The sequence below is a fragment of the Bidens hawaiensis genome, unplaced genomic scaffold (assembly GCF_021521415.1).
Source record: "Bidens hawaiensis isolate Kalapana, Puna unplaced genomic scaffold, B.hawaiensis_p1.1 tig00031794_1, whole genome shotgun sequence".
Lineage (NCBI taxonomy): Eukaryota > Viridiplantae > Streptophyta > Magnoliopsida > Asterales > Asteraceae > Bidens > Bidens hawaiensis.
Window position 1 is genome coordinate 30776 of NW_027495377.1, and position 72089 is coordinate 102864.

The following is a 72089-nucleotide window of genomic DNA, read 5'->3' on the forward strand; positions in this document are numbered from 1 at the left end:
CAAACGGACCACATTGTTCCACTGTATCACATTGATTTCAATCTCTAGGAATATATACTCTTATTGAGTTGTATTTCAAAACGAGGGGACCATAAAACATTCTACAATAAAAAGGATGCATGCCTTTAACTAAAACAATTGACTGAAGTACTATTGCATCTTTGAGGCATCAAATTAAGAATTTTCTTTTCTTTTTCTTTTTTAAAAAAAAATAGTACTTGAAATTTGAAAACTCATGGGTGTGTGTTAGTTGGAACTTTCACATTGAAATCAAATTTCTCTCCCCACCCTTATTTATGAATTCCATGGTCATCACCAAATTGTACTGTTAATGCAAATTACCCAAAATACTAACATCAAAAGATCTTAAATTCATCTCCAAGTTGGGAGATCGCAATCATTTCTTTCCCTCTTGTTATATTCATTGAAAGATATTAAATTCTCACACCAACCGGTTTAAATGCACATTGGGGTTTTCTAGTACTGAGTTTGGGATCGTGGCACGATGTGACATTGTGATTAATGAGCGTGCAAATCTTCAAATATGAGTGTTCATAACAAAGGTCTCAAATTCAAATATAACTTTTCATTATTTTTGTCTTTGGTGGGGCCGGTGAATTTTCTGTTTAGAAGCACTTCGAGGACTAGAGAGGGTTTTCATGGTAGAAAAAATATTATGTTAATTAGTTACTAAATGAATTTGAGTTGCACCTTTAATTTCGTAACATTTATGAATTTGGTCTCCTATTTTGTTACCTCACGTTTTTTGGGTTAAGTTATTGTAGGAAGTATAGTTTTTTTAGAAAAGATAAGAAGTAATCTTGTCCATTGATTTTGAAATATAGAGGGTTGAGATTATTTTAGGGGGAAATCAAGTGTGAAAGAAGGGGAGGGCATAAAAGAAATAACACATTTGTTGACTTTCTCTCTCCACATGCAAGACACATGCCAAATTCCTCCATCATTTTAAAATGTCATAACTTTTTTTTACTACGTTTTTATTGAAAAACAAATTCAACATAATAACGAGTGTCTTTTTATCTTTAATATGAGTACTATATTGTAATATAAAAATTAAAAAAAATAGTGGGTTTTTTACAAATTGTGTTATACAATAGTATTTTTCATTGTGTTTTTTCCATTGTGTTTTTTACGTTGTGTCATACAATTGTGTTTTTATCATTGTGTTTTGTTTTTCATAGTGTTTTTTTTCCATTGTGTTTTCCATAGTGTTTTCCATTGTGTTTTTTCGGACTTTTCCGGCGAGGTGGTGGCGGTGGGTGACGGGTGTGGTGGCGGTGGGCGGTGGAGTGGTGGTGAATGTAGGAGATGAGTGAAGATGTAATTGGGTTTTATGTAAGTGGGTTTTTGAAATTAATGTAAGTGGGTTTTGAGATTAAAGTAAGTGGTTTTTGATATAAAGTGTTAAGACAAAAATACCCTCCTTCCTAGCCTTTTTAGAAAAATCAAACTTCTTATTTGAACCTAACCCCACGTTTTATTATTGACTAATATGATAAAGAGCATGGGATAAGTTGCTTTCGCCCTTTGTCCCTATATCTTTGTTTATTCAAAAGGTGAAAGCACATGGCTCGGGGCATGAATTAAAATTAAAGTACTCTATTGGGAGCTTATATTGACCATCTTTTTCTGCTGTAATATAGCAACGTATCAGCTGCAAAAATGTGGGTCTTTTGAGGGGAAATTGGTTTAAAAGTCTTAAGGAAATTAAGTGCCAAGCAATACCCGTCAAAGGTGATACTTGCAAACAAAAGAGAAACAACAGAAGATTTAGAAAAGTGTTCTTAGTCGCATTCTTGGTTCGAACTGTTTTATTTTGACATCTCGAGTTGGCTGGTTTGTCAAATAAAGATAACGCTTGGTCACTGGTCCATATACCATTTGTGATGTTGGGGAATTTTTGCAGAAAACGGGCATCCTAGGAAATCTGAGTGTCGTGAAACACTTTCAGATCAAAACTAATTGTGGTTACCAAATATTTTGAACGGATAAAACTTAGATTGAGAGGAATAAACGAGTATGGATAGAGAGTTTTGTGAATCATGAAGTTTCATCGCATGATGAAGCGATGGCTATTAGGGCTAGGGTTAATGATAACTGCTACCCTGCCAGGTGTTGCGCCCTTGGACCCTGCTACTAGGGGCGCTGCCCCCGGACCCCCCGCCAAAGGGGCAATGCCTCCCTTGGAACCCCATTACTTAGGGGCTTCGCCCCTAAGTACCAATAGTGTATTAAATCATAATAAGATCAAATAAGTGTGCACCCGACTTATTTCGATTCATATTACAATTAACTTGATCAACAAGTTAATCCTTAATTGCACTAAAATTACTAACATGTGGTGCTTCCGTATGGGGAGGGAGTAGTCATCGTATTAGGATACCAAGAAGTCTTAAACCCTCAATACATGTTGTGACACGAAGATGATGTGGCTTTAAGTTCATTAGGGGAAAGCAAACTCAACCCTCTTTAAGCGAGCACCAAACTGGATGTATACGGCATACCCTCCCTTGCAGCCGTGACATGGCACTGTATACGCTCACATATTTTGACAAGTTAATAACTTTACATATATAGTCCAATACAATCATGGACAATGATTTGTCTTATGATTCAAAGACCTCTAATATATTTGAATAATCGTCACCTATATAAAAAACCACCAACACATAACAATCTCTCCATTTATATGTTTAAACTAACAATAAATTAAATGGTACTAGTTGTGTAACCTTCATGCCTTGACTAGCAAACTTAAGAATCGTGTTCAATCGATATAAGAATAAAAACCATATATATTACGCAAGCCCTTTTTATGCAATTTTGAATTTTGTTAGCTGAATGTATATTTGCGCATGATACGTGAGTGAAAAATTGATACCCGACATGATATTTAACCATAATAACTAATTGAATTAAAGTCAAATACATAAGCCAAAATGCATACACAACTAAAGGTTCACGTATGTTATGGTGCCAGTTACTTATTTGCAGACTTAATCGTATAAATATAACTCACAAAAGAAAAATCACAACTTTTGTGATTTTCTCTAATTATTAATATCATTAATGTTCACCACCAACAACATTGTCCGGAGACCAGAAATCTTTGTACAGACACTAACACAGAAAAGAAAAAGGTATAAGCAAATAATTTAAATAAGAATTGACTATTGGGGTGTGAATGGGGTTACAGCCCCACATCTTTAATGTAAATGTAGCTGGTTCTATGTGTCAGTGTGACACCAAGGAATCTTCATTATATTATATATTATAAATATCATATTGTATTATAATAATATATATAATATTGTTAGAGAGAGAGAGAGAGAGGTGTGTATGTGTGCTGTTCTGTATTTATCTGTAATCTCTGCATTAAGAAGACTGGAATTAAAAACTCACCAAATCTTGTCTTTGAAGAAATGCACCAAAATTTGGAACACACCAGTTGTTTCTTGCTCTTGTTGTCTTGTTGATCACAATATCTCAGTTGCAAACAGACAACTGCAAACCAGAAAACATCATGTTAACTCATAGTAAAACCAAACACAAATATTGTTTCTCAAATACCAATAACAACATGTCTCCTTCTTCTTCCTCTTCTTTTTCTTCCAAGTCTCTTATGATTCTCACATTTGTTTGTACCATGTTCTTGTTTGTATCTGTTATTGAATCTGCATCCATTAATGAAACAAGAATATTCAAGCCAATGGAAGAGTTGAGGAAGCTCAGAAGAGTTAGAGCTCATTTAAAGAAGATCAACAAACCTTCAGTCAAGACCATTCAGGTTTGACTCTTGACTTCTTTCTTCCATTTTGACTTTTTTTATTATTGAGTTTGACAAATTGGATTTCTTTTGTTTGATGTGAAAGCAGAGTCCAGATGGTGATTTGATAGATTGTGTTGTTTCTCATTGATCATCCTAGGCTTAGAGGACAAGCACCATTGGTATATACATACATATGCATCATATACATACATAGTCATACACACATAACTAAGGGATTTAATTTTTATTATTTGTTAAATTACAGGAACCACCATCTGAAAGGCCAAAGGGGCATAACTCAAGTGATGAAACATTTGAAATAATTCAAAAGTGGGCAGAATCGAATGAATTCTGCCCCGATGGAACTATTCCGATTAGAAGAACTACCGAAAAAGATATTTTACGTGCAAGTTCACTTAAAAGATTTGGAAGAAAGATTAGAGGTGTGAGGCATGATACCATGAATGGTGGTCATGAGGTTAGTTTGTCTTTTTACAAGAACATACCCACTTGGGCTTGTATTTTGAGACCGGTTATCAAAGGGTTGTGTTAAACGTACAAACCGTTGTTATTTTTAGTGAATGCACCCTCTCCTTTGCATTTGTTTTTTTTACTACTTTACTCGCTAGGGGGGTACGTTTTAGTATACCACCGCGCGTGGGGGTGGGGGGGTGGGGTGTTAATTTAGCATATCGGGGTACGTTTAGCCAACTAATTATCAAGTTATTCAGCCTTGAATCATAATAATCAGTTTGAATTTTAGCATGCAGTTGGTTTTGTAAACGGTGATCGGTACTATGGAGCAAAGGCCAGCATAAATGTATGGACACCTAGAGTTACAGAACCGTATGAGTTTAGTTTGTCACAGTTATGGGTTATATCGGGTTCATTTGGCAATGATCTTAATACCATAGAAGCTGGTTGGCAGGTAACTTATGATCATCTATAATAGTATTACATTTGAAAATAGTAACAATTTTGATTTTAACGATTTGTTCACTTGGTTTACATTCATAATTTCAGGTTAGCCCAGATTTATACGGAGATGGTTATCCTAGATTCTTCACTTACTGGACTGTAAGTAATAGCAATATGTTCTTTTTGTTCTCAAATTTTGGACTAAAATGTGGGAAGATGGGCGGTTTGGAACTTTGGATAGCGGGTCAAAATGGATTCGGGTTGAAGCTTGTCACTTTTAAGTACAGGTCCAAACATATCAAGTTGGGTTGGGTTGGACCGTAGATCTTTCCCGGTTGCAGTTTTTAAAATGTATTAATAAAATGAGGCTTTTCAAATTGAAAATAGACTTTGGATGAGTTTCAATCCATTTGAAATAAAAACAACCCAAATCAAACTTGAATAAGTGCATATACTTATATAGACTGAATATTACAAGATACTAAGTTATTACGAGAATATAAAGTACAAATTTAGATCAATTTTTTTATCAATGGTTTATTTGTGCTCTTATATGTTTACAGAGTGATGCATACCAAGAAACAGGGTGCTATAACTTGCTATGTTCGGGATTTGTTCAAACAAACAACAGGATTGCAATAGGTGCAGCAATCTCTCCTAGATCATCTTACAATGGTAAACAATTCGATATTGGCGTGATGATATGGAAGGTAAATCTTAACTGAATTTCAAATTTATTTTCATTTTAATTAATTAAGAAAAAAGTCTTTGAATGTATTTGATGAGATGCTAATTTGTTATTTTGGACAACTTAACACACAAATAAAATATACAACAGCTGGAATCTTTGTCTAATCTTTGAAAAATAATGGGTAGTTATTTTAATTGTTAGATTCTAATAGTTGACTGTTCTTGAGGATAACAAAAACTATAAAATGGTCGATGGAATATTATATTATATAAGATTCTCTTCATTTCAAGTCTCCCATGTGTTGACCTTCCTTTTAACTGTTACTAAAGTAATTAAATTATTATATATGATATAACTAATTTGATAGATTTGGACTAGTTATGTAAAAGTCGTTATTGTTTTTATCTTCATGTCCTTTTTATTTTCTTCTAATTTTTGTTGGTTTTCTACTCAGATGTTTCTAAATCCACCATTACAATACTGTTTATTGAAAGAAAAACAAAATAGAAAATTATGTGGGCTAGCTATAGTGCGATTGTTTTACAAATAGAGGATCCTACCCATTTTAGTCACAAATTTCGTGTCGTGTTAAAAATTCATACCATCAACTTCAACCCATACTATTAACAAAATAAACGCATTTCAGCCTGAACTCATTACCGACCTACCTAACTTGGCATTTCTAAAACCATAGCATTTTTGTTTTTTTTGTGTAGGATCCTAAACATGGACACTGGTGGCTTCAATTTGGATCAGGGGTACTAATAGGCTATTGGCCGTCGTTCTTATTTAACCGTTTGCAAAAACACGCAAGTATGATACAATTTGGCGGGGAAATAGTCAACTCAAGGTCGAGGGGTCATCACACAAGTACACAAATGGGTAGTGGTCATTTTGCACATGAAGGTTACCGGAGAGCGGCGTATTTTAGAAACTTGCAGGTTGTTGATTGGGACAATAGTTTACTACCATTATCAAATCTACATTTATTGGCTGATCATCCAAATTGTTATGGTATAATAGCCGGAAAAAATAATGTTTGGGGGAATTATATTTATTATGGAGGTCCAGGAAGAAATGCAGGCTGTCAATAGAGAATAATTGAATAGAATAATCTTTTTTAGTTATATGATTAATTCTTTCTTTAGCCTAAAAAAATGATTTGGAAGAGTTTTGTTTTTTAAGATTTTTTTTTAATATGTGTTAGGTTGAGGGATCTTGTATATTGGAACACTAGTTTGAAACCCGTGTATTACACGGGTAATTGATGAAAATTTAAACTTTAATCATTGAGTGAAATACAGTCAATAAGATGATCATATATTGTTAATACAATTATAATTTACATTAAAATTACAGAAATTGCATAATTAAGATTACACAACTATGTTAAAAATAAGTAAAACCTTCCTTGTGCACTACATTTGTGATTGTTATACATTGTTTATCAAAAATCAAAATCTTTAGTTCATGCTTGCTTGTAACTCTTGATAAGGTAACATATATGTCTGCTTATAACTCTTCTGTGTGACAAATAAGGCTTTTCAAGTACGTACCAGATAAATGATAATGTATCCATAAAACTAACAAAAAAAATATTCATGCACATAAAATATCATATCTTTTAATCAATTAATATGATGTCATTTGAGATCATCTGCATGTTTATAAAAAAACATGATTAACCCAAAAATTAGATTACCTGAACGTTATTGATATAATCATTCTTAGAATCTTTAAAATTTATATTATTTGTTGGCATTAATATTCTGTGTGTATGACAAATTTTTAATTGATTTTATATTTACAATAAACAATTGTATAGCCATGTTTAAATAACAGTGATTTGTTTCATTTCATATGAAATGCAATTGACAGAAAAATGACAAAAACATACTAACCTTAAAGCCATATTCAAATAACAGTGAGTCAGCAGATCATAAAAATCCATGATTTATCATTTGCTAGTCAGCCTTACTCTGCTATCTTAGATATATTGATGTATGGTTTTAAGGAGTTGGCGTTTATGGGGAGTATTGGAGTGTAAATAGACCATCCTAGTTGTATTATTGGTAAAAAGACTAATCTTGATAATAACCTGTCGTATATAACACTAAACAAATGACATTTTTCACATACATTTTAGCTACTCACACTCTTGTGACTACCCAATAATAGTTGAAATCAAATGCGGTTCCGATTAGTGTTATGATTCCATCCCAAACCCGACCCACCTTGATTCCCAACTACCTGTAATGGCTCGGTTATACCCTTCATGCTGCTTCCAAGTGCCTCACCCTGCACAGTGTGAAAATAAAAAAATGTTTTTAACAAACAATAAATATATTATAATATTGAAAAACGTATAAAACGTTTATGCTTACTTCTTTCCAACCCATATTTTCTAGAATTCTTCTCGCATAACTACCGTCCCCGAACGACATTTTCAAAGCTTCAGATGCAGCTTCTTCTGGAGTAGCAGAAATAGGAGATGAGCACCCCAAGTCAACATCCTCAGTTGACTTCTTTTGTCCAGGTCCGACACCAAAACCGCCATGCAAAGTTCTTCTCTCCGCGGCTCTGTCTCTATATGTATGCTATAAACACAACGGGTGATCAGACATAAAGAAACATGAAGGTCAGTAAAAACAAATAAATTATTAACTTATAGCTGAATGTTACTTTCAGAGCCAAATAACTTTATATATTTATGTGTTAAATATGTTTAGAAAGCTTCTTAACACATTAATATAGTTTTTCAACCCACAAAAGCTCTTTTTCTATTTATGAATTCTAGAAATAATTATTCAATTAATAAATTATAGAAATAATTAATGTAGGCCTGTAACGAACCAAACATCAGTGAACCGTCCAGCGGAAAGTTTGTTTATTTAATAGACAAACAAACATGAACTAAACTTTTTTGTTTGCTTAGTTAAACAAAGGAAGACGAACACATGTCAAGTTCGTTCATCTATGTTCATGAACGTTAGTTTATGTTCGTTCATTTAAATTTGTTTATGCCCATTCATTAGTTTAGGTTGTTCACGTTTGTTTGTTTACCTTAGTTTATACAATCGTTTAGATCTCTTAGGCTTATTGCAATTTGGCATAGTTTTATGAAATTAAATTATCACCCATTACCATTTAGTCCAGTTTTATAAATATTTTAAATCCAACAATTGTTCGCGTTTGCTTCTATTTGATGTTTGCTCAATTATGTATGTTTACGTTCGTTCTCCTATCTTCAGTTATGTTTGCTCATTTGTGTTCGTTTACGTTCGCGAACCATTCAATTATACTATTAACGAACGAGCATGACCAAGAAAACCCCATTTGTTTAACTGCTTGTGTTAGAGCGGTTCATTTACAAGCCTAAATTAATGTGTTAAATGTGATTTAAAACCCCAGTTGTTACAACTATGATCTAGTTTACTTATAAAACTCACCTTTTCGGTTAAAGAAACTTCCTTTCCTGATCCATTGTTTTCAACATGAACACCAACGCTTTTGGTCTCAACTTGCTGACTCGACTTAACTAATGTTTGACTTTCTTTGACCATCGATAGTTCCGGAAATCCCCAATCTTTTGTCGGGTTTGAGGAATCATAACATGACAAAGAAGCTAAATAAGCAGCTTTTGGAGTTCTTAACTTGTAAACCCGACCCGATCTAACTTTAACAAGATCAAGATTCACTTCACATATTGGGGCGGTTTTCAACACCCGACCACTTGAAGGCATTGACGGATGGAGTTTGGTATCCTGTTTCACTAATCAGCCCACCAATCTGCGTATACGACGTTTTTTGATCCTTTTGGCTTCTTTTACCATTGACCAATCCCACAAGTCAACAACTAGGTAATCAGGTGCAATTTCTTTGTCTAAATGGATTGGTTGACCGTATTGTGCTCGCCACATTTCTTCCTCTCTGAAAGCATCTATAAAAAATAGAATAGACACAAAAAAATTTCTATGATTAACGGTGCATTAGCAGAATAAGATGTCAAAATAAAAAAAATAAAATAAAATAAAAAAGAGTAAAATTTGTATATATATAATAAGAATAATACTAATAAAGAATGGTTACAAATTGTTTAGGTGTGTAATAGCCATTATATGAGAAAAGAAAGCATCGATAAGCCTGCTTGAAGGGCAGTAATATCGAAAGAATGGGATAGTTGGGTAACAGGTCAAAACTTGTAACCTTTTAATAAGGGTGGGATCAGGTTGACCCATTATTCTTTTTTTGTTCTTTCCCTTGAATTCTATAACAAACGTATGCAATTGATTTAAAAAATATAAACTAAGATATTAATCTACTCTAAAATGTTATAGCATTTAAGACGCACACCTTCAAACCATTTGACCTGCTTCATTGTTTTACTAAAATATTAAAGTTAATCTTTATGCAATAATAACCACAATAAAAGTCAAAATACTGAGGAATAATAAGAACCTTCATCTGCAGTTACTCCACATTCATCAATTACTTCATGAGTCTCATCTGGGACCCATTCTCCTTCTTCCAGCTCATAAGCATTATCATTCTCTACACCTGACAAAATATAAACTTGTTTAAAGTCATGGTCAAAGTCAAACCGTAGCAATGCAAAGATTTTTGACAAACCATCTGTTGTTTGAGTGGAATAACCAGACAGATAAAGTTCAATAAGAGTGTCTTCTAGCCTAAATATATAAACAAAAAAAAAGACATTAGCCACAAGAGCTAAATAATCAAAACTCAAAATAAACGAATGACGACTGAGTCAAAGTAATACCATTCAGAAGGAGGTGGTGGATTTTCGGGCATGTCATTTGTTAAGCACTCTGTATCAGCTTCCTCAAACTTAACTTCATCTGTACCCTTATTGCTTATGATCTGATTAGCATCGGATGCATCAACCTGAATCATTAGCATCGGTTAATATAAATGAGCAACCACCAAATCAACAAATTTTGATTACAAACAAAGAAGCCAACTGAAAATCCAAATAAGAAAGAGGATTGAACTCACGTGCTCAGTTTCCCATGGCACATAATTTCCATTTTCAAATTTGTAATAGAGACCATCTTTGCTGCTATAATACCAGCCAGCAGCAGAGTCATGATAAAATCCACTACTGCAAGAAAACAAAGTATTTCCACTAGCATTAATTACCCAATAGGAGTTCGTGGAGACGCAACAAATTTTAGGGAAGGGCACAGGTATGCCATAACTATAACTGAGAGGCTTAGATTCTCCTACACTTTATGTGGACTATCGTCTTCTAGTTTTATGTCCATATATTGTTTTCTGATGCTATTTATGTTTATTTTTACAATGTTACTCTTTCATTGCTTCTTTTGTTATTGGTAGCTTTTTTCTTATATATATATTTAGTTCTCCTTATTTTTTTGTCGTGTGTCTTGGAGCCGGAGGTCGCTCTGGAAGCAACCTCTCTATCCTCAGAGACAGGGGTAAGGCTTGTCTAAATCCCACCCTCTAATGTTATTTATGTTTATTTTACAATCTTACTCTTTCATTGCTTCTTTTGTTATTGGTATGTTTGTTGTATTAGTTATTCAATATTATTTTCTCAATAAACTAGTTTTGTTTATCTTCTATCTTCCATATATCTAACAAAAAAGAACAATGGGGGACACATGTCAACATTGTACGCCACCTAAATATTGGATGCCACGTGTTGACTTCTAATAAAGTCTAGATTTTGATTTCCCAATGCAAGCCAAACATCACTTAATGTATAAACTAAAGATTCAAACATATCTAAACCCTAGCTTACTACGAATCACCAAAATCCATATATCAAAATTAAAAAATATGAATCTACAGGATTGATTTAACATGAAATTGATTCATTAAGCTAAACAATCAAGCAACTGAATTGATGGCGACGAACAAATAAAGTGAAAATTAGGTTAATTGAATCGGAACCTGGCATGGTAATACAACTGTGACTGTTCGTCCCATTGAAATGAATCATCGTTGGTTCCCGCCATTTGTAGATCGCCTCCGCCATCCGCCGTCGCAGCCGGAGAATTTTGAACCGGTGTTGCTACCGTACGCATTTTGTATTATGTAAAATACGGGCCCCTTAAAGATATACAAAGGCCCAGAATAAGCAAACACACGGGAGTTGGGCTTCAGCAGTTGACCATATTCTGACAATCTGACTTATGGTAACATATTTACGTTTAAAATCCCAAAGGGCCAAACTGGTTCGTATTATAAACAGGTTTTGACTTTTGAATGACGAAACTCTAACCCTATCAAACTGATTCGGCCTGGGTTTCAAACCGCTTTGGCCCAAAGCGGTTTAAAACCAATTTTGGGACGGATTGGGTACCAGTTTACCGGGCCCAAACTAGTTTACTTTTTGTACGCCTCTAGTTCTTATTCACTTCTTTATTATCATGTCATGGAGAGGAGTAAATCTTTACCAGTTAATCAAAACGAAATCAAACTGAAACTTCAATCGATCTGGTATAGCAGAAACCGGTTAGTAACCAATATTAACCCAAGGTTAGTTACCGTTAGGGCTTTTTCGAATTGGAACTAGTTAGAAACTCGTTAACATGTAATTGGTTAATAAAGTTAGTGTTAATAAGGTTAAATAGGTTAATCGGTTTTTAACCAATGCTAACCGGTTAGTGTTTTCCCACTCAAAAAACAGTTGTGTGATTTTAAAGAAACAGTTTGAGTGATTTCGTGGGACGATTGAGAGTTGAAACTTGGTTACTATCGTGTACCGTTGATCTTTTTTAAATCGGTTAACTCATACACCCTCTAAACCTTGTCCCAAACCTGGAGTGTCCATCATAAAAATAAAACCTTTAAAAACGAGGGAACACCCTTTCGTTTCACCTTAATACTAATACACAAGACCTCTGGTAATTCCAACATAACTCTTAGCGTATGTTTGGTTGGAGGTAATAGAATGAATGGTGAATGAAATGGGAGAAGGAATGGAATGGACGAAAGAATTAAATGGATCATTACCATTTCTTTGTCTTGTTTGGTTAACCTACGGGAATAAAACTAATTATTACTTTATGTTGTTTGGTATCCAAAAAAATGTGGGAATGAAATAGAAATAATAAAAGTAATCATATCTCAAAATACTTTTACACATTAAAAGAAAAAAAAACTACAATAGCGACGGTGGTAGCTCCGGCGATGAAAATGGTGGTGGCGATGGTGGTGGTAGTGGCGGTCAAGCGACAAGGGTGGCGGTGATCAAGCAGTGATAGCATTGGTAGTGATGGCAATGGTACGGTGGTGGTGGTCATACAACGACAGTGGTGGTGGAAGTGATGGTCAGGCAGTGACGATGATGGTTAGGCAACGACGTTGACAATGGTTGCGGTGGTTAATTGTTGGCAGCGACGTTGGCGGTGGTAACGCTGGTGGTAAGATGGTGGTGGCGGCAGAAGTGGTGGTGGTGCCGATGGTAGTTGTGGTGGTTGTTGCTGAGAAAGTAGGGTAAAAGAGGAATTGAATGAAAAAAAAAAGGGCAGGAATGAATGGTTTTAATGGAATGGGATTCCATGTGTGATGGATGATTTCATTATATTGAGCAACCAAACACCAATATTTTCATTCCCACGTAATGAATCATTTCATTCCCTCTGTCATTCCTACATATCAAATGCTATCTTAGGCTCGATGGCTCCAATTGATAGAAAACTCAATACACATATATTTATATTTATGTATTTATGTATATATAAAATAAAGTTTTCAAAAGATTGGTATAGACTTTAGAACAATAGAAAATATCAAAAGTTTTCTAGAAAAAAGGTAAATATAATTACTTTTATTTTCCGTAGATAGGAACACTTTCATCATGACTATTATGTGTGGGCATGTCGACTCCGGTCCAAAGTTTTTAAGTCCCTTCATACTATTTATTTGGGAATAGTCATTACGTCTTAAAAATTCATAAAACATACATGAAATACATACAAATAAAAGGTGGTGCTTAAATAACATTAAAAAGGAAAACTTAACATAACACTTTCTAAGTTGTGCAATATTCCATGTTCGCGGGACAAGTGTCCCATCAAGCTTTTCAACGCATAAGCACTCTTGCCTAAAACCATATTAATTTTTAAGGCCCTTCCCAAGTTGGAGCCAACTTTCCTGGTGTTTCCGCATTTGAAGCTTCATTGTTACGATACACATAATCTCCCGCATTAAACTTGCAAATTTTACCCGCTCATCATAATAACTCTGGAGCTGAAGCTGATGTTTGTAATTGTTTTCTCTGATCGATGCTAGCTCGTTCCTTTCTTCCAAAAGGTCTAGGTTCAACCGTAATTCTTGATCATTATCAGCGGCAAGGAGTGTTCTTGCAGATGGAGCTCCTATCTCCGCAGGAATCTTGACTTCTGAACCGTATGTAAGGCTAAAGGGAGTTTCAGAGTTACTTGTCTTTTTCTGGGTCATGTGAGCCCACACACATGTGGTAATTCATCCACCCAACCCGTATGCTTGGTCCCCAATCTAGCCTTAATTCTATCTTCAATACTATGATTAGCGCGTTTGACTTGCCCATTTGCTTGCGGTTGTGCAACTAAAGTAAAAACTTGGGAAATGTGTAATTCAGCCAACCATTCTTACAAGCCTTTATCCACAAACTGCATGCCATTTTCACTAACGATCATTAGCAGTAGTCCAAAACGACAAATAATGAACTCCCAAATTAACCTCTTAACGCTCGCGGTCGTGATGGGTGTCACACCCCAACCTACGGTGAAAATGTCGGGGTGCGAACTGTTGGTTCACAGCTCACAAGGTAATATCATACAATTTAAATATGACAATATATGATTATTCATTAATTCCAAAATTTCAATCAAGTACACAAAGTTTAAACAAATTACCAAACAATCCAAATTAACAATCATTCCAAAATAAAGATAGAACACAACTATCTTTTATGTCATTAACTACGGTCACTCTAAGTGTTTATTCGCCTTAGCTTCAAACCTAATATAGATTTGTCAACACGAGGTTGAGTGAGAAAAGTCATCAGTTTTGATATAATAATGATATAAACATAAAAGAGCAAAATTATTGTCAGTATAAGTCAATAAAACCATGAGCAAATAAAGGGTTTCACTTGACCATGCCTCTCGAACACGGGCTATGGCTACTATGACAAAACAAATACAAATAAGGGTGTCGGTTGACTATTGCCTTGCGAATCAGGCTTTGGCTACTAGGACGGCGTATGATCATACTTTAATGTGATTATGATGGATCTCTCCGAAATTCGATAAAATAAAACAACTAAACAAGTAGCAGTTAGTCATTCAATTGATAAACACACAAAATTCACAGTTTGCTAGTGCATATATAATATAATATGTAAATACTAATAGGTACGCATAAGTCCCCAAAATGTTTAAAAATCAGTAAAAAGTGACTTCTCACCTTATTACTTAGGCGAGTTTAGAGAATATTAATAAGAATTAACGAGAAACCGTCTTTTAGCGCGCTGACTGGGTTAACCCAAATAAACCTGAAACTTAGAGAGAATAAAACTAGTATTAAAGCCGAGAACCGCTGGAATCAATCCAAACGGATGTATAGAACCCCGGTTATGAGATTTTCAGTAAATAAGCGAGTTGGTACTGACCATAATCCAAACATCGAATCGGGAGTCGGGTTTTGGCCAACACACTCAATATCTCGAGATAAAACTAAAAGTCTTCTGGGCTGAAAGCTAGTTCCGACCAGAAGTGATAGAAATCGATTAGTCAATTTTGTTGACCAATTTGCCCTTAAACGGGTCGGAGTCCAATTGACCCGTTAAATCCTCTCAATCTCATAAATTGATTAAGTATTGATCAATAAATAATAGAGAATGAATTTACAGAAGACAACTTACCCGAAAAGTTCTTAGTTCGATGAGAAAATTGAGTCAAACACCGGGAAACACCAAAGTTAAACTAGAACTCAAACAATCTTGAAGAAAATAATAAAGAATGAAGGGAATTTGGGTTTTTCTTGAGAGTGGCGGCTGCTACAGTATAAATTAGGGTTTGGGGAAGAGGGTTGCAGGTTCTTATGGCCTTGTTTATATAAGAATGGAATAAAAGGCTAAGTTTGGATAAAAAGCCTATTTAAGCAAGAGATCTTGTTTAAAGGACGAAATCGAATGAAATAGAACCAAATTCGTTCTTGGAGAAATGGAAAATGAATGTGGACATATACCATGACTAGAGGGGTTTTCTTGAAGCTTAAAACACGAGATTTGGTCCATAAATAAGCGATTTAGCATTAAACACGAGATTTGACCAAAATAAACAAAACGAGGTGATCTAAGGGGCTGGCTGCGCCACAAGACCAGATTGGACTTCCTTCTCGCGTAACGCGGCGTGGAGGGAGGTTCAACTCTTTCGTTTTGTCACTTTTAGTCCCTGAAATTCCAAAAATACATTTTTAGCCTTTAGCAATTTTGAGAGTTGTTAAGAACTATTTGACATGCTTGAAAGTTATGAGATTATAAAATAAGTTAAACCAAGTTAAATACAAATAAATACAAGTTTTTATCAATACAAAATATCCTGATTATACTTTCGAGTCGGGTAAACGAATACGGTTATGAATACGAAAAATGCGAAATGTTACAATGGAAGCTACAAGCTTAGCCTAAACCCACTTTGTGAAGTAATCGATTGCAACACTCAAGAATTTAATGCGAACAGGAGCCTCAGGAAATGGTCCCAATATGTCTATGGCCCATTTCTTAAATGGTTGTGCAGACGAGACTGGAACTAGCTCATTCTTGGGTCGCAGGACATTTGGTGAATGATGCTAGCATGCATCACATTTTCGAATTTCTCGCACCGCATACATGTGCATCCCAGGCCAATAATATCTTGCATTCATAACTTTTGCAACTACCATTCTTAGACCAGCATGCAATCCACAAATACCTTGGTGAATTTCGCGAATCAAATAGTTGGCATCTTCCGCGACAGCACATCGAAGAAGTGGCCCAAAAAGGACCGCTGATAAAGGATTCCATCAAGGAGTTGGTACTGTAAGGCCTTATGACAGATCTTTTGAGCTGCCACATTTCCTTCTGGTAACATGCCAGTGGACAAGTAAGCCTTAATCTGTGTCATCCATGAAGTGGGGCTAGTTTGAATCACTAACACTTGGTGTTGTGGGACCGAGGGTTCTTCTAGTACCTCAATACGAACCTCCTTTACCAAATGCTCGAAGCTTGTAGAGGCTAACTTGCTTAAAGCATATGTTGGCTTGTTTTCACTTTGTTTATATAATATGGATCACTTTACAAGAATCAAAATGTTGTATGAGCTCTTTTGCTTGAACCTTATATGAAGCCATCGTTTCATTTTTAGCCTCATATATGTTTTGGTCAAAAATCGGTCTAAGGATCAAATAACCAAATTTGTATGTGAGGGTTGATGCTTGTATGACAAATATGATTAAAGTGACTATCAAAAGATGAACACCAAGATTTATACGAGGAAAATTCCTTGGTAACTAGTATCCCACCGGCATAAAAACCTCGGGTAGTGAAAACTATCACTACCGATTATATTGAACTTGAAAATATTATAATAGGTGAGAATATGAGCTGATCGCGAGTACAAAGTGTTTGCTAGTATGATTCTCTGTATGCTATGTGTTGTGTGTGTTATGTGATATAATCAGCTCATATATATAGTTACAAGAAGAATAATTAAATAATAACTAGCCATAAAGAGCATTTATTGTCCTTGAGAGAATATTGGAGCGGTTATGACTTGTATAAACGAGTTGTAACTCCTTCCAACGTCTACAATCTTTAATGCTTTGACCAAGTCTTCAGCTGTTGAGGATCCTTTATCCTTAAAGGATCTTTATTCCTGGAAACAGTCGCCAAGAATAGCTTATCCACAAGGATCAAGAATCCTGGTCCAACAATATAACCCATTGATTTGTCCCACAACAACATGGAATCTACGTGTGCTTCAAGATGTCGAATGCCAAGTTTCTTAGCAATGTGCAACCTTGCCAAGAACGCCTCATACTCTGCTTCATTGTTTATACTTTTAAAATCCAATCGGATTGCATAAGTAAACTCAAGTCCCTCAGGGTTTAACAATCTTAACCCCGCGCCTGAACCCTTTCTGCTTAATGCACCATCCATGAATAACAACCATACTTGATCTTGTTCTAGTGGTATAGCGGATTAACGGGTCTTTGTTCACCATGACACTCTTTTTCTTTAGTCTTTGGAACTTTTGTAACAAAATTTGCCAAAACTTGCCCTTTAATGGCGGGTTTGGGTTTGTACTCTATTGCGTGTTCTCCTAGTTTAATAGCCCATTTGGCTAAGCTCCCAGGAAATTCTAGGTTACTAAGCACATTCTTTAACTTTAGTCTATTTAAACATTAATCGGTTGTTCCTGGAAATATACGTGGAGGCGGCGAGATGCATAAATCAATGCTAGCACCAAATTTTCTAGCATGGAGTACCTAGTTTCTACATCCACCAATGTCTTGCTTATATAATAAATAGGAGTTTGAACTGACTTCTTGTTTACTAAGAGCATTGCACCAACCGCAATATCAGATGTAGAAAGGTGCAACGTTAAATGCTCACCCACACGAGGTACCGTCAAAATCGGTAACTCCATGGTTCTAGGAAAGCATGTTCTGCCTCAGGCGTCCACTTGAAGTGAGCTCTTTTGAGGCAATTACGTAGTGTGGACACAAACGGAAATGATTTTGACGCATGACTGGCCAACAACCTTTTCAAAGCAACTAGCCTTCCATTTAGTATCTGGACTTCTTCAAGGGAAGAGGGAGATGACATTCTCGCGATAGCTTATATCAGAACTCTTAAATTATTTAAGAACCTTAAGGAACCCTATATATATACCAACGGCATAATATATTTGTTATCATATAGTTCATCAACGGCATAATCAATATTACCAAGTTGAGTATGAGACCTTGCCATTGGAAATGCCGATGTTCATAATGAAAGATAATGGGAATGTTCTATATTCTTGTGTTCGAATATCGTAGAATATGAAAAATCATAATGATGCGAAGAGTTGGGAGGGACGTAGGATAAAATAACAAACAGAGGGTAAGAGCATTCCCATCCATTCCACTATCTCTAAATCCAAAATTACACTAAAATCACTACATTTTTTCTTCTTTTCAAATAAATAAGACTTTTTATACCTTTATAATTATCATTTCTCTTTCATTCACTCACAACCACTTTCAAATATATTAAAAAATTATAGGACATGAACAATAACTTTTCAAATATACTGAAAAATCATCGTATTCTCACAGCACCTAAAACCACTCCATACATTGTAAAAATTCTATTTACATATTTTGATGGATTAAATATGAATACTCTAATAATGAGGTCAGTAAAATTACACTTATACCCTCACACGATATGCATGTGGCTGGACTTAACAAAAAATTAGCATAGATAGGGATAAATGACCAAATATGTTACAAAACATCGTCATAAAGGAGGTCCAATGTAATTAATGAAGATGAAAGACCTAACATAAAACTAGCTATAAGCATGAAGGGCATTTTCTGATTTTAGATTATTTGGCCGTTTATATATTATAAAAATCATACGACTAGTCATAAATTACCATTCAAAAGAGTATATTTTATATTGGAATTTGGTTTCCTGGCCATTATCCAATAAATAAAATTCTCAAATGTTGTAGATGACCAAAAGGTAACAATATTGAAGGTTCATCATCTAGTGTACCTTTAACTTATCTTTAACTGGTGTAATTATTTTTAAACTGCTCATATTCAATTCATTTCCTTAGCAATTTTTCGTTCTGCTATCAACAAAAAATAATGATTGTTCTTAAAACCTAATTTGGATATACCCATGATCATAACATTAAGTTATAATATCATGTTGCTAATGGGTCTGGGGTATCAATGTATCATGATCATAATCATTGAATTAACCTACTAAAAGGCTACTTTCGGCTCTCAATTTTCTATTTTGAGGCAAAACAACAAAAGTCTAAAGGGGTCTACAAATCTTGTATGCAAATCTCATATTATTGTTTTTTGTTAATGTATAATTCTTATTTGCCAATATATATTTAACAAAACATGTGAGTTCATAAGTATAGAAAACCAACCATTCAAACATCAACGATTATTCTAATTAAAAGAGACTCAGTAAGCGAAAAGCTACTTCTCTATCCCTTTCTTTCTCCCACACATATAAACATGACTATGAGGATATGTGTAAAAGAGAGTTATATCATCATCATCATCATCATTATCGTACTCAGTATATCCCACCAATAGCAAAATTATGATAGGGTCTGAGGAGGGTAAGATGTAGACAGCCTTACCTCTACTATGTAAGAATAGAGAGACTGTTTCCGGTGAGACCCCCGGCTCGATAGTAGTTTTGCATCAAGTCTTGGACTAAGGCACATAACACTCAACCATTGGGACACCGGCCGATTGGTGCATATACCCTTGTCTTTCGACTATCAACGCCACCACATGATGCCTGATTAACCTTCTGCCGCTTTTAACGTTATTTTCACGAGATTAGTAAAATAACGTCAAAATTAGTGCAATTTCACTTTTGCCCATTCGAGGGTTCACACATATATACATTATATGCCCATTCGAGAGTTCACCTATATATTAGACTAAATTATAATTTTTTATCATTTATATATCTAGTTTTTTAAAAATTTTACTTTCATTCTCTGACCTTTAAATAAAAAAACTCTCGTTTTTTTTTGTACTTTGACTAATGCCTCATCCGAAAGCCAGTTAAATCCTGGCATATGTCAGACATTCAGGGGCCAATTGGTAATTTTCACCTCCTTGAGAGGCTACTGATGACTTCGTTGACGTGCTTGAATCCACGAATAACACTTATCAACTAAATTTTAATCTAAAAGCTACTTAGATGTGGAGTTCTGGATATTGTTAACGGATCTAGCACTATGAACTCTGGAAAATTTTCATCGACTTTATCGAAACACTGCCGTTCATTATTCGTATTTCCCTAGGTGACCATGGTGGCCGCCATGGCTGAGTGATTTGACCTAAGCGTTCTATCTATTTAATCAACTTTTTTCTATCTATTTAATCAACTTTTTGATGACGTCAAGCAAGTTTTCGCTAACGCATTCACGTGGGGGTCTAAGTGCGCGTCGTTGACGTTACTGAAACTAGTGACCTTGCTGCCAATCTTAAAATTGGATTTTACGCCGACAACCAATGCAACTACAAGAAGTTCGATAGAGTGTTAAACCATTAGCTCATGTGTTTGCGCCAACAATAGGACTGCTACATCTTGAGATCGACGATACTTAGGATTATTAATGATGTGTTCACATCTATATGATCACATTATTACCCTTGGAAGTCCCAAAGTTAACGTCACAAATTTATTGATTATGGACCAAATCCAAAGATATAATTAATCAACAAGAACCAATCATGCAATTTACTCTTTAATAAATAAACATATATTCTTACTTAATTTTAGAGAATTTCTTTGTTAGGGGTTGTTTGACAATCTTGTGTTAAACCACTAATAGGCATGGCCGATTAAGAGGTACGTAGCATCGGAGTCGTTCAGTATGACTCTGGAACTTACCCATTAAGAGATTCATTAACCACTAAGGGACGCTTTTTAAACGAACCAAATACTCTCCACATCTGACTGATTCAGAGACAACCTTTTAATATAGAATCATTAAAAAACTACCAAACGACCCATAGTGTATTCAAATTAGTTAAAGTTATTACTTACGTACCAAATGCAACTTGTTCATATGTATGTTTTAAATAAAAAATAATAAATCTTTTAAGGATATGACAAGGAATGCTAGAATGATATCGAGAATTTTTGTGTGGAAACTATAGATTGAAAACCATGATTGGGCACTAAGATTAGATCGTACTTTAAGGTTTAATTTCCATTAATTTGAGTGATGAGCATGCAATTAGAGTATCAGATACAATCTATGTTGTAAGCGGTATGTGGACTTGATTCAATCATTAAAAACAATATGTCCATTAATTATCCTTTTATTGCTTTAGCAGCCATGCATCCCCTCAAACTCGATTAATACTATATCCTAGCATAAACCTTTTAAAAGATTCGAGCTTCCAATGATTAGATCACTATACTCTAATTTAATCATTGAGTATGGATATGAATGGGAAATGTGAATGTTTAAAAAGAATTTGAAAGTGATTGTTTAGTTTGAGGTTAATTAAATGTATTGATATTCTTTTTTTGAAAAGCGTGTGGAACCACTCACAATCGCCCCCTGCCTCTATGAATTTTCCTTCTAGTCTAGTAAACATGATATTACTTTTACTGCTACGAAATACACAAATTTCATGTATCTGTTTTATCAATGTTTTCAGACCCGGCCCGGACATTGATCCGGACGTCTTACCGGGTCAAAGGTCGGACCGATCCGGGAGGGTGAACCAGTGTTTGACTCGGATAATGTCATAAATAACACACACACACATATATATATATATATATATATTAATAATAAATAATAAATTAAAACATATATAAACAAAACTAATGCGGCTACATTGATTTAAAACAAAACTAATACAATTAATATTAATAATAATAATAATTATTATTATTATAAATTAATAAATAATAAATTAAAATTAGTCAAATAGGACGTAGGTAACGTGGACGTACAGTTAATATTGAAACTTCATTATATTTAAATTATAAATTATAAATAAATAAAAGATAAGGGTAAACCTAATAATGTAACTTCATTTTAACCTAAATCTAAATACAGCCGTCATCTTCCTCTTCAGCCCACTATAACTAAATCTAATCTCACACATCTGGTAAGTTTTAAGACTGAGTCGTTTCACCATTTTCATCTTCATCTCCATCTTCTTCACACCCTATGTCTTTTTCTCATTCACAATTCCTCTCGTTTTTAGAGTGCCGGATGAAAACGGCCAGAATTACGGCCGGAATATGTTAGATTTTGCAATGTTGGTTAAACTCTTGGATTTAATTACGTTTTACCGGTTCACCCGGCGGTTCATCGGGTCTGGGCCGACCGCAAACCGCAAGAACCGGCCGGGTTGTTGGAAAACGGGCTAAATACCATGAACCGGCTCGGTGTTTGTAGCGGGTCCCGGTCGAACCGGCCGGTCTGGTCCGGGTTTCAAAACACTGCGTTATTAACCATCGAGGATGCCGTGAAATGTGTGAACTATAACAAATTATCATTTAGAAAAGAGGCATTTACATATATCCCCTTTCTAAGATCTTTAATTACATATTTTCCTAAAATCAAAAGGTTAATTACATTTTTCTCCTTACTAACCAATATTTATTACATATTTATCCATATTACTATAATTAACCTATTAATTTACTACTTTGCCCTCTGTTTAATAAAAGAAAACAAAAGTGTAGAAATTACACATCTTTCTTCCATCCGGCGAGACAACCGCACACAGCCCACCACCACTGCTACACACAGTCCATCGCCATCTCTCTTCAACGGTTTGCTCGATCTCATCTCCCGCGACCACCACCTCTCATTTCAACAGTTTTCTCGATCTCATCTCTAGCGACACCACCACAGTCAAGGTTAGCTCATTTTTCAGATCTGAATCAACGTTTCCGGTTAAGATAGGTGGAGGGAAACGGTGGTTCAAAGGAAAGTGTGTGGATGAGGTAGGTGGTGGTGGCGGTTTCCGGCAGTTATGAAATTATGCAAGAAAGAAGACAAAGGCTACACTTTAATGCGTTTCTGTTGTAAATTGATAGGAATTAAAGTGTTAAAAGTAGTCCAACTCGTCAGAGAAAGATGGAAAGAGCGGTGGTGGTGGTGGTGGTTTCTGGCGGTTATGAAATGGCCGGAAAGTTGACGAATTAGTTAGGTTGAGGTCTTGGTGAAGATTCGAGGCCACCAATTTGTTTTTTTAAGTCAACTTAATATTTAGTTGAAAACGCCATTTTAAATAGGGGTAAATGAGTAATTTAATATGAAAAGGTAAAAAATATGTAATTGATTTTTTTTGTTGAAAAAATATGTAATTAGTGGTGCTTAATAAGAGAAAATATGTAAAAATCTCTTTAAAAAAATATATTTTTTACAGAACTACTTGACTTTAGTGGTAGGTGTGTGACAATATAGACGAAACTCTGATAAAACATATTAATTCATAAAAATAAAATAGATACACAAGCTTATCATATAATTATTATTATAGGCTATATATACCGATAAAATTTTATAATACATGAAATCATATATAATCTTTAATTAAAAGTTAAAAAGTTGTACCTCATTCTTAAACTTAGGCTGAGGGGTGTGGAGCGCTAGGAAGGGCGCAAGAGGCCAGACGCTCGCGCCCCGGGGCGCGAGCACCACACCACCGAGGCGCGAGAGGGGCGCGAGAGCGGAAAACGAGGCAGGCGCCAGGGTGCTAGCGGCTGAGAATGGCGTGAAGTTTTCTTGGAAAGCGTGAATAGAGCCGTTGGGGGGGTGATTTATTAAAAAAAAAAACGTTTTTTTTTTCCTATATATAATAACAAACCCATATCAAACCTATATCAAACCCGATTTTGTTTCTCTGTATTAAACATATATCAAACCCAAACCAATATCACATACCAATATCACATACCACACCCAAAACCCGAAATCACCCCATCTTCCAAACCTTTTTTTAAAAACATGGCTGGAAATTGGTACCCAAACCTAGATTCAGATTACAGTTACGACGATTTATGATCGGCACCGGACCAACCGATGTTTTATTCGGGGTCGCAACAATCATCCGGCTTTCAACCATCCAACATACAACCGTCTCCTAACTTTGTAGTTCCGGAGACACAAGAACCAGAACCAGAAGGTGAAGCTGCGGGACAAAGAAGACGCGTCCACCGGAAAAAACAAGTTGCAACGGACGGGTCGGGTTCGGCTTCGACTGGAAGGGCGAAACGGAAAATCACTCCGTGGTCATCGGATGAGAAGGAAGCCCTGTGTCGGGCTTGGATAGCCATTTCTGAGGATCGGTGTTGCGGTAATTGTTTTAACGTTTTTAAAAATGATTTTAAAAAAAAGTTAAATAAAAAAGTTAAATGACTTACAAATTTATTTATGCATTTTGCAGCCGACTACCAAAAGAGCAAGGTCTTTTGGACAAAGGTTAGGGAGACGTTCTATTCGCTCGTTGGGAGTACAGAGCGGAACCCCGATATGATTTCGGGTCGGTGGACCGAAATCAGAAAATTTGTCGGCTTGTTTACTAATCTGTTCAACAGGAACGCCGGTCGTATGAGACCAAGTGGCAGTGACGATTTGGCGGTCTATAATTTCACTGTCGAAGAGTGGAAGCAGGAGTGCCTGCGGAGGTATGGGACGGTGAAGACGTGGGACGGTGTAAAGGTGTGGGAGAGGTTGAGAAGGTGTTCCAAGTGGGTTGAGCTGGTGGCGCCGGACCTTGATGCGGAAGTAGGGCCGAAACGGACTAAAATTAGTTCGTCTGGAGCGTACAGCACTTCCGCTGGGTCGGATTGCCGGGTTGGATTCGACCTAAACGTTGCGGGGGAGGAAACGTCTTCACCGCCGAGGAGGCGGCCATTGGGAAGGGACGCCAGGGGGAAAAAACCGGCTGAGGGGGAAGCCGTAAACATCAACGATCTTGTTGAATCTCTCAATAAATTCAACAAAACCATGGAGGTGGTCTCTATTGACAAAAAGGAAAAAAAAAAGAATGAGAGATTTGGACTTCCTTGCAAGAGACTTCAGCCACCTAAATCCGGTCGACCAAATGCTGATGGAAAAACAAAAGGAACGTATCCGGAAGAGGTTGATCGAAGAAGACGAAGCCGAATAATAAGAATAATGTTTTTCTTTAGTACTTTAATTTTTTTTTATATATTAATGTGTTTTTTTAATTAATGTGTGTTTTTTTAAATAATTTCTTGTTTTTTTAATAATACGTTTTTTTAATACATTTATAAAAAAATAAAAAAATAAACCGCTCGCGCCCCCTCTCGCGCCCCTCCACACCATGGCCCGGGGCGCTATCACCACTACCAACACCCATCTTATCAAGTTTCTCTCTCTGCCACACGTCACAATATTATTGGCTGGCGCCCCCACTCACGCCCCCTCTCGCGCCCCCACACCCCTCAGCCTTATTATTATCACTTAAACTTTATATTAATATTTTGAAAATCGATCCTTTATTATCCTCAAAATAGTTTATCATATATATTAGTAAACTACCAATATTTTGGTTACTATTAGATATTTTTTCCTTTCAAAATTCATTGTTTTGATATTATGAAACAATCACATTAGTAAATTCGTTGTTTATTATTATAAAATAACAATGTGATGGTTACTATTAAAGCACTATATATATTTATCCTGATCGATGTGTATTTAATTTACGAACACCTATTGTTTTTATTCTTACACGCATGACTTACAATCAAATGATTATGTGGGTTCAGATCTCACTTGAGACATGAGTGAAAATAAACTTTATTGTTCAAAAAACAAAAAATACACACATATAAAATATTATCATAATTAAGTGTTGAGTTTGTAATCAACTTTAATAACGTTCATGATTTATGCAATCTCTAATTCATATTGTTAATAATAGCATCAAACTCAAGATTTTTATTTTTGATGAAGAAATTATGAAGGCGTAGACCCTCTTGTTAGGTCAAGAGAATCCTCTTTATACGTTTATAATATAAAAAGGTAAATAAAACTTATTTTACTAATATAGAAAATAAACTTTCATTGAAATTGGACTGCTTCACATGGACATTCCTTGAAGACCATAACCAATCATTGCTAACTTTCTTTATTTACTTTTATTTAAATATTAAAATAAATTTGTATATTTATATAATATATTAAAAACAAACCGTCAGATATTTTACTATTCATCAAAAGTATGTTTTTCACATTACTTACAACTAATTATTTTTTGGTCACTTAACTTTCATTACAAACTATGTTTAAATACTTTTTGGTCCCTCAATTTAAGTTTTATATATTTACTTTTAACCCCTCAACTTTGGTAATATAATTTTTGTCACAACCACTTACCATAACGAATTGAAATGATACCAATATTGCACCACGTACCCACCGCAACGCGCGTTAGATTTCGAACATGTAGTGCATTTAACCTGCTCCGCCACAACGTACGGATAAAAATACTTCTTAAGATATACTTCCCAACAACTTAATACTTACCTTTATAGATAACTAACAATTTTTTTTCCGTTCTATAAACCTTTTATAATAAGCAATAATTGGTGGTGGTGATGGTAAATGAGGGTCGGCTCTCATTTTTCGGGTTTCAACAGGTGGATGACCTATGACCAGACCGAACCCGATTTCTGCTGAATATAGGAACCGAAGACCGTCCGATTAACTACAATTAGGTCCGGGTTTCGAATATTTCCGGTTTGGGTGTTCGGTTTTTGTGTGGTTACCCAAAATATGCTTGCCCCTAACCAGACCCATGCCTTGGGCTTGAGCCCTAGCTTCGGTAGGAGTCCAAACATTTCTAATTTTGAATTCTCATCCACATGTGGAAATTCTTCTATAACGACATCAATTGGTTATTTTGTTTATTCAACGACCCCTTTCCCTTAGCTGATTTTAGCTCTGCCAAAAAACCCTAGACATATTAAAAAAAGTAGAGATTACTTCTGAACCATGTGTGTATGTGTGAATAGCTCGGTGAACTTTAACCCTTTTATTATAGTATCTTTCTAATAGTAAATAATAAAAATCCTTTTAACTTTTAATCATGAAGCTAACGAGACGGAACTTTGTGAATTTTTCGAATCTTAGGGGATGTTTGGGATTCCTTATTTTTACCTCATGACTTATAATTTATGAAAAGTTAAAAAAAAAGTATTTTTGAACTACTTATTATATGAGATGATAAGTTACAAACTGGTAACTTATTGCTATAAGTCATAAGGAGTTAAAAATAAAGAATCCCAAACACCCTCTTAGAGTGCTAGCTAGTTTATTAATAAAATCTCTTCTTTGCTAATCAAAAATTGTATTAGGCTATCTGTAGTGGAGGGCTACAAAATGGAGGGATTTTCAACACGTGACGTCACGTCAGTAGAGGGACGATTTTTATTTTAGGGGTGTAATGGTGTTGTCGTCCCCTTTTAAAATTTTTATTATTATTTTCAACACATACATGTACAGGCGGCAAATCTATCCCCCCCCCCCCCCCCCACACACACACCCCACACACACAACATATCACTAGGAAAGGGGGTGGGGGTGTTGTAGTCCATTATCGCCCAAATCCCCCCACCCCACCCCACCCCCACCAACTTGTCGCCTACTACGCTCACTCTTACCCGCCCATCTCGATAATTTTAGGGTCTAGCGAATTTTAACACAGTGGAGTAACATGACTCAGATTTGTTATGTATGTAGCAGTAATGGTGAAGGTTAGACGAAAATGTGGGGAGGCTGAGGAGGGGACCTCGGGCCACAATATATGCTTCGTCGGTGCATAGCAGGAATTCCAACGAAAAATTCAAAAGATTAAAATCCAAGTGAGTTGTGATCGAAGAGGAAGAAGGACGCTAAAATATAGGCACCACTCATAAGTTTATTTTTTAATAGTCGAGCCACAAGTTGCATACATCAGCCAAAGGTGACACAAGTCATGTATATATATAATACAAACTCCAACCATAATTGGAGATCATCAGCAGCTACTTCACATATTATAACCGCCGCCGCCACCACCACCACCACTGCTCCTATTCTCACCATAATTAGAATAGCTTTTCCAATTCGATGTACGATTAACATAACCATAATTAGGAAAAGAAGGCAGTGGCTGATAATATCCACCACCTCCACCACCATTACACACATGTCGCATCAAATCAGCGTTTGCAGCATCAAGATCCTTTTGAAGGCGATCAATCTGTCGTTGTAGGAGACTGATCACTCCACACAACCGTACACAGGGTCTCTAACCCGAGCTTCAGCTTCATATGCAAGTGAACTAACTACATCTTCTCTTTGGGGCGGTAAAACATCGTTTAGGAGCTTTGCGACGTTGCTGGCACCGAAGATTTTGTGAACGTTAACAAATTTCTGCGGATCTTCCGGAGGGAAGTAAGGTGCAAAAACACAGCCAGGTATGCATTTTCTCCTCAAGAACTTGCAGGCAGCACATGGATAGTTGTAAGAGCTTGATGAAGCCATAATATTAGCCTTGTTTTATCTGCAGAGTAATTAAAAACTATTTAATTACTAATTAAAGGTGCAAAATAATGAAATTTTATTTTGATATATATTTCATTTATTAACTAAAGAGCAGTGTTTACATTGAAATACAACGCAAACGGGCAGCAAGCTACATCGGTAGCCCTTTTTGAATAGCAAAACTTATAAGTCGTTTAAAAATTTTTTTGGTATAGAGCAGGGGTGAAGCTTCCTTAAGGGCCGGGGTGGCTCGGCCCTCCCATTTTTTTGCGTAGTAGTGTCGGACCCTTCGTTTATCATTTTTTTAATAATTTTGAGTCTCCCCTTTCCCCGAACTCATCCAAGCCTCGCTACTGGCCGGTATAGAGGTGTGGGAGGTACTTAATTTTGTTTTTTAAATTTGTTGTAGATATAGACGTGTCGGTTCGCTACAGTCATGAGTGAAAAGAGAAATCTAACAATGTTTCTTTTAGTTCCTTGTCTAGCAAGCAACTTGGAGAATTAAGGACAGATGTGAATTTTGCTCCTTTGACCATCAAACTCAAGCTAAGTTTGCTTGCTAAATGAACGAATCCCTACAATCTTTGTCAGGGTTTGCATGAGTTCACTATCCATGGTAGTGAGATCGATGTCTATTTATACAACTTTTAAAAAAGTGTCTAGATTTACTTACCACGTCTCTAAACCACCTAAAAATAGAAAAAAATTTATTATATATATATATATATATCTATGATAATTTATTAACCTTATTAATACCATGTCACATATGTGACTATGTGTTACAACAACAAAACTATTCAAGCATCAAATAGGCGCCGGGTTGGCTAAAGTCGATTCAAAACTACAGAAAAAGTCAAAAAGACGGATCTTTTGACTATTGTGAACGATAATTAATAACAACTGGTCATTAGGCCGGTATTCTGTTAGATCATAGTAGACACAACACATCTAGCTGTAACGAATCTCTAACTCTTACTAGTATATGAATGATCTCTTTATAATGTACGAGAACTTTATTATCGATTTGAAAACGACTTCTGTTTTGTTGCATTTCTTTAAGACATCTGAAGTACTACTTATTTTAAATCTCAAAAACTCTATTTTGTGAGATTTACAAGCATAGATCTCTCTAGACACATATGAACAGGATCAAATATAATAATTATAATATGGGATCTGGTGAATTAAGGGATAGATTAAGGCAGATTAATGGCATGAACATATATGACACATCAAGCCTTGATCAGAAGATAAATATTTGATGGGATTGGTGATTTGGTGCATATATGCATCTTTTGGAAATTGAAAACCCTAATCACATCAGAAAAAGCATGGCACAATCTCAGACATGCATTTTTTGTACATGTATATTGTTAGCCAAAGGGAATTAATTACCTAAAAGGAAAGAAGCATCTGACTCGTGTGAGTGTATATATTTATTTTAGCTTTTGTGGATTCTGTACGTATCTAATATGTGTATCTTGATCAGATCACAAGAACAAATCACAAATCATTAATGGAAAAGATAAGTACCTTTTTTATCTCTATTTTACCTGTCTTTGAACTCTTTGATCCTAACCTGTTTTCCTGCCATCAGTTAAAGCATCAATAAAGAAGTACTGAAAACCCTAATTTGATGAGAGAGAGAGAGAGAGAGAGAGAGAGAGAGAGATGGGAAATGAAGCTTGCAAAAGGGTAATGGAGAGGAACAAATATCATTAGTGGATGTGAGAAGGCACTTAATGAAGTTAAAAGACAAAATGTGCTGAATCTCAAGTGGAAAGTAGTATACATGTATTATATATATACAATAAAAAAAAATATATTATATATAGAGGTTGGATCAAATACAAATAAAAATATTGTACAAAACGTGCGAACTGAAGGATTTACAAATTTTTTACGGTGGCATTTTTGTAATTAAAAGGTTTTCTCTTTTTCATCTTTCTGCTTCAAACACATCAATTAATTAAAGCTTTCAAAGCAATAGATTAATATAAATTACCTAATCGACCAGTTGTAGATACCATGTCAATCATTCAAATGTAAATACATAATCAATCAATCAATTAAAGAAATAAATTTCATAAACAAAAGTTCCTACAGAGACAAATTGATGCTTACAATTTATACTAATCCATCAATTGAAACTTATGAATTAAACTAATTGAGCAGCTACTTCTTTTTGCAAATGAAATTGATTGATGATTTGAAACTTGCAACAGAATTTTTTAAAACAACAAAAGGTTTAAAAACAGAGTATAATAGTTGCTGGTTATTACGCTTCAAAGGTTTTCAAATGATACTTAGAGTAATTATTTTCTTGAGTAGAGTAATTATATATTTGAATATTATAACCTAAACATATAACTAGAGTAATTTTTATCATAAGTAGAGTAAATATTTTACTGGTGTTGTGAGTAAACATAAACTAGAGTAATTTTCAATTTTAAGTAGCATAATTTTATATTATAAGTATATTAGTTTTCAATTTCAAGTAGTGTAATTTTATTACAAATAGAGTAATTTTCAATTTCAAGTAATGTAATTTTATATTATAAGTAGAGTAATTTCAATTTCAAGTAGTGTAATTTTATATTGCAACTAGAGTAATAAACATTTATAAAGTAATTTGTGAAACAGGGGGGATTGGTACATTGGTGGTTCGTTCGTCAATTCTAGAATAGTTTGTGGTAATTTGTTTGATTTCATTATTACACTAGTTATATAAAAAAAATTATTCTAGTAGAGTAATTATCCTATCTTCTTCTCCACCTGAGCATCCTTTAAAAACCGTAATACTTCTGAATATATAATCGCCTGGTTAGCGTATTACGTGGGTTCAATTGAACGATCGCGGAACTTAAATTGAAGTGTGCGACTCATGATTTTGGTTCTAAAATCAAATTATCTGATGGTTCTAAAATCAAACTAATTTGATGACGACGCGGGGCGATTTTGATGGAATTTGAGAAACAATTTAATGGAAGTGATTAAAATTGATGAAGATGCCGAGTGATTTGTATTTCTGAAGGGTGAAGAATCAATTTCTTATTATTTACGATTATGCCATCGCCCAAAATTCAAGTTTTGTTCAGTTCTCACGTTTAGTATGATTTTTCACTTTGTATGATAACCTTCCCCTTAATATATATATCCCGTTAAAACAGTAATACAATCCTAAGAACCAATTAGAGCGTTTTTCGGACAATGATCCTTAGTTCAATTCAAGTGGTTGAAGTGGGACACCCAAAGATTTCATATTGAAAAGGAAGAGGTGATGGGTTCAAATTCCACATGTAACAAAAAAATAAGGGTTCTAAGTTGGGCTAGAGACTCTCTCATCCCGAAGGTGGAATTAAGATGATCGGGTACGTGGTTCAATAGCCTTTTAAGTGATTCAAATTAATGAACATTAAGAAAATGGAGCATGTTTCGGGAAGAATACTTTTAGGTCACAAAACTTTGGTCGTAACTGATTTCACTAGTAATATTTGATTAAAAAGTGTTGGCCGCAAAAATCATCCACAAAATTAATGTTGGATCTTTTTTGTTAAATTTCAATCAATAAAAAGTTTCGGTTGCAAATCAGATTGGCTATAGGACATGCGACACCTTAGGCAAATTTTAAATTGTATTGTTGTGTCCACGGGAGAGATATAAGCCTTAAGCAACGTTTGCCTTAGACATCACCAACGCGTTTTCATGCAATGTCCGTGGATGAAAAACTCCACATGTAGTTAAGCGTAAAATCATTGGGTTCCTTGTAGGCAAAGCACACAATATTGATTCTCTTTTAGTCAGTCTAGGCCCCACTTATAGGAATTGTTCAAGCTCTTGTATGAGCATAGCTAGGCTCCTCGTATGAGCACAGTTTTGGTGGCATCTTTTCTACGTGTGTCGGTAATTGCAATTACATATGTGTGTGGATTCGGCCATGACATGGTCAAGAAGGTTTATGTGGTTCATATGCTCAGATTGACAAGATTGGATTGATTTGCGTTACGTACACACGATAAAGTATGGTTATATTCATGCTTCGGCATATCATATGCCATTGTATTTATATAATAATTGTCAGGTATTACAGATAGAACTGACTTAGCGTGTAGCTGAATTTTGTATACACATCGATCTTGTTAGCAGGTTAAGGAAGGAATAAGAATTTGCTGGAGCACTGCGGGTTATCCGCGCAGTTGGTAGCATCCATCACTTTTGAGTTTTGTTATGTTTTTGACGGCTATTATGATTTGATATTGTTTAAGACAAGTCGTAAGCTTTTAATTTCGTTGTGTTATGATAAATTCAATGTTCAAGAACTTTGCATGTGTAAACTCAACTTTCGAGACTTCTTAGGTTCCAAGCGTTTCACAAATATGAGGATGTGAGTTCAAATCCTTACACCTTAGACCCTAGTTTTCATTGTAAGTTTGTAACAGATTAATTAATAATTCACATTATTCGTAAGTTGAGACGCTTCCATGACACTTGAATTATGAGCAAATATGATATGAATTGATTATTCTTACACGTTTATATAACCTCATAAGCACACATATAATATGTATATATGCAGTGTAATAGTGTGTGTTAAACATTTTCAAATGCCTAGATGTGAATTTTTATTGGTGATATCTTCACTGCTACTTAATGCTGATTCGATTGCCATTATAATGTGTTTAATTCATAAGTAAAAAGTAACGAATATCTTAACTAAAAAGGAATATAAATAAAATCATATACAAACCCCACGAGAATCCATGTCGTAATATATAATTCCATATACTATTATATCATTTTCACAAGTTGACCAGAATACATTTTATTTTAAACAGTTGTTTAAATCACTGATCAACCTAATAATCTTCATTTCATCTTAGAAGGGAATTCATAAAAAACTCCATAGTTTAATATGCAACCCCTTATTATTTGTCACATGTGACTATACGAGAATAGAACACAAAACCTTCTTATTTTTAAATTAAATCCTTAGTGACTCACGTCAACCACTTAAGCAAAGAATCATTGGTTATTCACTAGAATACCTAGTGTTGGAATTTTCAAACACTATTTATTTTAAAGTAAATTCAAAATAGTAGGAGGTCAGCAGTATTATTCGTATATATTTTTGGAATAATTCGGTCAATATGTTGGATGATGATAAATGCGCCATCTTTCTTTCTTTTCCTTTTTCTCTTTTTACTTCTTGTACTGTTTTGAAACTTGCAAATCTATTCCACTTTTATCACCACTACCAAAATTTTTTCTTTCTCTTTTCTAAATATTTTTGAACTAAACTTATTTAAAGATAATGATATTTCCAGAAAAAATATGAAATTTTTAATATAACTTTCTAAACGAAAACATGGCAAATTGGCAAGTAAGAATGAGATATTGTAAATCAATATAAAACAAAACTACTTTAGTTCATAACAATCTCTTAGGGTTGTTTGATAATTTTATGCTAAATCATTAAAAGACATGACTGATTAAGAAGTAGTATCTGAATAACTTAGCATACATTTCTTAAACTTGCGTATTAAAAGACTTATGAACTATTAAGTGACTTCTTTTTACTTTTTATTGAAACAAACAAATTTTATCTCTGATCAATTCTGAAGTAAACTCTTAATGGAATTATTAAGAGTCAACTAAAGAGTCCCTTAATTTGTTATCATTCCATTATTTAATAAAATATATCAATTGATCAAGGGTTAAAAGGAGATAGATATATGATCATATCAAGTAGATATTATTCTCAACACTTTAAATATACGCGGTTAAAAACGTCATCATATATTAATTTATTTTCGTTGTATTTTTTCTTTTATTCTACGGGTTTTATTATTATAGTTATTTTAAGAGATGATTTTTGATGATTATGTTAAAAGTTAAGGGAACGCCCAAGCTAAACTCTATAGTCAGTGTGGGCCCGGTTAAGACAACATAGTTTGGTCAGAGTATGGCATCGGGTCTCTCTAAATTTGAAGAGTGTGGGGTAGCCTAAATACAAAAAAGTCAACATTAAAAAAAAGTTAGCTTGAAAGTTATGCCTTAAAGATAACATTTTTCTTGATGATATACGTCAGATATTGGCTAAAGTTGGTTAATAATTTAAGAGTTACACAAAAGGTATTATACTTAGAATTTGTCCTAATTAATAAAGGATTTATGACCGATTTAATGCCATAGAAATTTAGCTGTAGAATTTTGTATTGAATGAGGCAGGGGACCCCATAGCACCATTTCTCTTCATCATTGATATGGTAGCTTTAGGGATTGCCCCATCTAAGGCGTGCGAGCTCAGAAGCATATATCCTTCACGGTATTAAGACCCCCAAGAAGGGCAAAATTTATTCTCATTTGTTTTATGCCGAAATGCACTTTTATCCTTGCCTAATTTAGCAATAATCCTTCTGTGCTTCTTCCTTGCATTGGGCTTAAATGTAAACTTCAACAAAAGTAAACTTCTTGGTGTGGGAGCTGATTCTTTTTAGATTGAAAGGAAACCTCTATGCTTCATTGTCAACAAGACTCCTCGTTTACATGTTTTAGGTCGCTCAGATAGATGCAAATGCGAACCTATCAAAACAATGGAGTCCTCTTGTGAAAAGATAATTAAACGGTAAGGTTGTGTTGTGGGGGCGCTTTGGGGGTCTTTAAAGCCCATGAACACCATGCCGGGGCGGCATGAGGGGGGGGGGGTTGCTTTCTCTCTCTCATTCACACGCATACAGCCATACACATACACATGTACACAAAAACATACAGGGGCTTAAAACCACAACGTTATAGAGAAGGGTTTCGAAACCCCGTTTACAATGTGACGATGATATGAAAGCCCCTCCAAAACACACAACTTAACAATCCATATGAAAATTAAAACATTTGTCTTTCGGATGGAAACTAACGCTCATTAAAGCAATTCTCGGGATCCCCCACCCTCTCCCACCTCCACCCCATATTATTTATACTAAATAAAAAAAGAAATATAATATATTGGATAACAATATAAAATAAATTATCCAACACCATTTTGGTAAATAACTCTCAGATAATTCTAAAACTTCTATAATATATAGGTGTGTATACATCTATCTTAATAAAACAAATTAATTCCAAATATAACCTAGGTAAAAACTTATATTAATCAATTTATAAAATACATAGAATACGACATTTGTACCTTTAAAAGAAACTTTCTATTAGAACTTTTAAACTAAGGGGGTGTTTGGTCTAGCTTTTTTAACCAATCTTATAATTTTTTTAGTTTTTTTTACAAAACAAGCTTAATTTTATGTTTGGTTTAGTTTTTTAAGCTTATGCTTAAAAGCTTATATAAGCTAATTTGAAGAAGTTTATTTGTGTAATGGTGTAAGTTACTCATTTGCCCTCAAATTAGATTAATAAATTATTGAAGCAACTTATTTATGTAACAAATTAAAAAATGATGAATCTAACAACTTATTATCAACTGTAGAATATAAGCTAATCCAAACATTTAAAAAGCATAAGCCAAAAAATAAAAGTGAGACCAAACACCCCCTGAGTATGTACGAACACTAAACTTCAACTTCAACTCAATACAAAGTACGTCAAGATCGATGACATTGCTGCACAGAATTTTGTTGGGCATATTTACCCCTTACTCCTTGGTACACACATTTTTTTTTTCAACTGTTAACTTTTATACACAACCGGTAAGAGCCGCAAAACAAGCTTCCTCCACAACCCGGAAGGAAGAGACCCACCGCAAACACTATATAAAAATGAACTTAAACCATTTTTTCAAAACACGTGACGTTTGTTTGTCGCTTCTATATTGAATTTTAAGTATTTTTAGCAAATAAAATTATCCTGGTAAATAACATAAGGTACAGTACGTAGGTAAACAGTGAAGTTGTGCATGTCAACTGTTTGTCGTACGCTGCTGGACTTTTTGACCCATATTGTACTGTAGCATGTCTTCAGCCTGTAACTGTTTAGGCCCATTTGTCATTTTCTCCAGTTTTATAATTTTTTTTAAGTTTTTTGAATAATGAATTGTGATTTATCATTATATAATTCAATTTAAAGCTAAAATAGAATAATGATCAAGAAACCATCCATTTTCTAATTTATGCTACGTTTCAAATTGTTTAAAAAGTAATAAAAGGTTACAAATTTCTGTTATAGATTTATACCATTTGAAATGAAAAATTGAAATAAACATGTCAAGTTATGAGGCATGGAGAAAACGCTAGATTAAATCTATTATGATTTTGAGCGCCATGGAAACTCAAGTGTTTCAAGGGGCAAACCCCATAGACAATGGGGTTCCAAGAAACACCACTCTAGCAAGCCTCGGAGCCTCGGGGGCAGTGCCCCAATTGGTTCCAATGATGTTCAAAGGAATGAGCCTCTCATGAGAGTCACATAGAGATCAATGGGAACTGAGAGCAATGAAAAATAGTTACCAATAGATCTTGTCAGGAATATCCTTGAAAACCCCTAAATATTCCTAGGGACGACGGAGCATTGTAGTGTCCTTAAGTGCTACCTCATGATTCTCCTTTTTTCAGTTGTACGTTGAGACACGTCATGTTTGTCACAAGATGTGTTTGTACTCATTTAGGGAGTCCGCAGTACATTGTAGAGATCTCTCGAGGTTCAAGTACCGACACGATTTGATTAGGGATGTTGTTTTTGACACTTGCAGGGGCACCAAAATATCTATTAAAAAACAAGTACTTGTGTATTTTTTGGGTGACCCGCAAGAAGGAATGTCAACACTTAGACCAACTGAAATTTTGATCTTGGATGGATGGGAGGGGAAACGTTTGTGTGTAGTGACGGATCCAGGAATTTTTTTCAGGTGATGCACTTCTTTTAGGTGCTTCAATTTCATAGAGTCGGGTATAAAAAATTCCGGGTCGGTTTGAGGTTCGGGTCGATTCGATGGTTCAGGCAAAGTTCATTACATAATAAAAATACGATAAAATAATAAAAGAGACACCGTCATTGAAAATATCTCTTGATTCATATAGGGTTGTTCACGGTTCGGTTTCAACCTGTGAAACCGTCCAAACCGTTAATCGGTTTGGTTTCATGGTTGGTTTTTTTCTATAGCTTTCGGTCGGTCGGTTTCAAATTTGCAAATCGTAATGAACGGCTTGGTTTACGGTTTCTACCAAAAACCGACCGTATAAAACCGGACCGAACCATAAGATTTAATAATACATCTTAACTGTTTAGATATTTAATAATATATATATTATATTAAGTTTAATTTAAAAAAAACCGCACTTAAGAATATTTGAAGTTTAAAACAATTTGTGGGCTTTGCATTAGCCATCAAACTCTCAAAGTCCCTTGTGTATCTTTTTGTTAGGCAAGAAAAAAAGACTTTTATTTTGTTAAGTTGCACTCAGTGGCGGATCCAGGAATTTTTTTTGGGTGGTGCACTACTTTTATATGTTTCAATTTCACCGAGTCGGGTATATAAAATTCCGGGTCGGTTTGAGGTTCGGGTCGGTTCGATGGTTCGGGAAAAGTTCATTACATAATAAAAATACGATAAAATAATAAAAGAGACACCGTCATTAGAAACTAAAAAACACATAATATCAATACAATAGTCTTTATGAATTAAAAAAAATTCTTATAGTTGTTCCCTACGAGTCTTCATCTTTTGAAATCGTTGCATTACTTCTTCAACCGAAACTTGTTGGAGGAATTCCCTTTCAATGTAACAAATGCAAGAATCGTTCATGTATTCATCACCCATCCTATTACGCAAATCCGTTTTCACATTCTTCATTGAAGAAAAACATCTTTCAACACTTGCCGTTGCAACCGGCAAAACCAATGATAACTTTATTAAACGATACACTAACGGATAATCAATGGGTAATCTTGTTTTCACCATCATTTTAGCAAGATCACCTAAGCCACTCAAGTTGGCAAACCGCTTATCTTCTTTCACGTTAGTAATGTAGTGGCCAAGTTCATATACAAGCTTATCCTTTTCATCAAAATCAAAATCACATGGATACATCTCGGCCAAGTTTATCAAGTTTACTATACTAAAGGCACTAAAATTACAAGACGGGCTCAAAGAACTTATATTAGTAAGCAATTTAGTGGTTACCTCATTAAAGCGGCTTCCAAGCTCTTGAATTTGCATATCGAGAACCGTGTTGAAATTATTAACCACATAATGATGACGATTGGTGATACTGGTCTTCTTTCTTTTAAATCTCGGGTCAACATACTCGGCTTCCATATCAACCACTTCAATTTCATATTTTTCACAAAAGGATGTGACATCTTCCAAAAGTGAGTCAAAACCTTCAAGTCGATACCTTTTTAGGCCTTCATCAGTTAACTTAACTAGCTTAACTGCATTCAACATATCTTGATCTTTTCTTTGAAGCGCTTGACACAATGTGTTAGTAACACCCAAGATGTATTTCATCAAATGTAAATAAAATACAAAATTAAAAGTTTTTATGAATTCTTGAAGCCCACGTGATTCATTTTGGTAATTTGAAAACTCTCCCAATTTTTCTATATATTCAAGCACGTCAATAACACAAGGATATAAAGTAAGCAAACGGAGAATTGTTTTTTCATGAGAACTCCAACGTGTATCCCCAGCTCTTGCAAGTGACAACTCTTGATTCTTTCCACTTCCGGTTTCAACTTCCGAATTCAATCCCAAACTTTCTCTTTGACTTTCTCTTAACAAATCTATTCTTTTACAAGATCCACCAACAACATTTACTAAATTTGATAATTCTTTATAAAGTCTGTAAATCTCATAATGTTTGGTTGCAAGGCCCACAACAACAAGTTGAAGTTGGTGAGCAAAACAATGAACATGATATGCCGAAGAATTTTCTTTCAAAATTAAAGCTTTCAAACCATTAAACTCACCGGACATGTTGCTTGCACCGTCATATCCTTGGCCTCTTACTCTACCAATACTCAAGTTGTGGCGAGCAAATAGGTCATCAATTGCAGCTTTAAGAGATAACGCGGTTGTTTCCATAACATGAACAAGGCCAATAAATCGCTCCTTCACAAATCCTAATTTATCAACATATCTTAAAACCACGGCCATTTGTTCTTTTTTAGAAATATCTCTCGATTCATCAACTAATATGGAAAAGACATCATCATTAAGTTCTTCAAATATCCTCTTTAATACTTCTTCTGCAAAACAATTACAAAGTTCTTTCTGGATTGATGGAGACGTCATTTGATTATTCCCGGGAGCATTACCCAATATAACCTTACCAATTTCTTCACTTAGTTCTCCAAACACTATTAAGAACTCAATAAAATTTCCCCTGTAAAGAGATTCTTCAGACTCATCATGACCATGAAAAGCTAATGAACCATTCAACAATGCTTTGGTAAGTCTAGCCGAAGCATGTAATCGGATTCTATATTGTTTTTTATGTAGATCTGTTCCCTTATCAATGGCCACAGGTATAGACTGAGCTTGGTTAAGTAAGTCTTTCCCCTTTTTACGTGCTTTGTTGTGAAAACTATTGATTTTTCCAACATGATTGCTAAATTTCTCCCGACACCTATTCCAACATCGCAATCCTTCACTTAGAAATGCATCATTTTGTCCACTTTTCTTAAACAAGTAACAATGCAAACAATACACTTTATCCGCTTTGACACTATATTCCAACCAATTTCCAAATTCACTAGTGTACCATTCCTCATTAAAGCGTCTTAATTTACCACTAAAATTTGTTAGAGGACAATCATGCCCGGTTGGTTGACATGGACCTCTAAGTAGATATGCCCGTCTAATTTCATCTTTTTGACTTGGGTGATAAGATGAAATTAGTTGCCTTTCGGAAGGATCCCATGGTAGATCATCCAAATTTATTTTTAATGGTTTACTACTTGAAGATGATGATCCAAGGTTCGATGGTTCACTTTGATAATATTTCTTCATATTCAAAATACCTACAAATCAACAATTTCAAACTAACAAATTTAAAACTAAGAAACTAACAAAAACTAACAAACTAACAAATTAAAACCAATAATCTAACAAACTAAAACTAAATTTAACAAATAGCTTAACATTTAAGTAGTTAAAAACACCTAACAATTATGAACAATAATCTAACAGTTAAGTGTTAATAACACTTAACAATTATGATTTATGAACAATTAACACTTAAAAATAAATTATTACCTTCAAAGTGGGAGCCGAGAGGATTCGAGACTGATAGGGACGGCGGTGGACGGTGGTCAGTGGGCAGTGGACGACAGGACGGTGGTCAGTGGGCAGTGGGCAGCGGGAGTGGCTGAGGGTGGACGGTGGTCAGTGGGCAGTGGGCAGCGGACGGCGGTGGACGGTGGTCAGTGGGCTGCCGGCTGGGCAGTGGCTGGCTGCGAGCTGTAGTGTTGTTTGTTTGCGATTTGCGAAGAGACTCAACTCTCAAGAGAGGCCAGAGGCGCTGCAGCTGCTTTGCTTATGTTATAAAAAACCCTAACATCAGTTAGGGTAACTTAGTAAAAAAAAAAACTATTAAAAACGGGAATAGAACTTGCGACCTCGGGGTTACAAAACCCACAAACTACCAGCCGGGCATGCACTTTATATGTTTTTAAGATGGTTCCTGTATAATTTATAGGGTGGTTCCTTTATTATTTTCTATATATAAATACACTATAATTTCGAAACTCGGGTGGTTCCGCGGAACCACCCGTTACTACCGTAGATCCGCCCCTAGTTGCACTATTAGTTATGTTCATATTTCAAGGATTGTTGGCTTTATAAGGCTAATGTTATGTTTATTGTTAGATGTTAATCTTGTTAAGTCTCCAAGCTTCCTATTCATTGTTAAGTTTTATAAATTTTAGCTTTAACCTATATCCTGCACTTGTATATTGTATAATTTTTATAGAGGCTTAATAAAGCCCAAACCGTGAAACCAAACAGGATTCAAACCTTTACTATTAGTTTGGTTTGGTTTGGTTTTAAATCTTAACGGTTCGGTTTTGGTTTTTGATTATTAAAAACCGTTGGTAATGGTTTGGCTTCGATTTGACCCAAAATCGTCAAAACCGGACTGTGAACACCCCTAATTCATAATACCTACAAATCAACAATTACAAACTAACGAATTAAAAACTAAGAAACTAACAAACTAACAAATTAAAACCAACAATCTAGCAAATTAAAACTAAATTTAACAAATAACTTAACAATTAAGTAGTTAACAATCAAGAACAATTAACAAGAAGTCAACAACAGTTAACATTTAACATATGAATGTAAACTTACCTTCAAAGTAGGAGGATTCGAGCAATCAAGCTTCCAGGAAGAGTAGAAGGCAGGAGGATTGGAGGAAATCAGAAATGCAGAAGCTGTGTACTGGTCGTCTTGTCGGCCGGAAAAGCGGAGGCGGTGGTCGGAGAACGGCTGATTGCCTGAACATGGGCGAGGGGTCAGGGGAAAACGGCCGGAAAAGAGTGGTCGGCCGTTACGTTTTGTTGTGTCTGTGTGTTCTATTAGTAATAAAAACCCTAATTGATATAATGATATAAGAGCTAGGTAAGTTAAAAAAAATGTTCAAAAAAAAAACTGTGGAAATCGGAATCAAATCTGCGACCTGTGGGTTACAAAATCATCGCCTTACCGGCTTGACTAGTCTTCCTAATTTATAAGGTGGTTCCTCTAATATTTTCTATATATAAATACACTATTATTTCGAAACTCGGGTAGTTCCCTGGAACCACCCATTTCTACATTAGATCCGCCCCTGTTTGTGTGTAGATATACAGGGGTTTACCCATTGTTCGCTTGGGAAAGTAATGTTTCTTCACAATGTGTCAAGCTACGTTAAAAGTTGTTTCATGCAGAGTGACCAAACATGAGAAACCATACCTTGAACCCAACACATGTGTATACCATTGCATTTGATACTTTTGGTTTCCTTGCACCTTAATTTGCAAAACTACTTAATCGGGTCCAAGGGGCCAGGAATAATAATGCAACAACTCCAAGATTTATTAGTATGAAATACGGACTAGGACGTAACTTGTTACCCGTTTGTATTATATTTCGATGTAAATACTCCTCTTTGACGAAACTTTAATGAAAAAACCAGAAAATTTTCAATTTACCTCATATGCGAAGAGCTGATCATATAATTACAAAATTTAATGTTATATAAAACCAAGATCTCTTTTTAAACAATAAATAAACCCCGTGTTGAAAAATATAAGATCCACTGTGGCCAAAGTTCACCTTAATTACTACAAAGATATAATATAATGTACTTAATTAATTAGTGTTTGACCGTTGAAGGTGGCAAATTAGAGTGTAGGTGCATGAAGGAAATCATTAGGAGACAAAAAAGAAAAGGAAGATATAACTAATACTACTCCGGTAGGTGGCAGGTGGTGTCCCGACGGCATGGTGGTGACGGTGTTGGTTATTGAAGTGTAGCTACATGCTTGTTTAATCTTCTAGAAAGCCAAAATCTGAAGAAACAAACGACAATTAAGGAAGACTTGTTTTTCAAGTCAATGGACTAGCTATTAAGTACTATGATGACCCAAATCTCCTCTAAATTCAGTGGGGCCCATCTTGTCAATCACTTTGCTTTATCACCACCTGAAGAAGATAATTCAATTTTTATATGGTGATCATGCATTTTGACTTGGGATGACCTCGGATAGAATCAGGTGTTCAAGTAATTGAACTGGATTCATTAAAAAAGTTTTGATTAGTGGATTTTAATAATTTTAACTTTGACATATTGACCGGGATTAGTCATAACTGAAGAAATATTTTCTGACAATCCCAACTTTCAGGTTTTAATCTATTTTCTTCCAGCAATTGAGAAGTAACCTCGATCATTACCTTTTGATGGCATGAAAAACACGTATAAGATTGGTAGAGGAAGATAGGTTGAAAGTTGAGACTCTTAGAAAACAAGTCTTTAGTCAAATTTGGGATTATTGAAATCGAATAACTCTGAAGAAACCTGAATTGATTTGAATTCGGTTCAAACTTGTTTAAATTTGTAATAATATAATTTAACTTATTGCACTCTTTTCCTATGGATCGTCCAATGATTTAGTATATATTCATCGTAATCGTCATCAACTACCTATGGATCATCCAACACATATTCTTCTTCGGTAGTATTTCATCACTCCTCTTCTGGCGGAGGGATTGGATCTTCAACAACTATTGGGTTTGGGTTTTCTGTTACGTCTTCTAGGGCGATTTCGAAACTGAGAGAATGTTATTTCGTTGATTTGCCATGAGCACAAAACGAAACGATAGTTGAGAAGTGAAGATGAAAGCCTAGAAGTTTAGTTTTATAGTCGTTTTTAGAACCAGACGCTAGATATATTATTTATGAAAATAAAATAAAAATAATTGAATTATATAACCAATTAAAAGTAAATATGTAATAGTGGGAAAAGGCTAATATGTTGCTGACTCTTAACGCCTGACGAGTGTATGAAAAAAATATGAGGAAACTTCCTCTGCTCTTAGTACTCTTACAATTATTGCTTTGATAAGGGAGACAAAAAACAAATGACAAAAAGATGATATGAAAGTTCATGCAAAGATCTTAAACCTTGTACATGCCGACAATTCTTTTTGTCAAATATCATTTGACCACTTAATAATGTCAATCATTGTCACATATTTCTACACGGTTTATCTCACACATAATTATCTTATACAGTTATCTACTTTTAAATATATATAAAAAAGGATTAATTAGCATTCTCCTATATATATAATTTAGGGTCATAACTCATAAAAATAGGCACCCAGTTAAAACACTAAATTAATCTTTTCACAAAATTAAACCAAAATGACAGGAGACACTTTCCATCTTAAACAAAAGATTAAGAAAGGTTTATGGAGTCCTGAAGAAGATGAAAAGCTCTTCACCTACATTAACAGATTTGGTGTTGGCTCATGGGCTTCTGTTCCTCATCTTGCTGGTCTCTCTTTCTCTCTCTCTAGATATACATGTCATATAGATATGTGTATGTATGTTTTCAAACGTTTGATTTACAACCAGGATTGCAAAGGTGTGGAAAGAGTTGTAGGCTTCAATGGCTAAACTACTTGAGGCCTGGTCTCAAAAGAGGTAGCTTTTCACAATAAGAACAAGATATCATCCTTCACCTTCATCAACTTCTTGGAAACAAGTATGTAGAAGAGCGTTCAATGCATAATCAATTTTAAGTAAAAAATAGTTGTGATAAACGCCTAAAATTTGCACTTGTTGGCTTTAAATATGATACATAAGACGGCTATATAACCATCTACCGGCTACATTTCTCTGTCACTTCATCTGACCAACACTTGTGTAGTGGGGTGTTCAATACATAATCAACTTTAAAGAAAGAAATGTGAGAACCACAAACATTTTTAATTGGTGTTTTAGTTATGATATAAAGCGGTTATATAACCATCCAATGTAAAATTGGTTTTGTATCACTGGTTTAGAAAAACAAAATTTGTGTTTTAATACTATCTAATTGAATCTAACACCACAGGTGGGCTCAGATTGCTAAAAACTTGCCTGGAAGAACAGACAATGAAATCAAGAATTTTTGGCACTCATACTTGAAGAAAAAGTTGATTAATCAAGGGTTTGATCCAAACACCCATGAACCAATTCCCATCCCCAAAGAAGGTCACAAAAGCATTATCTCAAGTGCAATGACAGTTGAACTACAGGAAGTTATTCATAAGAACAACAATGACGAGTTGACATTAGAAGATAATTTCATGAAAAATAACATGTTTTCAGACGAATTTGAAATGAGTATCGATTCAATGTGGTTTGATTGCAATCTTTTTGCTAGATATGATCTAATGAGTTGTGGAAAATCATCACCAAGTTTTGATTTTTCTGATGCTCTGGCTTCAAGAACATTGATGGATACATTCTTAAAAGAGGAATCAAGAGAGAGTTCAAGCTGCACTAACTATTCAAACATGAACAACCTTTCTGCAGAAATCTTTAAATATGAAGAATGGGATACAAGTACATGGCAAGAATTGCAGAAGTTACAAGTTTCTAATCCAAGAGATTCTGATACTTTGCTAACAGAAAATCTTCTAGAAGTGTTTTTCACTAATTAATAGACGAAAATCACGAGTTCAGTAATACTAACGGCTTCCAAAAGCATAGAGGACGTATACTAGCAGGTCCTCATTTGACATCAAGAAATTAAATAACACTCGCGTCGATGGGCATGAAGATTCTGTAATTTGTTTTGAGTGTGTCATTAATATTAACTTTTAATCTTGTTATAGAGCTACATAAAGGGTTCGTGTTTGATTTGTTAAAAGGGTTAGTGTAACCTCTTTTTTGAAGGTTATGTATTGACCATGAATAAATATATCTCGATTGGTTAAGAAGTATGCATGCTTGCCAACTCGTAAAGACTGGACGGTATATTTAGATAATTGCGGCAATATTAACAAGGAAAAGATAACGAACGTTATGTAATTGAACCATGATCTTTTAGTATTAGACAAAACTTTTACCTAGTACAGAACAAAGGTTAACTGGTTTCCTGTTCAAATTCATCTCCTTCAGACTCTTCTGCATTATCAGCATCATCATCATCCGCTTCATCGTCAAAGTCTTCTTTGTCATTCTCAACTGTTGTTTTCCCAATCACAATAAGGTTGTTGTTTATCTTCCTGATGTCATTGTACTGCAAAATGAAATTCATCACATATATTATTAGTAATAAACTAATAATAACTACGTAGCGGATTCAAACACAAGACCAATTTGAAGCATTCTCAAGTTGTCATCTTGCTGAACTTTGATCTTGAAACAATTATGATTTAACTTAATCATCAGCAATCAGGATTCAAAAACCTACCATATGATATCTTAACCTTATACTGGATATCAAATCTTATACTGATTATTCAATTTTGAAACCTAACAAAAAATACAAGTATGCGATGTACATACATATTAATCTAACACTAAATTAAATTTTGAAGCCTGTTATTATACCATATATCCAGTCCATCTAGAGTTCAATTTTGTGTCCAATAGTCGTTCAAAACACTCAATTAGGTTTTTGCAACAAGGTTGCTATTTATCTTCCTAGTGTCATTGTACTGCAATAGCAAATTCATCACACATATTATTAGTAACACAAACATGTGACTGATCTAAACACAAGACCGATTTGAGGCATCCTGAAGTTACCATTTTGATGAACTATGCACTCTGAACGATGATGAGTTATTTGACCTATTTAACAGATGACTCGGATTTACTCTTGAAACACATTATGATTTAACTCAATTATCAGCAATCAGGATTTAAAAACCTACTACATGATAATCTGAAATGGGGCTGTAAACGAGTCGAGCCAACATGAGTTCGATTGGGCTCAAAATTAAACGAGGCAGCTCGGCTCAGCTCTAGCTCAATCTCGGAGTTATACGAGCCTAAGACCGAGCCATGTGCCGGAGCTCGGCTCGGTTACAAAAATGAGCTGGCTCGGCTCAGGTCGTTTCAAATCAAGTTTCTTTAACTAGCTTTATTCGAGCTTTTACCGAGCGATCTTTTTAAACAGCCCTAAATTCTGAAATCTAACTAAAAATACAAGTATGTGATACGCATACATGATACATATTAATCCAATGCTAAATTCAACAGAAACCTGCTATTAAACCATACATCTAGAGTTCAATTTTGCATCCAATAGCCATTCAAACCTGTTACTAAACCATAGATCTGCTCAATCTGGAGTTCAATAATAGTTCAAAACACAATTAGGTTTATAGTTTTCACATATGAAACTTAATCATCATGATTCAGAAATTAAAGTAAAGGAAGATCGAATTCATATCTAAAATTCATGAAATCGGCAACTTATAACACAAGCATATGCATGGCTGATTGAATTTAAGAAATTAGACGGTTAAGATGTAGGTACGGACGGACGGACCTTTTCTTCGAGTTCTGATTCTTCAATAGCAAGGAGTAATTCTTCGCAGTGTGGCTTAGGCCACTGCGGCGCAAGTAGGTGTGACGTCGGAATGATCCTCGTCGCCGTCGGAAACTGCAGCATCTTCACCGGGTTAGGTTACAATAGGGGTGGCTCAATTTTCAAATGCTATCAATTATATAATTTTATGGTTTTTTTTTTTTGTTTCACTTTTCAAAACGGAGTCTCTTTAGTTCTGCTTTGACCGACTATATTGTTTTAATAATTAGACTCACGCTGGTTTTAGAGTTTGGTTTTGGCGTTCTTCTGAAAAATCATACCGCTGGCTTACACTTGACAGTTGTTGTGCCGTCACAAGAGCAGAATAGGGATGAGCAAAAATCGGTATGGTACCAGCACCGAACCGTAAATTTCGGTACCGGTACCAAGAATTTGCGTTTTTCGGGATCGGGATTTTCGGGAGCGGTCGGTACCGATCTCATCCCTACCCCACGGTTTATACTCAGAGAATGAAGATGATTGAATGAACAAGTGCCACGTCAATTATCCAAATGACCATTTCAAAGAAAAACTATGGGTTTAGTCCATTTGTTTAGCGGAATAAGAGGGACAAAACCCAATAATTAATTACTCGTATTTTAAGTTTGACCAAATTTGTGTGACCGAGTATCTTAACACAACTATTCTACGACTATAAGTATAAAGTGTTTTCTTGGTTATAATACGGTTTTAGTTCCGTTGACAGATAAGTTAACATCTTAATTTTAGTTTGGTGGTATTGATAAATAAGGAAACAACTTAACGAATCTCTAGACAACAGTGTAATGTAAGCCTAACACTAGAAACATAATCATAAACAACTTTCTCGACAAGTCACCAAATAAAATAAGATAGCAAATGAACGAGCAAATGAGAAATTAGAATGAACTAGATTACTAAAGTGAGAAATAAGACTAGCACATAAACAGTTTTTATCTATTTTTTTTTTTTAACTTAATCTAGCTAATTTCTCATCTGCAAATTAGCCTTTCCCATGGGTTATTCTAACCTTGTGTCAAGACGTATGGGCCAAGGGATAATCTAAGATAGATAGTTTCTATAGGATGTAGGCCTCTCAAAAGGTAACGGATGCGTGCAAAAGTTTCCCCGGGCCAGACAGAGATTGGCCCTCGAGTGAAAAGGCGGAATGAAGCTTATAGACAATCCCATCTGTATTATCTATGAAATTCGAACCTGAACTATCTTTACGATTCAATATTTATGTATCATCGGCTCTTCTTATTTCTATTGATTTGCGTCTAGCCTACCTAATCTAGATTCTGTCTTCTCTCTTCTTTTATTGTCCTTCTGTCCTGTCCTAGTTCTTGGAATGCTTCAAATTCTACTTGAGCATCCAAATTTGGGTCACTAGTCACTACTTCACTTTCGGTCACCCATGAATATTTAGCCTTACAATATAGTCCTTACTGATTGACACGGATTCCACACGTAATATAAATGAGAAATTAGTAATAGTAATACTTAAAAGTCAAGCAAATAATGTATGCCTAGTATTGAACATTATATATAGATTGTAGGTATTGTGCTTTTTCCTCACTTGGATAGTTTTCTGAATCACATAACTTTTAAAATTGAAGTATTTCGTGAGTACCCAATAATCTGATAAGACGGAAAGATTTCTCCAAAAGAATAAGTTCTTATATGCTAAAATTAGGTGTATACGAAATCAGATCAAATGATTGCTTATAGAGTTTGAAGCATTACAATGGTTGGAGTGAAACGTCACAACCTTTAAAAAAAGATATAGAGTTTGAGGAGTAATCGCTGCAATTACATTAGTAGGAAACCACTATCTAGACCCACATCGATACCAAGGTTCAAAGTTTCTACCGAAGAACAATATGCTACCTCAGGCTAGCTGCTACATAATCTTTATTGTTACCGATAGGCAAAGTTTTTACTACTAAACTAACTTGCTATTGATCAACAGTACTTGACTTGGTTTCTAGCGAACTCTTAGAACTACCTATACCAATCAGTAGCAATTTGCTACTTATTTCCAGCCACTTTTGAAGATCATTTTTCATGCAACTTTTAATCATCTATGCTTACCTCGAACCACTTTGGAAGATCGTTTTCAATTGCTACCAATCAGCGTGACCTCGACCAAGGGTGTTTGCCCACATGGACCCCACGAGGGGCCATTCTCTTGTACCTGCCAGGCTGGTGCCCCTTAGAAGCTCCTTTTTCAATTAGAAGCTCCTTATTGTCAAATCATAATAAATATTGAATAAGTGAGTACTATTTCACACCTCCCAACTTGTATCAAATGTTTATTATGATTTTTTTATAAACTTGATTTCCATCGTCTCACTTTTGTTAAAGTGGAACAATGGTAATCAAAGCAACAAAGAACCAAATGAAAAATTACTGGGTGAGAAGTGATGTTTGCTCAAAAAGTTTAGAGCTTTTCTGAATTGAATAATAAACTGAAAGTTACAGGTACATAAAAATAGAAGAAAACAAAACGTCACTTTCACCAATACTCTGGCCTAAAGAAAAGGAGACTAACCAGGACAAAATAACAACCTATTGCCCACTAATAAGACTTATTCAGCTACTAAATAATAAAACATAAAACAAGAAAATAAACAATTATTCCTTAGAATAAAACACACTGCACGAACTTGGGAGTAGGAAATGCAAGAACTTTAACAACTTTCTCTCGGTCTCAATCCCTCGTTGATTTATAGTAACTAATCTAGTCGTCTCAGTTCTTACCTTTTTGTACTACTCGCTGTCCCATGTTACTTTAGGGTGCTTCATCATGTCATTAGCCACTTTTATTTTTAAGCACTCGTAGTTTATTCGATTCATAACTAATCCCGTGTATACTTTTATTGTTCAAACTCCGTAGTAAACCTTGTGTCCTTGTCCGTAAATCTTTATAGTTATAGTCATATATGCCATCCGGTAAAGAAACCTATCAACGTGTCTCCTAACCGTGTTCATCGCAAAATCATCACTAACTATAATTTGTAATTCATCGATTCATGAACAAATTTCACGTGATTAATTTATGTTTGCATATCACTATATATGTAATGAAATCTATAAATATGGTTATTCTACGTCCTATCCCAACTCTATTTATTTTAAGAAAACAAAGTTGATAAAAAGAAATATATGTATCACACTACAACATTTTTTATTTAACCCGACGGCCTATCCCGACTCTACACAAGTAACAAGAAACTTACATGCATGAAACGTTTTCACATAAAAAATAAAAAAATGATCATGCCATAAAAAGATTCTAATATATATATTTTCTATATATTCATCAAGATACTTTATACTTTAATTAAGAGAAAGTCATTAAACAAATGAAGTTGATTGTGTTATTGCCAACTAGTCCATGTGCAAATATATAACCCTCTAGCACATGCATTCCAATTCCCACATCATTCATCGTCCAAAGCATCAAAACCAACAATATTCTCCCATTTGAACAATATGATCAGATCAATAACCAATGCATCATGCTTGCTCTTGATGCCTCTTTCATGGTTCATGTCTTATGACAACAACCACATGTGGTCTGTCATTCGGGTTCTTGGGATAGTGTTAGTTTTAGGTTTGGTGGTGGTTATGGTGCTAACCACCATTGTCACATGTATCACGGTGTTGGTGATGCTGGCCATCGCAGGGAAGCGCCGTCGTGTGCTGGTGATGGAAGGGCGGAAGATCACCGGAGATGTCACGATGCATTTGTTGAAGGTTATGATTAAAGAAAGAATTGTTGTTGCCGTTGCTTGTGCTACCGTTTTTAGTTCGGTAGCCATGGTTTGGGTTGCTTAAAAGTTAAACCATAAGTTCAATTTTAATTACTCTTTTGTTCATATATGTCGAAGCATGAAATGAATCTGACCTGATCCATGACAATGTTTCCACGGATTTTCGAGATGAACGAACCACGTCTTGATCTTCTTCTCCGGTTGCTTGAGACCTGCAATGGTTTTTCGGGAGTGTGGAGGTGACTGCTAAGAAATCTCAAAGATCTCTTGTTTACAGACACAAAAAAGTGGTGGTGGCTCTTATTGAGCATGACCCATAATAAGGAGGTGGAGATCTCCTTATATAGAGAGCCTCATGGCCACCATCATGGTACCCTAATGGGCCTAGCCCAGTTAGGGTTACCTCCACAAAACCCCCTCAGCCCAATAACATTGTATTAGTCCATATAATAAAATAAGCCAAACATAATAAATTTAGGGTCGTAAAACCGGGTTTAGTACCATACCCCTACAAGCCCCCCAAGTCCAGCGTTGCTCCTGGGCGCGCAAGCGTCTAGGTGGAGCGCTGGACTTTATGAGGTGTGTTAGGCCATGAGGCGGTTTTTTCCCTTTTCTTCGGCCTTGTCTTTATTGTCTTTGAGTTTTGGGAGGTTTTCTTCATGATGGTGACATGTTGCGGTCCTTATGATAATGATGGTGCCCTGGCATAAATAAGATATAGCACGCATCATAGTGGCGCGAGGCCTGATAAAAGATGGAGCGCGCATCTCGATAATAATGTAACATAACTTGCGCGCGAGGCAACTTACGAGTTATGAGAATAATAAAGCCTGCGCGCGAGGCGACTTACGGATCTATGAGAATAATAAAGCCTGCGCGCGAGGCGACTTACGGATCTATAAGAATAATAAAGTTTGCGCGTGAGGCGACTTACGAGCTATAAGAATAATGAAGCTTGCGCGCGAGGCGACTTATGAGCTATAAGAATAATAAAGCTTGCGCGTGAGGCGACTTACGAGCTATAAGAATAATGAAGCTTGCGCGCGAGGCGACTTATGAGCTATAATAATAATGGAGCTTGCGCGAGTTGCGGCTTACGAGCTATAATAATAATGAAGCTTGCGCGTGAGGCGACTTACGAGCTATAAGAATAATGAAGCTTGCGCGCGAGCCGACTTATGAGCTACAAGAATAATAAAGCTTGCGCGTGAGACGACTTACGAGCTATAAGAATAATGAAGCTTGCGCGTGAGGCGACTTTCGAGCTATAAGAATAATAAAGCTTGCGCGTGAGGCGACTTACGAGCTATAATAATAATGGAGCTTGCGCGAGTTGCGGCTTACGAGCTATAATAATAATGAAGCTTGCGCGTGAGGCGACTTTCGAGCTATAAAAATAATGAAGCTTGCGCGTGAGGCGACTTACGAGCTATAAGAATAATAAAGCTTGCGCGTGAGGCGACTTACGAGCTATAATAATAATGGAGCTTGCGCGAGTTGCGGCTTACGAGCTATAATAATAATGAAGCTTGCGCGTGAGGCGACTTTCGAGCTATAAAAATAATGAAGCTTGCGCGTGAGGCGACTTACGAGCTATAAGAATAATAAAGCTTGCGCGTGAGGCGACTTACGAGCTATAATAATAATGGAGCTTGCGCGAGTTGCGGCTTACGAGCTATAATAATAATGAAGCTTGCGCGAGTTGCGGCTTACGAGCTATAATAATAATGAAGCTTGCGCGTGAGGCGACTTACGAGCTATAAGAATAATAAAGCTTGCGCGTGAGGCGACTTACGAGCTATAATAATAATGGAGCTTGCGCGAGTTGCGGCTTACGAGCTATAATAATAATGAAGCTTGCGCGAGTTGCGGCTTACGAGCTATAATAATAATGAAGCTTGCGCGAGTTGCGGCTTACGAGCTATAATAATAATGAAGCTTGCGCGTGAGGCGACTTACGAGCTATAATAATAATGGAGCTTGCGCGAGTTGCGGCTTACGAGCTATAATAATAATGAAACTTGCGCGTGAGGCGACTTACGAGCTATAAGAATAATAAAGCTTGCGCGTGAGGCGACTTACGAGCTATAATAATAATGGAGCTTGCGCGAGTTGCGGCTTACGAGCTATAATAATAATGAAGCTTGCGCGAGTTGCGGCTTACGAGCTATAATAATAATGAAGCTTGCGCGTGCGCGTAGACTGTGCGTCATGCGACGCGCGCAGATGTTGCATGCGCGTGCGCATAGGCTCTGGCTTTGTGTTATGCGCCACGCGCAGATGTTGCATGCGCGTGCGCGTAGACTTTATGTCCCGCGCCACGCGCAAATGTTGCATGCGCGTACGCGTAGACTTTGTGTCATGCGCCATGCGCAGATGTTGCGTGCGCGTGCGCATAGGCTCTGGCTTTGTGTTATGCGCCACGCGCAGATGTTGCATGCGCGTGCGCGTAGACTTTATGTCCCGCGCCACGCGCAGATGTTGCATGCGCGTAGACTTTATGTCCCGCGCCACGTGCAGATGTTGCATGCGCGCGCGCGTAGACTGTGATATGTGTGAGCATGTGATGCGTAAGCATATGTAATATGCGTGAGCATATGTGGTGCATGAGCATGTGATATATGACAAACTGAAAATTTTCTTATTTTTTTTCAGACACTCATCACGACTTGACTCAAATTTTCGGGACGAAAATTCTTTAACATGGGAATGATGTGACAATCGTCAATTTCAGGTTAACCCCGTTAACTCAACTCCGTCAATTCAAACTTTAAGATCGTTGAATCTATAACGCATACTTCATTACATTTAAACTAGGGTTTAAATGACGCTTAACATTTACTACATGTGTAGTCTTTCGGGATTTGCACCGAAACGCAAACGAGTTGACGCGAGCGATTGATAAATAAACGACAAACGTCAAAACACTAATTATGTGATTATTATGTGTTAGGTATATGTGTGTTACTTGATTGTTATGTGGAATGTTAAACAAGAAACAAGAACCAATTAGTTAGGCTAGAGATGTAACACTTAGAAGTGGAGGGACTTGAGTGTAACATAGATTATTATAAATATATCCTTAACTAAACCCTAACTTATTATTATCCTAAACCTACAAGACCCGATCGGCCTCTCTCTCTCCTTGTTCTCCACGGCTGCCGTCCACAAACACACCCATATACACATCAAATCAAGTGTTTAATCCAAGAACTAGGTGCTAGGAAGGTATAATTGATCATCTCTTACCTCATTGTTGTTTAATTTTGATGTTTAATGGGTTAAGTATAAACCCTAAAGCAGCCGATTTTGTCCATGTATATGAGTAATATGATTGTTGTTATTTGGATAATGAATTGCTAACTAGATTGATGTTGTTGCATGATTCATTGTTGTCTTTGATTTGAGTTAAAACACAAACCCTAATCTTGTATGTATGGTGTAATTGATATGCATGGATAGTAGTTATAGTGTCTAGAGGGTTATATGGATGCATGATAGTTCATAGATTGTTATTATGTTGAGTTTTGATGTGAACAGATTCTGGACAGAATGTATATACGATGTTTAAGTGACTGTAACGAAGTGTAAACGTGAAAATTGATTGAGATTGTGGGTACTGCAGTAAACTAGGTTGAGTCTAGTTTCTATAAAGTATAAATTCGTAATTTTTGGATAAGTGGAAGTATACTTTTATGATTTTACAAAAACGTGATGCAAAGCTGAGCTGTTAGACCTGCTGTTAGGTTATGTTGTAAATGTTATATCTCATGAACTACGAGACCAATTGGGTTGGTTCCACTTCTGGAAGTTGACTCATTGAGTTAGGAACCAAACCCAAGTGGTCTTGCATTTATTGGATTTTTCGTTTAATGGGAATTGCAAATAACATTCTGTTGCACATGAATCTGACTGATATGAGTTTGCTGTAATGTTTTGGTCATTATAAGAAAAATATGTGGAATAAAAATAAGATAAAATATGTTCTGGAAACCTAAGATATGTATGCTTCTGTGGTAATTTTTGGTGAATTAATTGAGACGTTATGATCGGTGAACTAGTGAAATCTTTCAAGTAGAAATTCTGTCATAACGAAACTAGCTGCTGAGTTGTGTAGGAATGCATGAAATATGATAGTTTTTATATAATTGTTGTATTTTGACCAAAATACCCTTGCGGGGAATAGTTGTTAGTTGATTGCCATGAATTGACCAAATTGCCCTTATGGGGAATAATGGTTAGTTAATCTTTGTTTGTTGACCAAAATGCCCTTACGGGGATAATTGCTAGTAAAGTATGTTATTAGTACGTGACACGAAAGTAATTGCTCACTCATGTATCGTATCACAATTGTACTTGTTTAAGTCACACACAATTCACAAACGAAACACGAAATCTGTTACGTGCATAGGTATTATGTGCCGAGTCTAGAGACTCGTTAAACGTACCGATACTTAGAAAATCTCTTTGTTATTTAGAACGCTAGAGAGTTTCTACGACGCACATCACTTGGTGATCTAGATCGGGATATTCTTCGCAAACAGTGAGTTTCACTTACCCCGCTCTTTGAACTGTTTTCAAACGTTTTTCACTTGGGGGAGATAACATACTCCGATAAACATATTTTCTGAGATAAACGCATATTTAAGATTTTGTTATAAATTATATATCACTTGTAAAGGCTAAGCGGCAAACGTAACATTTGAAGTCCCACACATCGGACCGGTTAATATTTGGAATAGCGAGTCACTGTTGAGTAGTACTACTGGGTTTGACAAACCCCACCCGACGTTAAGCTCAACTGGAGGTTGAGTGGGTGTAATTTTGGCTAACACTTACCATGGTCTGGATTGACCTGGTGACGGGCACTTGATAAACAGTCAGCTTCGGTCGCGAACCACTTAGCGATACTTGTTGTATAGATTAGCTACCTATCGATATATAATTTGACATAACACTATCTGGTAATGCAAAACACTTAAACGTCGTAACGGGGTTACGCAACACTTAAACGTCGTAACGGGGTTACGCAACACTTAAACGTCGTAACGAGGTTACGCAACACTTAAACGTCGTAACGAGGTTACGCAACACTGAAACGCCGTAACGAGGTTACGCAACACTGAAACGCCGTAACGAGGTTACGCAAAACGCTAAACGATTTATCTTATTTAACTTGTGAACTCACCAACCTTGTGTTGACACTTTTAGTATGTTATTCTCAGGTAGCCGAGGCGGGCGCGCGGTTTAGGAGCATGCATTAAACGAAAATACTTATATTCTGCAAACTTAATTTTAACAGTTACATTTGGTTTTAAGTCGTCCTGCGTGACGCAACTTTTGAATTAAGGTTTTACGCTTCCGCACTTATTTACATTTAAACGTTTTTCTTTGGTTTGATTATAACTAATGATTCCGATCCTGCCAGTTCACACCCTCTGACGGTAAAACTCCGTTAGTGGATTTTGAGGGTGTGACATGATATGCGACTGCGCTCAAGCATCATGGTGGTGTGCATGTTGAACGGAGCGGAGCCGCGTTCGGTCTTGTATTCGGCGCGAAGCCGTATGGGTTTATGAGGATTCCCAACCTTTAAGTTTGGCGCTTGGCCTGATGGGTTTATGAGGATTCCCAACCTTTAAGTATGGCGCGTAGCCATATGGGATATTATGAGGATTCCCGACCTTTAAGTATGGCGCGTAGCCATATGGGATATTATGAGGATTCCCGACCTTTAAGTATGGCGCGTAGCCATATGGGATATTATGAGGATTCCCGACCTTTAAGTATGGCGCGTAGCCATATGGGATATTATGAGGATTCCCGACCTTTAAGTATGGTGCGTAGCCATATGGGATATTATGAGGATTCCCGACCTTTAAGTATGGCGCGTAGCCATATGGGATATTATGAGGATTCCCGACCTTTAAGTATGGCGCGTAGCCATATGGGATATTATGAGGATTCCCGACCTTTAAATATGGCGCGTAGCTAGAGGTGCACAAATCGGTTTTTTTAAAAAAACCGGTTCGGTTAATAACCGGACCGGTTTTTCTTGGCCTGGAAAAAAACCGGTTTTTAAATAACCGGACCGGTTTATTAACCGGTTTTTTTGGTGCAAAACTCGGACCGGTCTAACCGGTTAGGACCGGTTTAGAAACCGGTTAGAACCGGTTAATAACCGGTTTTTTTAATTAACCAGTTTTTTTTTAAAATAACCGGTTAATAACCGGGTTTTTTCATAATAACCGGTTTTAAAATTAACCGGTTTTTTCCATAACCGGTTCAGTAACCGGTTTTTTCTCTAGAACTTTTAACCGATATACGAACCGGCGGTTACTAAACCGGTCAAACCGGTTTTTAAATAACCGGTTTTTGTAAAAACCGGTTTTCGGTTTAAACCGTTGAACCGGTTCACCAACCGGTTTTTTTGCCCATCTCTACGCGTAGCCATATGGGATATTATGAGGATTCCCAACCTTTAAGTTTGGCGCGTGGCCTGATGCGCGCATGCACGGCGATGGAGTGGTGACTCGCGAGCGCGCGTGCGTGGCGGAGGTCTCTTGCGCAAAACCCACATGGTGGTTTCCGCGGTGGTTTCCACGGGCGCTCACGCATGTCGGCGGAATGGTGACCCGCTGGCGAGCATGCGTGGTGGCAGTCTTCTACGCAAAACCCACATGGTGGAGGTCTTTTGCGCGAAACCCACATGGTGGTTCCCGCGGCGGCACATGCATGACTGCGGAGTGAGAATCCGCGGGCGCGCGTACATGGCGGCGGAAGTCTGGTAATTTTTGGATCTGCAATTTAAGAGTTAGATCTGCAATTTAAACCTAAAATCCAGGTCTTTAATCTAGATCTAGATCTGTAAATCAGATCTAGATAGATCTGAAGCTCGGAGCAGATTTAAAACCATCACAGATCCGGAGACTTGATCATTCGAATTAGGCAGTTTCTTTTTGCACAGATCTGGAAGCCTCCTTTAGATCTATGGATCTTTTTGAGCTTTAATAGAACAAGCCTTGAAGCTTTTTTCTGTAAACTTCCAGATCTGGGTTTTTCCTGGGAGAGATCTGACAACCGAGAGGGAGATCGAAGGGTAGTTCGTTGCCGTCCCACGGATGGCGCCAATGTCGAAGCATGAAATGAATCTGACCTGATCCATGACAATGTTTCCACGGATTTTCGAGATGAACGAACCACGTCTTGATCTTCTTCTCCGGTTGCTTGAGAACTGCAATGGTTTTTCGGGAGTGTGGAGGTGACTGCTAAGAAATCTCAAAGATCTCTTGTTTACAGACACAAAAAAGTGGTGGTGGCTCTTATTGAGCATGACCCATAATAAGGAGGTGGAGATCTCCTTATATAGAGAGTCTCATGGCCACCATCATGGTACCCTAATGGGCCTAGCCCAGTTAGGGTTACCTCCACAAAACCCCCTCAGCCCAATAACATTGTATTAGTCCATATAATAAAATAAGCCAAACATAATAAATTTAGGGTCGTAAAACCGGGTTTAGTATCATACCCCTACAATATATATTTGAGATTGTATTATTGTATTGTTTTCATAGTAAACCGTCAAAATCATTCTTGTGGTTTAGTCAATTTTGTCATTTCTGTCTAAAAAGTTTTTTAGCATTTCCGTCATCATTGTTTCATTTTCTTGTCATTTCAGTCCAATTCACTAAATCTATTAATTACTTTGATTAAGTTAAAGTAAAACCTAATTATCCATATGGTCAGAACCCTTTTACCATTCACTTTTGATCACTTTTAACTATATTAGTACTAATTTAATTATTAATATTAATATTAATTTATATATTAATTTTAAATGTATTAAAAAAAGTGAACGGTGTATGATAGGTATAAAAAAAGTGAATGGTTGGCATGAAAGATGAAAAATGTTGTCATGTCCTGAGGTGTAAGCAAACTGAGAATAGTGAATGATGGATATAACACATAGCCTAATACTAGCTAATGTTGTAGCAATCACTAGTCGTACATAGGATGGGGACTAACGATTAATTGTGATTAACTGAGGTTAATCGAAGATTAATTAGGATTAATTGACAATTAATCGGCGCCTAGTCAGGATTTTTACAACCATAATAGTAGCCAACCAACCCAATAACATTTCGACCTGGATCTAACAGGATTAGCGACGATATATTAGCAGCCCTAACCAACTACATTTCGACCTAGATCTAACAAAAATACTAACACATCAAAACTGAGACCAACAAGAAACCTAATGAGGCATAGCATATCCGGGCTTAGTCAAGATTTTCTTCATGTTCTCGGTTTCGTAAACATCACTTTGATATTCATAGCATTGTTCTTATATGGATAACGTACCATGTCTTTTGTTAGTATCAATTCTTCTTTTAGACAAGATTCAAACTTTGAGATTTATTCATCATTCTAAAAAAAACATAGGTTCTTGTACATATCATAAATATTCAACTAATCATTAATTTTTCACTTACTTTGGATATTTAGTTCATTTGCCTTTAATAAATGCCACTAGCTAGCTAGCATCCAATCACCATTGCCTTTTGTTTTGTTGGTCTCAACTGCATTAGATGCCAGACAACATGACATTACTTATGACCTACTTTTCAAAACTATTTAGAATGATTAGAATAATATTTAATTCAAACTGAAATAAAACATGTGATACTCGATCAGTTATCTTCCAAAGTCAAAATAGTAGGACTTTATTAAATTGTTGTTGGTTACAACGTTCGTATAGTTTGCATGAATTGCAGTTACATATCAATATACAAAGTTAAAATGATCAAACAAACACTTCAACCATCGTGGGCGTAGGCTAATCCGTCCTTGTATTCTAGAAGAACGTGAGACCCGCAAAAGGAAAATATGTGATGTCACCTAAAGATGTATCGTGGAAAGCCTACCTAATATAGACATCTAATTAATATGTTTTCTTTGTGCTTTCTTATAGAGAAAACTAGTTCAACACACAACTCTTTCACTTTTGCACGCCTCGGTGTTAAACATACATGACACATTTATACTTAGCAGCATAACTTATCGTAATCATTGTGAATTGGTCGACATTTAATGTAGAAACGATTACCAATCCATCTTTCATGTATAATCATTACGAAGTATCAACCGATCAATTAGTCAATCATTTCATTGCTAAGAGAATGATTAGTGGATAGAAGGGATTACAAGTTATGATGTTAACTGTTAAGGAATGTTGTTAGAGAAACTTTCGAGTTAACTTTGTATATATATATATATATATATATATGTGTGTGTGTGTGTGGGGGGGGGGGGGTGTTAGTATCATTTCAAAACTCTAAAATAGTTAAGCACTTTTAAGAAATCAAAAAAACAAACATTTTTTTGATTTTATTCATATTTAAAACTAGTTTTACCATATATTATATATAAATTTATGATTACATATATAAATCACAAGTTTATATATGTTTAAAATTTATGTAATAACAAAGTTACATATATGTAAAAAGAAATTGGATATGTGCAAAAACTAATTTTCATAATTGTTATCGTAAATAGTACACACACACACATATATATATAAAGTGATAAAATTGCAATCAAATAGCATTAGCATACAAATTTTTTTATAAAACGTTAATTATTAATAGTTCCTTCAAGTCCATAAATAATTTAGAAGTTCTATAATGATACACACACACACACACACATATATATATATATATTATATGTTTAAGGATCAAATACATTTTATTCTTGACATAAAAACAGTAAAAACCAATTTGCTGGTATTATTATGTTTGTTTTTATAATTGTTTGCTATTATTTTTTGTCTGTATATGCTGATTTCCAATTATGAGATGTTATAAGTATTTGTTGATTTACATTTTTTTGTTATTATTAAGTTTTTCTTTATGCTATTATAAGTATTTGCTGATATTATTTTTGTGCTTATTTTGATTATTTTGTTGTTATTATTAAGTTTTTTTTTTGTTATTATAAAACATTGCTTATGTAAATTGGTATTGTAGCTAATATTATTTTATGTGTTCTCATTTTTGATAGATTGATAGTGTTTCTTATGTTTATGTTTTCATGATTATTTTGTGCATGAGCATTTCCCAGTATTATATATCCTTGGTTAGTTGGTTATGTTGACGTCTCAGCGTAGAAATGGCCCATTTGATAATTTTTTATGGGCCCTCGTTATGTTGTCTTTCACGCGACCCTTTGGTCCGCTATTCGTAAAAGTTTCAGGTCCCACGGCGTGCTGTTCGCCTGTTTGCCTATATGTGTAGTGCCTTTCATGCAACGTGGAAACTTTTGATTGGGCGAGACTCTTAATATGACTAAGCCAAAGTCAAAGATAGTGTACCCTTTTGATATCTTATTAAGTATTAGAGCATTCTTATCCACCCTCTATCACTAAACTAAAAATTACATTAAAACTCACTACATTTTCTCTCTCTATTTCAATTAAATAATACTTTTTATACCTTTTATCATTACCTTTTCTCTTTCCTTCACTCACAACCACTCTCAAAATATATTAAAAAATTATATGGGATGAACAGTAACTTTTCAAATATACAGAAAAATCACTATCTTCTCTAAAATATAAAAACTCTTCACTCACAACACCCTGAATCACTCTCTAAATTATAAAAACACCCCTCACATAAAATGAGGGGTGGGATGAGAATGCTCTTACACATGAGACTACGAGATCATGGTAGTGACAACACTGACAACATAAGAGAGTATGAATAACTGAGAATTGAATAAAGGATTTAAAGATGAAAGATTATAAATTAAATTAAATGATTAATTTATTGTTATGAGATAATTACGAATTTGCTACAGCATAAGACAGTGTATAAAGTTTATTTTATTATGTATTTAATAATTGTTATTAGGAATTAGAGTTGAAGTAGGAAAAAGTTAAAGCTAGTATAAATAGACGTATAGAGTTATTATATTTTGTATGGTTTTCGTTTAAATAATACTGAAAAAGTCATAGTGAGCTACCACAAAGTATCAATGTTACACATGTTCAATTTAATTAATTCAAAAAAAAAAAGACATGTGAATATCATGCTAATCAACAGTTGGATGAATGATTTTCAAGATATTATTATTGAAAAGCAGCGTGTCATGATTCGAACATGAAATCTATGTTAAAGAACCGGTGTTTACTACTGCGTCACTTCTTAAAATTAATTGTTTATTTTGTTTGTGAATACAATTGTAATATAATTTATTATATAATCTAGTTTGTATTGAAAATGCTAATTGTTTTCCTTTTTTAAGGGGACTCCTAATCTACCCTTAATTATATATCACAAATATTTGCACCTTGCAGGATTTAATAGATGTGCATAAATCGGGTTTTTTTTAATACATGGTTTCGGAACTGAATTCGGGTATGGTCCGGTATTGCCAAAACCAGGTATTTGAATACCTACGTACAAATCCTGTCAATTTAAAAATATAAAGGACATACGTTAAAATTTGTTACAAACATAAACGACAACAGTTGTAATTTATTCATTATTATATATACATCATAGTATCTTAACTTTATTTTTTTACCAATGTAAAAGTATACCGGTTTAAATGTAAATGTATATGGGAAAGAACATGTGTAAAGTAATTAGTTGACTTATATGCTAAAAGCCTAAAAGATGATTAACCCTTGAGAGATCTACCCAAAGATCCCTTTGCTTATACAAACATCAACACCCTTTTTACAAAGTTAAAAGCATAGAAATTCAAGTACTTTAAACAAGCTGTCACAAATTTGGTCAAAAAGTAACCTTTTTAATTTTTTCAATAATATTTTGTCTAGTTTTATTAACATATCTCTAAAAATGTTCAATTTTCCACAACGTGATATAATATTATAACTGTTTTATCTTACCTTTTTTTCAATATCCACTAGCTTTCTAAATTCATCAAAACGAAAATTTCTAAATTCGTCACTTACTATGTTTAATACAGACACTAATTAAATTTCGATACTGGTTATCATTATTAATAACTAGCTTACAAGCTAAAAAAACACAGACACACACATATCCACAAAGATAGCCTTCATATTGTTTGTTCTTAAAAAGAAAAGAGTCACAGCTTTAGGGCACCATGCTTTCACCTCAGTGTGTGTGCTCTTTGTGTTTTCTTTTCTTAGAAACGTGCACAGAACGCTCACTTTTGCACTTGCATGCGGGAATATTAATATATATACATACATATATATTATTAATACACATGTAAACATATATGTTGTATTATATATTAACATTATCTCTCTATATATAGACTACTGCTATATATATGCACACACACAATATATATAACATAAGCCAGCAACATTGCAATAAATGCCTTTGTTTGAAGATCATAAGATGTGGTTACTCAATGTTATGAAACTTTACATTCATGGGATGATCGGTCGATACTATGATCGCAGCGACAAGGCTTGGAGATCGCATGTGCGCTTGATAATATGAAAGCGGGATATTTTTCATGTATCCGAGATGGGGAATCAAGCATTGCTGGTCCGATTACCAACCTCCATTCTTATTTCGTTACCGTTATTGTTTTAATTACGTACTATATATAGAGCATGAGAAGAATTAGCACTTTTTTTTCATGTGCTTTAGTTAGGAAGTTTGTGTTGCAATTTGCTTGTGAGGTGTTTTTGGTAATTAAATGATGTAATAACTTTGTCTAATCGAATTAAAATTTTTTATCTTAGTGTATTATATTCAATCTATTTTCAGTTTGAGGTTGTTACTTTTCCAGGACTGGCTCAACAAATGTGGAGGCCTAAATCGAAACAAGATTTTTGTGGCATTTTCATGACAATTGTTAAGGAAAAAAAATTCATTTATTACAAGTTTTGAACTCATAACCTATAGTTTGTTAACAACCAAGCCTACAACCATACCAATACATTACTTTGAGTTTATTTTACCTATTATAATAAATGTATATATAATATTTTTTTCTGGACTTGAGGCCTTAATTAAGTATGGGCCTAAAGCCCTAACTTGTTTTCACTGTCCCACGAGCCACCCCTGACTTTTCAAGCCACCTGTGATTAGTGAATAGTGAACCGTTACATATGAAAATAATTGGTTAGATCAAATTATAAGTAATTAAAGTTGTTGATTATATATGTGCCATGTTCTAAACTAATTAGCCCAGCCCGTAAGCGAGCCAATGTGACATCAAGTTTTAATCATTTGATAAATGTTGGCTTGCTTATATGGTCCTACATCTAACACAACAATGGTTATTATTAACAAGAAATGGATCGAAGCCACAAGTGTACTGAAAAATTATTAGGGTCTCTGAGAAAAGATATTTACGCGCCATAATTGTTTTGCGCAGATTGCTTGATTTGTTGATATGTTTTGACTTGTGAGTAACACGTTGTTGAGTTATATGCTTTAGATTGATTGTTGTAAAATGTAATTCGTATCAATGCAGCATTCGTAAAAGCGATTTTAGGGTTTTCTGCTAAACCTCAAAGGTTTCATTCTTTGAAAAGACGGCGTTTAAAAATTTTCAATTTCTCAGACTTTTTAGTTAGAAACAAAACGTAAGTTGGTTGAAGAAAAGCCATGAGTATTCTTATATATAATAGGTAAATAAGCCATCCAACCAAGAGGTTCCGGTTCAGTTCTTAAAGGAAGGAAAGATGCATGATGGAGGACCTTCGTATCACATTCGACTGAAGGGAGGAAAGATAATTGAAATGAAACAAGACTAATGAAAATAGTCAGATTTTGGAAAATTAGGAGTCAAATTTAAATAGGTTAACACAAGAATGAGAGGATATTGTTTCTTTGTTTTTGTTCACGTCACACAAAAATATTAACAAGAGGCCGGTCATATTCATATAAGGCGAAGATCATAACCGCCAGTGACAAACTAACAAAACTAGCCTACTTAACTAACTTGTAATTATGGCACATGTGACTGAATTCACTAATGGTTAACTAAGGCTATCTTAATGGTTCCCCGCAAGTTCAGAGGCTAGATCGGTGTGTAGCTTGGACTAAATATAGGCAGATTTAGTAGAATTCAACCCCTTTGCATGCCTGAATATATGCAAGTTGATTAGTTGTAGATACATAACCAAGCTTGAGATTATGAGTCATGAAGACCATGTCTCTAATGAAGTGTAGATCAATGTCAATATATATGCATTGTGCATTCATAAAGTAGCTTTAGTATTGTCACACTAAAGAGTATGTGAGCTACATGAAGATAACTTTTACTCGTGGATTAGAGACATGAATATGAACATCAACATGAGCTAGAGCGCCATACTCTCAGACAACAGTCATTATAAGGTCAAACAACCCAATTAGCATTGGCATATCCATTAAGAGTAGTAGATGAGTGACGGGTTGTCAACCCATAAGGTTTCTAAGATATACAACGCGTTACTGAGTGAAGCTGGAGTATTGAAAGAGAGTAGGGTTTCTAAGCAAAAGATGTTTACAATCTGCTTCGACTTGTCAGTAACGAATTGGTATATTGTATGCTTTGGATTAATAACTTCAAAACTAATTGACATCCTATATTAGCAAAATCGATTTTAATGACAATCTTAGCAACGCAAAACCATACAATCAAATGAGAATAAATTTTGGCAAACACCACAAGCTGATCAAATAGCTCGAGTCGCCAAATATCTACAAAGTCATTCAAATTTCATAACTAAAATCAGCTAGTCAAAACATAAAATCAAACCTGTTATTGTTAACAAATAATCATACTCTACTCTTATATACACGCATTCACTCCAACTCTCTCCAAAACTTCACACGAATTATGCAATGGTTTCTATGTTGAAACACCTTCGAATGTCATGAACCCACACCGTCATTTCCCAAGATTACAGCAATGCAATGCCCATGTTTGGCGTTGTATAATTCATCCCGGTTTTGAACTTGTGCTTGAATATATTTCCAAGGTCGTTATGGTATTCTGCTTCAGGTTGTTTATCTTCATCCTTCATAACTGTGTGCATGTCTTCAGCTTTCCTGGGAACAATTTGAAATCATTTAGCATTTATCATGAATGGGTCAATTTGGGCAGTGTTGCAACTTACAACTTAAACAGATCAAATGGAACCGATAAAATAGATAACTAAAAAGGAGAACATGCTGGTACAAAGCATTTGGATTATTACTACAAATATTGTCTTGTGATTACAATTAAAGTACTAATTATTTTTTTAAAATGCAAAAAATACCGGGCAACTGGCCTTCAAAGGATCAAGGAAGGAATTAGAAAACTAGTAGAAGTTGGATTTGAACATGAGACCTTTGCTAAAGAGAAATCAGTAGGGGTGTAAATGAGCCAAGCCGCTCGTGAGCTACTTGAGATCGGCTCACTAAAAGCTCGATCATGCTGAGCTTAAATGAGCCCTAACTCAAGCCTGAAAATAAGCTTGTTTAATAAATGAATCCCATCATGAGCTCACTTATTGAGCTCAAGCTGAACCTAAACGAGCTTATTATATATATTTTTTATTTGATGTATGTACTGTATAAATTATGATAAAAATAACTAATATTAAGTTATTTATAAACATAAACATAAACATAAACATATAATAAAGAAGTATATACATTAATTAATAGTTAAACAAAGGAGCCGAAACCGAGCATAATCGAGCTCAGGCTTAGCTCGTAAACCCCCCCCCCCCAAGGCAGTGTTGACACGCGCCAAAGATAAACCGTTTTAACCCAAACCCGTTCTGAGGCATGACCCAACCCATCAATCTCAAGATTGAAAAAACCAAAAAACTTACGGGTCAAAAGAACGGTCAACATCAGTACAATTCATATCCAAGATCTCGACTTTATACGCGTTAACAACTTCTTTTCGAGTTTCGGGAGGAAGCTCCATCAAAATATCATGTACTCTCAATCCATGTTGTTTCTTAAGTTCATCCAACTCTTTCTTCTGCTCCATCATGATATTTTCAAGTTTCTCCACAATAATATCTACATCATCATGTCTCAAGATTTCTTCCATTTCTTCACTTGGGTCACCATGGCTCGAACCATGGTCCTTGCGTATGGGCTCAAGTGTCAAGCCATCGTTTTTAGGTGCATCATTCCAATATTTTCGACCTGAAGGCAATTGTTCAAGAGATAAAGATCCATGAGAGTTGACTTGGTGATCTGTTGCTGACCAATCAGGAAAACATGATTGAATTTCTGATTCAATCATTTCAGAAATTGCAGTTACATCTTGATCTGTTAAATCCAGTTCTTGGACCATTTCTTTAGCAACTGCGACTGGTGTATCGAGTTTGATATCAAATGGGAAATGAATCGTTCGAGCATGACCTGGCCCACAAAACAAAATCTAAACTTTTATAATTTTATAAGTGGTAAAAAAAGAAGGATGTGGTCAAACAGGCCGGGTTGACCCGTTACTAAAAGATATAGGCAGATGACCTGTTGTGTCTTCCATATGTAATTTCAAGAAAACTGTATCCGGGTCTCCCATTTGACCCTTGACCGTGAAATCCCGAGCAGTATCAAGATTCTCAATGTCTTCATCTAGAAAAGTCATTAAAGGAAAATTAAATAAAATAAAAATCTTGGACTCGTGGAGCCCAGGGTGGCTTAAAGATACTAATTTACCTTGATAGAGACTGGATTCTGAATGTAAATTAACGTTTTCATCATCATCATCATTTCCGTGCAGAAACGGATCCATCAATAAATCCTTAGCACTTAATCTATCCGAGACGTTGCAAATACATTTTTCAATTAATGATTTGACTTCAGGATCATTTACTTTTTCTAATGAAGCTGGTTTCACACCCTAACAAAATAGAAGCAAATTTTATTAAAGAATCCAAGAAATTAGTTATTCAATACTCACAAACTTGTAATTTGTAAATTGCTTTTAGGCATATAACGCATATAGACATGTATCTCGCTAATTGTTGAATATAATCTACGACAAACAGGATAAAACGAAAGAACAACTAGCATAAATCACTTACTGATGTCACTTTCTTATATATTTGAGCAGCATTTGCGCATTCGCTATATGGATACTCAAATGTCACCAATTCAAGTAGGCACATCCCAAAAGCATATATATCTACAAGTTCATTATAATTCTCTTCATAAAGCTCTGGTGCCATGAACTCTGGGGTTCCTAGATATACAAAAAACCATGGATGAGGTGGTAGGTTGGACAGTGGGTTGGACCATGTTGGGTTGACCCACAAACATTTTTAAAAACTTAAACTCACCAATCACACTATGAGCAGAATGAGCTTGGCGAAGAATGGCAGCTAATCCAAGATCACCAATCTTAACCTCACCTTGGTTTCCGTTAACAAAAATATTGTCACATTTGAGGTCACGATGAATAACTGGAGGGTCATGACTATGAAGATACACTAATCCCTCCAAAATTTGTTTAGACCATTTCTTCAGTGCCCGCAAATCTACATGTTTGTGCTTCTTCCGGTACCTACCAAACCTCTAACACGATCTTTAAGTATATAATTATAAATTCTTTAATGACGTGAGAGGTGTTTGTGTTTGTGATATCTGATCATTTAAAGGTCAATTTCAAACTATCTGCAACAAAACTGATTCTCAAAAGTAAACTAAAAGTAACCTAATTTCAAAGAATTTACTTCCATCTCAAGACTCGTCCCTTTTTTCACAAGAACTTCCTTTTTGGTTATTATTACAACTGGTTTTTCAAAATCACATGCAAAACGCACATATAAACACCTCCTTTACAACAAAACAGACAGTTGAAAGTAAATGAAACATACTGTCGTAATGTGCCAGATGTGAAAACCTCGGTGATAAAGTTGATATACTCGTTCGTTGTATCAACCCACGAGTTGTAGAACTTGATAATACTCTTGTGCTTGAGTGTTTTGAGCAAATGAACTTCAGAGAATAAACGGTCCAGTTCCTCAGGGTTCCTCAAGAAATTAGAAAACTTTATTTGATTCCAAGCTACTTCAATTCCTTCCAGTTCATCAAATGCTCTGTATCTAAAATATGTGATATGTAATCAAGGATTTGATAGCACTATCAATCTATTTAACTGTTCTCCTATTCTGTTACAACCAATTTTCTTGCAAAAATGCCAAAACAAACAATTCAATTCGCATTTATGAATATGATTGCTAGCTTCATTTCTACAACTTATCCAAAATTGCTGCTATTTTGCAAACTATAATGTCCTTTTCAGCTATCTTTACCTATAAATAGTTAGTTGCCAACCAGTATTCCTCAATTAACCCAAAAAAATATAATAAAAGGAAATAAAACTATGAATTTGGATGCACTGGTCTATGTATTCAATTCACTTGGCAATATTCCTTGTAAAATGATAGCAATTTAATGTTAAATTGACAACAATAACAAAGTTTGAACGGTTTAAAACTTGATTAACTTGACTAGTATTCCTCGATTAACCTAAAAACAAGTAGTTAAATTATCAATTTGGATGCACTGGTCAATTTGCAATACATCATGTAATTGTTTTGGATGACTTTATGTTTTTAATAATATGTCAAATGAGATTTTTGTGAAAAAATGACATCAATTATAATGTTAGGTAGCAAGTGAATGGTTCAATTCCTTAATTAACCCTAAAGCAAGGAGTTAATTTACTGTAAAATTGTGTAGAAATGATATCAGAAGGATACACTGTTTTGCAAGCTCCTTTCCCTAACACTTCTTTATACTGCAAATCATACAACTAATCATCATCCAAATAACAACAATTAAGCTAATTAAATGAAAATATAAATCGTACAACTGTATAATGTATAATTTGAGGTATGTGAGATTCTAACCCGTCCGTAACGGCCGGATGGATCGATCTCAACGAACTCAGCATCGGAATCGTCCGAGTCGTGATCTGACGACGAGTCCAGTGACATTTCGTCGATCAAATCGAAATTGATGTGAATCGAGCTAATTGCAAGTAATCGCCGGTGACCGGAATGGATATTGTTAAGTTAGGGTTTTGAAGATGGTGGAAGTGGAATGCATGCGTGTGTGTGTGTGTGTATGTATAGATAGACCTGACCTGGCGTCAAGAGGTTTTTTATGTAATAAAATTTATAATCACATCATGTTTTTATAATATATTATTGGGTTGATGAGATTTGAGTATACATATTTAATTAATTAGAATTAGAACATCAAAGTTTAGTTTTGAAAGGTATTAAACTGAAATTGAAAAGTGGGGGATATGGAAAAGGGTGCTAATTGATCGGCTAACTTAATTTGCACACCTTCTTCTGATTCATAACAACAAGGCTCGCCTACCAGTATGTTAACGAAATCATATCTCGAAATGGTGTGACTATTTCAATTACTTCAAACCGAGATAGTCATTTCGGCTCTCATTTTTGGCAAGTTGTGCATAAAGCTTTTGAAATCCGAATTGATCTGAGCACGGCCTGCCATCCTCAAACAGACGGTCAAAGTGAGCTAAGTTCGGTTTTAAATACTAGACGTTAAACAACGTCACAATCTAAGCCTATTGACATGTTCTGGGCGTGAATTTTTATTTATTTATTTTTTGCTATGTAACTTCTTGTATACCCAATAACCATTTTGGCAAATTCGTCGGATAGTTTTAAACTGCTGAATATAATATACATATTGGTTTTATAAAAACGCTAAAAACCTTAAATATTTATACTTCGCCGATAAAATTCAGGGATATCCCACGCTACCCCTAAAAACTACCTACATTCACCCCTAATGGGGTGAGCTGCGGCTTGCGAGTAGTGTCATTGCGTACCTGGGTGGAGTGGGAGCACCGTGACCACCACCGTCATTTCCGTTTCCGAGTTCAACTACTTGTTGACATAAAACAAGTATAGTCATTATTTGTTAACTTTTTACTAGTTTCAACTTAATAAATTCTATAGGGTATTGAAAGGAATGACGCCAGCGAGGCAGCGACGGCTTTTAAGGAGGGCAAGGTGGTCAACGTCGCTGACCCGATCAATCCGTAGGACCGGATTTTTTATTTTAAAATTGATATATATATATATGTAAAAAATATGTATTTTTAATGGAAAACCCAATTACTCAACTTATTTAAGCCTATTTTTATTAAAAATGTATATATATATATATTGCACAACTCAAATCATAATCAAGTAAGCTCATTTAGTAAGTTAATTGTTAAAAACGCTTTACTTTAGACCCAAATCTTTTTCGTCTTTGATCCAAAAATCTTAACGATTTTAGAAGACGGTCCTGAGTGACGTCACCCTTTGGAATAGTTTAGGATAGTTGAAAATAGTTTTGATTTGTCACCATGTAAATGGTTGGAGAGGAAGAAACATACATAATAATAATAATATAATAATAATAATTATTATTATTATAATATTATTATTATTATTATTACGTTTTCGAGAATAGGATGGAGAGGAAGAAGCATACATTTTTTTATTTTTAACATAAGAAAGTTTATAATGACATCACATATTTATAGAATATTAGATTGATTAGATTGAGAAGACATATATTAAAATATAGTTAGAGCATCAATTTTTA

At 35.3% G+C, this 72089-nt stretch overlaps 6 protein-coding genes, 1 long non-coding RNA gene and 2 pseudogenes across 8 annotated transcripts; 2 read left to right on the forward strand and 7 right to left on the reverse strand.

The window, feature by feature from the left end:
* Nucleotides 1-4110: 4110 nt before the first annotated feature.
* Nucleotides 4111-6626, forward strand: LOC143582583 (protein neprosin-like). Its single transcript, XM_077065110.1, has 5 exons — nt 4111-4268; nt 4554-4718; nt 4814-4867; nt 5272-5418; nt 6116-6626. Exons 1-5 carry the CDS (start codon nt 4251-4253, stop codon nt 6491-6493), a joined length of 762 nt encoding a protein of 253 aa, XP_076921225.1. The 5' UTR covers nt 4111-4250; the 3' UTR covers nt 6494-6626.
* A 937-nt stretch (nt 6627-7563) lies between these two features.
* On the reverse strand, nt 7564-11507 carry LOC143582584 (uncharacterized). The gene is made up of 8 exons (XM_077065111.1): nt 11337-11507; nt 10416-10521; nt 10180-10304; nt 10029-10087; nt 9858-9956; nt 8849-9339; nt 7784-7996; nt 7564-7697 (listed from the first exon to the last, which is right to left on the reverse strand). Exons 1-6 carry the CDS (start codon nt 11468-11470, stop codon nt 9176-9178), a joined length of 687 nt encoding a protein of 228 aa, XP_076921226.1. The 5' UTR covers nt 11471-11507; the 3' UTR covers nt 7564-7697; nt 7784-7996; nt 8849-9175.
* LOC143582590 (uncharacterized) lies at nt 7584-9142 on the reverse strand. The gene is made up of 3 exons (XM_077065114.1): nt 8849-9142; nt 7784-7996; nt 7584-7697 (listed from the first exon to the last, which is right to left on the reverse strand). The coding sequence occupies exons 1-3, from the start codon at nt 9140-9142 to the stop codon at nt 7584-7586; spliced, it is 621 nt and encodes a 206-aa protein (XP_076921229.1).
* Nucleotides 11508-16366: 4859 nt separating the features above from the next.
* Nucleotides 16367-17574, reverse strand: LOC143582591 (uncharacterized). The gene is made up of 2 exons (XM_077065115.1): nt 17299-17574; nt 16367-16675 (listed from the first exon to the last, which is right to left on the reverse strand). The coding sequence occupies exons 1-2, from the start codon at nt 17572-17574 to the stop codon at nt 16367-16369; spliced, it is 585 nt and encodes a 194-aa protein (XP_076921230.1).
* A 10634-nt stretch (nt 17575-28208) lies between these two features.
* On the reverse strand, nt 28209-28705 carry LOC143582592 (protein LATERAL ORGAN BOUNDARIES pseudogene; annotated as a pseudogene).
* A 9643-nt stretch (nt 28706-38348) lies between these two features.
* LOC143582593 (uncharacterized) lies at nt 38349-40429 on the reverse strand. Its single transcript, XM_077065116.1, has 2 exons — nt 40368-40429; nt 38349-40284 (listed from the first exon to the last, which is right to left on the reverse strand). The coding sequence occupies exons 1-2, from the start codon at nt 40427-40429 to the stop codon at nt 38349-38351; spliced, it is 1998 nt and encodes a 665-aa protein (XP_076921231.1).
* A 4108-nt stretch (nt 40430-44537) lies between these two features.
* On the forward strand, nt 44538-46097 carry LOC143582585 (uncharacterized; annotated as a pseudogene). Its single transcript, XR_013143995.1, has 3 exons — nt 44538-44698; nt 44779-44908; nt 45260-46097. The product of XR_013143995.1 is annotated as an uncharacterized LOC143582585 (transcript).
* A 99-nt stretch (nt 46098-46196) lies between these two features.
* Nucleotides 46197-47821, reverse strand: LOC143582586 (uncharacterized). The gene is made up of 2 exons (XR_013143996.1): nt 47693-47821; nt 46197-46432 (listed from the first exon to the last, which is right to left on the reverse strand). It is a non-coding gene; the product is annotated as an uncharacterized LOC143582586 (long non-coding RNA).
* An 18579-nt stretch (nt 47822-66400) lies between these two features.
* Nucleotides 66401-70450, reverse strand: LOC143582594 (putative serine/threonine-protein kinase WNK3). Its single transcript, XM_077065117.1, has 8 exons — nt 70364-70450; nt 70214-70251; nt 69326-69553; nt 68789-69012; nt 68534-68691; nt 67977-68349; nt 67322-67865; nt 66401-66548 (listed from the first exon to the last, which is right to left on the reverse strand). The coding sequence occupies exons 1-8, from the start codon at nt 70448-70450 to the stop codon at nt 66401-66403; spliced, it is 1800 nt and encodes a 599-aa protein (XP_076921232.1).
* Between the last annotated feature and the right edge of the window lie 1639 nt (nt 70451-72089).

Coding starts and splice junctions, on each gene's coding strand:
- LOC143582583 (XM_077065110.1), top strand. Junction 4,719..4,813: donor CCATAGAAGCTGGTTGGCAG/GTAACTTATGAT, acceptor TCATAATTTCAG/GTTAGCCCAGATTTATACGG. Junction 5,419..6,115: donor TTGGCGTGATGATATGGAAG/GTAAATCTTAAC, acceptor TTTTTTGTGTAG/GATCCTAAACATGGACACTG.
- LOC143582590 (XM_077065114.1), bottom strand. CDS start 9,142: ATGCCTTCAAGTGGTCGGGTGTTGAAAACCGCCCCAATATGTGAAGTG. Junction 7,997..8,848: donor AAGTTTCTTTAACCGAAAAG/GTGAGTTTTATA, acceptor TTGTGTTTATAG/CATACATATAGAGACAGAGC. Junction 7,698..7,783: donor AAAATATGGGTTGGAAAGAA/GTAAGCATAAAC, acceptor CACACTGTGCAG/GGTGAGGCACTTGGAAGCAG.
- LOC143582584 (XM_077065111.1), bottom strand. CDS start 11,470: ATGCGTACGGTAGCAACACCGGTTCAAAATTCTCCGGCTGCGACGGCG. Junction 10,305..10,415: donor TGCCATGGGAAACTGAGCAC/GTGAGTTCAATC, acceptor CTAATGATTCAG/GTTGATGCATCCGATGCTAA. Junction 10,088..10,179: donor CCACCACCTCCTTCTGAATG/GTATTACTTTGA, acceptor TTATATATTTAG/GCTAGAAGACACTCTTATTG.
- LOC143582591 (XM_077065115.1), bottom strand. CDS start 17,574: ATGGATGGTGCATTAAGCAGAAAGGGTTCAGGCGCGGGGTTAAGATTG. Junction 16,676..17,298: donor ATAAGCTATTCTTGGCGACT/GTTTCCAGGAAT, acceptor AGTGAAAACAAG/CCAACATATGCTTTAAGCAA.
- LOC143582593 (XM_077065116.1), bottom strand. CDS start 40,429: ATGAGGAATGGTACACTAGTGAATTTGGAAATTGGTTGGAATATAGTG. Junction 40,285..40,367: donor ATAGTGTCAAAGCGGATAAA/GTGTATTGTTTG, acceptor ATGTTGGAATAG/GTGTCGGGAGAAATTTAGCA.
- LOC143582594 (XM_077065117.1), bottom strand. CDS start 70,450: ATGTCACTGGACTCGTCGTCAGATCACGACTCGGACGATTCCGATGCT. Junction 68,692..68,788: donor TTCTGCTCATAGTGTGATTG/GTGAGTTTAAGT, acceptor TTGTATATCTAG/GAACCCCAGAGTTCATGGCA. Junction 66,549..67,321: donor GTTGACCGTTCTTTTGACCC/GTAAGTTTTTTG, acceptor AATTGTTCCCAG/GAAAGCTGAAGACATGCACA.